The 72,089-nt window shown below is 43.7% G+C and overlaps 1 protein-coding gene and 1 long non-coding RNA gene across 7 annotated transcripts; both read right to left on the bottom strand.

The window, feature by feature from the left end:
• Window positions 1-12,301: 12,301 nt before the first annotated feature.
• Window positions 12,302-19,658, bottom strand: LOC114900980. The gene is made up of 3 exons (XR_003794982.1): window positions 19,484-19,658; window positions 13,671-13,801; window positions 12,302-12,805 (listed from the first exon to the last, which is right to left on the bottom strand). It is a non-coding gene; the product is annotated as an uncharacterized LOC114900980 (long non-coding RNA).
• Window positions 19,659-20,645: 987 nt separating this feature from the next.
• On the bottom strand, window positions 20,646-43,627 carry E2F6 (E2F transcription factor 6). Of its 6 annotated transcripts, none has more exons than XR_003794980.1 (9): window positions 43,282-43,627; window positions 34,602-34,656; window positions 31,580-31,796; window positions 29,818-29,973; window positions 28,621-28,735; window positions 26,144-26,319; window positions 25,645-25,682; window positions 24,635-24,746; window positions 20,646-20,712 (listed from the first exon to the last, which is right to left on the bottom strand). XR_003794980.1 is itself a non-coding variant. In XM_029232539.1 (8 exons), exons 1-8 carry the CDS (start codon window positions 43,387-43,389, stop codon window positions 24,702-24,704), a joined length of 888 nt encoding a protein of 295 aa, XP_029088372.1. In that variant the 5' UTR covers window positions 43,390-43,627; the 3' UTR covers window positions 21,756-24,701. The 6 variants fall into 6 exon arrangements, 2 of the variants coding, with proteins under 2 accessions (XP_029088372.1, XP_029088373.1); XR_003794978.1 differs by having other exon boundaries at window positions 26,144-26,297; XM_029232539.1 differs by lacking the exon at window positions 20,646-20,712 and having other exon boundaries at window positions 21,756-24,746; window positions 26,144-26,297.
• Window positions 43,628-72,089: the final 28,462 nt, after the last annotated feature.

Below are 72,089 nucleotides of genomic sequence, written 5' to 3'. Positions count from 1 at the left end.
CCTGGCAGTCCAGTGGTTAGGACCCCATGCTTTCACTGCCGAGGGCCTAGGTTCAATCCTTGGTCTGAGAACTAAGAACCTGCAAGGTGCGTAGCACCACCAAAAAAAAAAAAAAAAAAAAAAAGAAAGAAAAGAATTCTTACCTCCTGGGGTTGTTGTGAGGATTAAAAGAGATCACGTACATACATAACATACACAGCGCTTTTAGTAGCACATGTGACAAACAGAATGTGCATGTATCATTATTATCAACGATGCAGCAAAAAGCCAGCTGTTATTATTGCCCCTGTACTAACCACCCCCAAAGACTGTTATTTTCATTGGAAGAGCACGGAGTTCACTGAGTTTTATGCCTGTTTTGTGTTTTTTATGATCTCTTTTTGAAGCGGGGAGGTGGTCTGGTCGTGTCCTTACTGCCCGTCTCTTCCTGCTGGGGGCACCTGTCACAAGTAGCCTCCCTCATACTTTCTCATTCCATTCACTCACCTAACATCCACTGGTGACAAAATACAAAGTAAAAAATAAAGGCCAAAAAACAGTTCCAGATACAGTTTTGAAAACTGAGAGGAGAGGGGGATGAATAAATGAATGAATGAATGAGTGTGTCATGGATGAAGGGATTGACAAGAAGGTCAATAGAGCAAGAGGAGATTCCATCAACCTGATAGGCCTCTCCCAGAGTGCACGCCTAATTTTCCATTGTCATCAGACATCTGCGAACAGCATCATAGAGTTTGCCTTTAGCGTGAGTGAAAGGTCTGGAAGAATCTCTCAAGTCCTTAAGAGCCCACCCTTCAAGATGCAGTTATTTAAACTTTGGTGCCTCAGACTCAACAGATCCAAAATACTAAGTGTTGGGAATTTCCTGGCAGTCCAGCTATTAGCACTCGGCACTTCCACTGCCGTGGCCCCAGGTTCAATCCCTGGGCAGGGAACTAAGATCCCACGAGCTGCGTGGTGCAGACATAAAACAAACAAAAAAAAACAACCACCAAAACCCAAAATACTAGGCATATGACATTCACAGCCAAAGCTGTCTCTCCTCCCTACATGCCTGTTCCGTCTGCTGACAATACATCCAGGGATGCTGCTGAACATCTGGGAGATGTTAGGACTCTGCCCCCTTGCTTGCCTCTCACCTCCAGTTACCGCAAAGAGATTCTCCTCTGTGATAACTCCTCTGCCCCTTTCCATTTCCCTTCCTCACCTCTGGTCGGAATTCCTTTGATTCCTTACTTAAATATTTGCTTGTGCCTTCTAGTGAATGCAATGTCACGGATGCATTTAGGGAGGAGGAATTCAAGGAGATGGGACTATGGCATCAAAGCTGCAAAGCTCAGGAAAAGAATGCGGGCTGGGAAAACTTGGTACACTTGGCAATAAGAGGTTTCTTTTTTTGGTTGTGATTTACTTGGGTGATTTTAGTCCAAAGTGCAATTCTAATCAGCACTGTACTGAAATATCGATGTGCACAACGACAGAGACTTGCCATTAGCATGAGTGTCAGATCTGAAAGGACTGGATGAGTCTCCATTCCATAACCTTTATTCTGCAGCTTTGAAAATTGGGCCCAAAGAAGTAAGTGGCTTGCCCAAGTGACTGACAGAGTCTCCGAGTCCCTAGATTCAGAGCCTAATGTTTTTTTCCACTGGGTCACTGGTTCTCAGCCTGGATTCACATTAGAATCACTTAGAGAGCTTTTTAAAAAAATACCTATGTCTGAGCTGAGCTTTCCTGCGGGACTCTGATGTAACTGTCCTGAGATGGAGCTCAAACCACTGGACAAGAGCTAGATCCATTCTATTCCTAGCTGAGCCTTTTACCCTCTCTCCAATTCAGTCCTGTCATATGAAATAAAGAAAAAAAAAAAGACCATTTCAATTCAAATGAAAAGCAGAATATAGTTAGTGAGTCAGAAAACATTCGAACCCAAATCACATGAGAGATAAATTTGTCCAGTGGTTTCTTAAAAATTTAACTGTGGATGCCTTTCTCCGAATGAATTCTTTTTTTTTTGGGTTCGCAGGCCTCTCACTGTTGTGGCCTCTCCCGTTGCGGAGCACAGGCTCAGTGGCCGTGGCTCACGGGCCCAGCCGCTCCGCGGCATGTGGGATCTTCCCGGACCGGGGCACGAACCCGTGTCCCCTGCATCGGCAGGCGGACTCTCAACCACTGCGCCACCAGGGAAGCCCCAGATGAATTCTTAAGGAGTGGCCCATTACTAAAACAGTTAAGGCTGGAGCTTGTTAAGTTGCTATGGGCATGAGGGCCCAAGACCAGGCAGTGGGGACAGCAGGGAGAGGCAGGGAGCCCCCCGCGGCAGTGACGAGTGAGGTGTTGACTGTGGTCTTCAGCACCCGCACCTGTGTTTCCCTGCTCACCTGTCAGGGAAAGTAGAAGAAACTCAGGGAGGAGGAGAACTGATTCAGTGGACCAGCGAATGCAAGTGGGAGGGGCCTGGGAAGTGTGTTTCTCCCATTCTAAGATGTCGGAGGTTGTAAAATGTACTGTTGATTGAATAACAGATTTGTGCGGATAAAAGCACCGCTATTTGCTGATGTCCACAATTTAAGAAAAATTAATGGAGAGTAGCATCCTTTTATCCGTACAGTTGATTACATAACTTTCTTTTTTGGTGAACAGCTAAAATTTTTATTTAAGTATATCCCGACTCTGAAAATTCTTGTGAATTCCCTTCTGCTGTCGGCAGGCATACATAGCACCCAGGTGACGTGTGATCTTCATACGTCAACTTGTAACCTTGGTCTCGTGAGCACCTTCACAATTGACCAGCCTATTGGGGTTCTAGATTGGCATTTCCTATTTGGTTAAACTCCCAGTTTCATTGGTTTTTTTTCCCCCCTTAATTGAATTACCTATTACTGGAAATAAACCGATTTTCTTGGAAATCAGCCAGGAGCTTTTCATGAATGGCTGTTCTGGAGCCTAAGGAAAAATTACTTTTTAGTTAAGAACCGACTGCATTAATCTTGCTTAACTTAGAAAAATCTAAGATATGTTCTGAGAGATTTGGTGATTTCAATGGCATTTTAATGTATTGGTATATGAGAGGCAGTCTTTGGCATATAAATAATTTTTGTCTCAAGCCTGCAGTGCAGTGTAAGATTATGAAGACAAATTTAGATGAGAGTTACTGAGATCCGCATTTAAGATTCAGCAATGCACGATGGCACCAGCGCAAAGAATTCAACGGTGGGGAAGACTGGGTGAGCACACACCTTGCGGGAAGAACGCAACCTGCGCGTGGGCAGGCAATGACCGTCAGACCACTCGTCATGACCTGGACCTAGAGATGCTCCAAGGGTTGTCTTTTAATTTTTGATGTTAGCTGTAGGATGCGTCTTTCAGAACTGTGAATCATGTAAGAAAATATTAGGTAAATATGGAGCTTGAAAAGGGGAGTCCAGGGAAGGAGCTCGGATTTTCTGTAGTTTGGGCAGGTGGGGACACAGAGTCATTACAATTTACATACGCCCTTAGTTTGTAGCCCCAGCTTGCTGGGATCTGAGGCCATATCAGATATAGTGACATATGGATAGGGAAGTGAGGGATAAACAATTTTTAAGAATTCATTTGTTATGGACTGTGTTTTTGGTTTTAAGACCTTGAGTGAGAAGCCCGGGAATTCACAAAATTGCAAAGGAAATGGTGAAGGCAAGACTCAAAGACTTGCCTTTGGAAGATGGCATAATCCATCACTCCAGAGCAAAAATCTCCTCTAGCCCCTGCGTGTGGAGGAGAGATAAACCCCCTCCCAGGCCTAACACAGAACTCCAGACCACGATTAACTGCTCCCCCTTTTCTTTCCAACTATAATGGTCCCTGTTGGAGGTGGGGGAAGAGAGAGAATACGACTTGCTTCCATTTTCAAGGTTTGCCCTGACAGATGGTAGTCCGAGAACAAGCAGAGGCTTTATAATCCACAAAAAGGACTAGCTTGATGAAAGTGAGGTTGCTGTTGTGAAATTAGAAGCAACAGTTGAGACTTAATTCTGACCTAGTGATACCACCATAAATAAACTATTAATAAAATCATTTCAATTTTGTTTAGTAATTTTAGATCGCGGACAGGAAGGTCACACTGTTTTGCTCTCCAGGTGCCTGAAGCAAAGTTCTGGGGTTTTCTCAATATACCCATAACAGTTTCTGTATGAAGAGAGCTGGAAGAATTTCAATAGCGTGTTGGGCATTCTTAACCATCGTTTGGAGGCATCACCTTGGCCATGTTTGTGGACAAGGTGGTAAGGGGCATCCAAATCTATGCATGAAGAGGAAGTGGTCCTAGAGTTAGATGGGCTGTATGAACCCAGTTGGACCACTTGATATCTTGAGACTAAAGAATCTTTCCATTTCTCAGACTCTGGCAGGAGTAAGAGAATGTCCTGAATATTTATAAAATTCAATGACCTCTTTCATCGTTTAATTTCTGGACCTCAGTTTTCCAAGTCTTTCCAGAATGGAGAAGTGCCATTAGCTCCCCCTGCAGGTCTGAGTCTTTCCTGCCAGGGAATTCCTGGAGGTACGCTGTGAAAATGGATTCAGGAGAGAGAATCAATCATGTTTCACAGATGGAACACTTCAACTGGGTGGAATTGACCCGTCTTTCTGCTGGGAGCTGCACATCCTGGGAAAGCACCTGGGTCTGAGCCTATAAGAACATATATATGCCACAGGAGCACACGGACTCAAACAGGAATTCCAGGGCCCAGGTAGTGAGTTCCCTGCACAAAATGCATTTTTAAATATTCTCTTATCTCTTTCCTTTGTAAGCACCATGACCCTTTGGTAGATTCATCACAGCTAAAATTGCCTCTGGGAGAACCTTGGGCTAAGAAGCGACACATGTACCCATGGCGTGTTAAGTCCACAAGTTTTTCTCAAGAAGTTTTGGACTGTCCCAAATTTTAAATGCTAGTTTGCTGATCCATTCATTCATTCAATAAATACTGTGACAGGCATTCTTACATGTGACCGATATGTGACAGATCTTGTTTTAGGCACCTGGATAAAGTGAGGACCAAGACAGACTAATCCTGGCTTCATGGAGCTTAAGTACCAGTGGAGAAGACACAATAAACAAGGACATGAACAAACGTATAATTTCGTGCGGAGATAGTGCTATAAAGAAAATAAAACAGGATAAAGGGTTGGAGTGACTGGTGGGCTTTACTCTTTTCTAGAGAGTGGTCAAGCTCGGTTCACTCAGAACCCAGATAAAGTGGGTCAAGATGTGGGTGAAGAGCCTTTCAGGGGCGGAAACAGCAAGTACAAATGCCCAGGGGCAGGAATGAGCTTGGTGTGTGCCAGGAACAGCAGGAAGGCCTAGAATAGAGAGGGTTAAGGGGACAGTAATAGGAGATGGGGTCTAAGAAGTAGGGGAGTGGGCAGGATTCATTATGTAGGATCTTATAGACTATGGTGAGAAGTTGGGATTTATTGAGAGATGAGAAGCCATCGGAGCCCTGGGAGTAGTGGAGCAATGTGATCTGATTTATGGTTTGAAAACTTCACGCTGGCTACTGTGTGGAGGAAAGGCTCAAGGAGAACACGTGTGCAGCCAGAGAATCTAGTCAGGTGGCCCCCCGTAGAAGCTTAATAAGAGGTGTTGGAGGCTCACTGTTAGTCAGCGTAGTGGGAAGAAACGGATACATTCTGGATGTGTTTTGAGGGTAGAGCCTTCGGACTTGCTGGTGAACTGGGTGTGGGAAGCGAGAGAAAGATATTAAGTATACTCCTGGGGTTTTGGTCAGCTGGGCAATTAGCAGCTGGGCAATTAGCTGAGCTTGGTAGACTGGGGGAGGCACCCACTGGAGGTGGTGCGTGGAATCAGGAGTTCTGCTTGGACAAGTTAAGTTCAAGAAACTTCTTAGTCACCCATCTGGAGATGTCGAGGTGGCAGCTGGATACACGAGTCTGGAACACATGCTCAACGCAGGAATAACTGGGAGAAACTATTTCTGGAAAGAGGAGCTCCGTTCTGCAAGATGTTGTGACACTGGGTTGGGAGCCTGCTCCTCTGCTGGGTCTCGGTTTTCTTATTTGTGAAATGGTGGGCTTGGCCGGTCTCTAAGGGTCCTTTCTGATAGGCAAGTATAAAATAGAACATTAGCTTTAAATTCAGGGAGGAGCAGCGTGGGCTAGGCTGCTGCAGTTGGGGCATAAAACCAAAAAGAGGTATAAGACCCACAGAAGACTGGCAGCTTATCTTAGGAATTGGAATTGGAAATGTGTCTTTGCAAAGCAAACATAGCTGCTGCTCGTGGTGAAAGTGGGGGAAGGAAACACTTCAGCAGCAGAGGGTGGACTTGCTCAAAGCAAAGCAGTGAAACATCCGGTATAAACAGGATCTGTGGGGAAGGGCAGTGAAGTGGTGCTGCCATCAGAGTCCTCTCCCCTTATCACCACGACCAATACCAGTGGACACCTGTGTCTGCTAGGAACACTGCTGTTCAAGAAAGAAAATGTCGAGAGGATTTCTGGTTTGGGTTTTTGCTTTATTTTTTCCCCATACTGTCCTAAATTGCCTGGATTCAATTTCAGTTTAATTTTTGTCTCATTTTTCTGAAGGAGTCCTTAGTGTCATACAGCTTTACAAAGTGCTGTCACATCTCTTACCCCCTCACTTGAGCAGCAAAACAGTCCTGTGGGCTAGGAAGGTTATTATCTAATCTTGTTTTAGAGATGAAGAAACTGAAGGTCAGAGAGGTTAAGTAACATGTTCAAGACTGCAAAGACAACAGAGGGATGAACTTATTTTTGAACTCAGGCTTTGCAGATCCCCAATTCTTTCCTCTTATCATTATTCCATTTGACTTTCCAAACTGAGAGGCTTGATAAAGATTACTTGACCAAATTCCTGATACTGCTATGGCACAATTATTTAGTGCTTTCCTTTTTAGATTGGAATGTAATTTTAAATGACCTTGGTTTAGGTTTTCATGTTGCTTTATTAAGTTCTCCTTACATTGCTAATGTATCAAGACCTGTGACACAATTCTGAAATCGTTTTTTCTTAAGTATTTCAAATAGAACCATTAGGCAGTGCAGCAAGTTTAGAATTATTGGGCTTTCTCTTCCATAATGATATTCAGCAGAAGGGAGGGGAGACCACAGCAGTAGTAAGAGGGAAGATGTTTTTTTTTTTTTTGAGGTACGCGGGCCTCTCACTGTTGCGGCCTCTCCCGTTGCGGAGCACAGCCTCCGGACGCCCAGGCTCAGCAGCCATGGCTCACGGGCCCAGCCGCTCCGCGGCATGTGGTATTCTCCTGGACCAGGGCACGAACCCGTGTCCCCTGCATCGGCAGGCGGACTCTCAACCACTGCGCCACTAGGGAAGCCCAAGAGGGAAGATTTAAATATAAGTTCATGCATTTCAGTGCGTATGAGTTGTAGAATGAGAGAGTCAGGTGATTCTGATCCAGAAGAAGTCTACAATTTGTTGCAGTTACTGTTGCTGCATAACAAATTATCCCCCAAATGAGATTAAAATAACCATTTACTACTCTCACTGATTCTGCGATCAGGCATTTCAACAAGGTAGTGGGATGGCTCTGGAGCCTCATGACGTCTGGAAAGGTGAGTCAGCAGCTACGGGATGGACACTAACATGTCTGGTGGTCGATCTAGCTGTTGGGTGGAACCTCAGATGGGGCTGTTGGTTGGAGAATCCACGTGTGGCCTTTCCATGTGACTTGGGCTTCCTCACGGCGTGGAAACTTCTTACATGGAAACTCTGCTCCAAAAGTGAGTTTCCCAGAGAACAAGGAAGAAGCTGCATTGCCTTTTTAATTTAGCCTCAGAAGCCATGCGTCATCACTTTTTTACATCTTGTTGGTTACAAGCAAGTCACAAGCCTGCCTAGATTCAAGGGCAGCGGACATAGACCCTGTCTCTTGATGGAGGGGTGGCAAGTTCACATTGTAGGAGAACGTATAGGATGGAAGATATTGTTGCAGCCCGCTTTGGAAAAAAATTACCTGCCATTCTAGTGAGGATATGTTGTCTTTGGGTTTCACCAACAATAGTGAAGGGACAGACTTGTCAAGCAAACATCATTAAAGTATGTTTGGGTGTGTGGCTTACGGCCAATCACAGTTGATCAAGTTTGAATCGGTTCCCTCAACCACCCAACCCAGGAATCAACCTGCCTAAAGCAACACCTAATAAGTGGCAGATACTGAGCTAAGAGCCAAGAAGACAACAGTGAATCAAAAATGTGTCCATCCTCAAGGAGCTCCTGCATCTTAAACTTTATGTATGTAAAGCTATAGCTGGGGTAGAATTTTTCAAATACAGATCCCTGTCTCCCTTCCACCATCCTAATTCAGTGTGTCAGTTCCACTGAGAGCCCAGGAATCTGCACTGTAACAGGCCCCTCGGGTGGTTCTGGGACAACAGAGGAGGGCACTTTGAGACTCATGGGTCCAACAGAGCAAGCAGTTTTGTTCAGAGTGAGCTTCAAAATCATCCTTTTTGCCTGCCCTGTGAAAACCCCTCTGGGCCCTTTAAAAAGATTTAAATAGGGCTTCCCTGGTGGCGCAGTGGTTGAGAGTCTGCCTGCCAATGCAGGGGACACGGGTTCGAGCCCTGGTCTGGGAAGATCCCGCATGCCGCGGAGCAACTGGGCCCGTGAGCCACAATTACTGAGCCTGCGCGTCTGGAGCCTGCGCTCCGCAACAACAGAGGCCACGACGGTGAGAGGCCCGTGCACCACGATGAAGAGTGGGCCCCGCCTGCCACAACTGGAGGGGGCCCTCGCGCAGAAACGAAGACCCAACACAGCCATAAATAAATAAATAAATAAATAAAATATTTAAATATATTTTACCAGCTGGCACAATATTAAGCTTTGTCAGTAGAGGGCGCTAGAGAGAGGTTGCAGGAGGAAACAGGTTTTGCTTTCCGGTTCTGGTGTGCGTGCCGGGCAGGCTCCTGCACTTTGCAGCTTCTCCAGCACAAGGCTCCTGCAGCATGTGCAGCTTCCCCAAAGTGTGGCTCCTACAGCGCACAGTGGCCAGCAGCACCTAGTGGCCAGCAGCTTTCCCGGGCAGCCCCTCTTGGGCAGTTCTGTAGCAGAGAGCCTCTAGTGAGACACCTCCTGTGAACAGCTTCCCCCGTAACTAAGAGGGTGATTTCTGACCAGTTCCAGAGTGCAGATTTCCAGCGAGTTCCACAGCACCACAGTGACTTCTGTGCTATCCAGTGGGCCAAGGCTGGCCCTACCCCTCCAGTAGGATCTGGATCTCAGCACTGGGGGGGGGTGGGGTCTGTACCTTGGACTCTTGTCGCAGTCCTAGGTGGAATGACTGCTCCTTGTATCTGCTATTCCTGTATTCTTTAGCATTTTCTTTACTTCTTTTTAGTCAATCCTCTGTTACTCCAACCTCCTGCTATAGTTAATAATTCTTTATATTAAACTCTGCTTTTTCAAATTACTATGTGGTTCTTCATACAGTTGTCCAACAAATAGTCACTCCCTTTCCATCAGTCTCTATGGGGGAAATGTATTTTCCTGCCCCATTGACGTTGGACTTGGTTGGCCATATGAGCTGCTTTGGCCGATAGATATGGGCAGAAACCTTGGGTTTAAGAGGCATCGCACGTTTCTACCTGTACCAGGTGGCCAGGACCATCCCTCCAGCCTGGGTTCCTAAACGACACTGTCCAATCCACAGACCTGTGAGCTTGAGGCTCAATTATTAACATTTTAAGCCACCGAGATTGGGGGTGGGTGGGTAGGGAAGTTGTTACATAGCACTATTGTGGCAATAATAAACTATTTCAGGGGTAGCTGCTGCAAATACGAGGTAGGACATGTGGGAGAATTCATTCATTTGTGCCCTCAAAATTCTGCCTTGTGTATTTGATGATTTCTTTTCATATTTATAATGGCACAAAGTGAAAATAATGCACACTTCACATTTTATCTAAAATGTTTTGCAGTTCTGTATAGAGGTGTTTACATTTCACTTTATCATTTTCAACTCATCTACTTAAAATGTTGAGTAAAGAATGCTATCAATGCTTTCACTTTGCGAGTCATGGTTTTACGTAGTGTATACCCCATAATCTGCACAGGAAAGGGAGAGTCGGAAAAATTGAATCCTCTCTTTCAGATCTTTCCACTGTGTGTACTGGTCATAGCGATTTCTAGAAGAAAGGTCTTGATACTACTGCCAAATTGCAGCTTCATAAGCATATGCTGAGTGAGCTGTTTTCCACGGGGACGACTCATCCAGTTGGCGTCATCCTACACAGTGAGCTGCTAAAGATACCACGGTCTCAGGGCCGATGCCAAGTGGCTATGAGAATTCTACACAGCTGATAGCTTGCTCTGAGTCCCAAATTGGAAACATGAGCTTTGCCCACATAAGAGGTTCCAACTAACTTGACAAATGAATCCTCAAATGCTCCTCATGACCACTTGTTTAAAAAAGCTCAAGTGATTTTTTCATTGGCTCAACTGCTGTGGAAGGTTGCCTTTTACCAAAAGAAAAAAAAGACAAAAATCAAGTGGAATATTTCCTAAGGCAGGGTAGAAAGAACAACATATCAAAAAGGACAGGAAGTTCCACTGCTGAAAAAAAAAAAAAAAAAGATGGAGATTCCTGATCAAGGAGCCACATTTTTTGGAAAGTGAGCTGTACTGTTTTATTTTTAAAATGAGATGCCCTAAATGACACACGCTTTACAGCAGGCATTCTGTGTACTAACCTCTCCCCTGGTTTCATTTATTTTTTCTACCCTTATTTGCCCTTTGCCCCAATTTCCTTAACTCTTTTTTTTTTAAATCCTGTATTGCATGTTTTTATAAGATGTTGGAACATTAATACAATGTAAGGTGCTAATAAGTAAAAATGTCATATTTCAAAGTATTAATAACTTTATAAATTTCTTGTGACAGATTATTTTAGGTGAGTCTGCTTAAAATAGCTCAAATCAAATTCCCTAATTGAATATAAAATAAATATTCCAGATTTCTGAAATCAAGAGCTAAGCAGTTACCTCAGAATACATATGCATTTATATGTATTCAGATATATATTGATTTCAGATCTCATATATATATATATATAGGTATATACATATATATATATATATATATATAGATATAGATAGATAGATAGAATGAGACTTTAACACAAACTTTCAGCTACAGTTTCAGGAGTTCACTGCCCAGCTAAAATAGCCTTATTAGTGAATTATGACACCAAACTCAAAAACCAGCCCTACTGCTTTAGTCAGATTGCCTCTTTTCACCTGGTATCATTATGCTGTATGTATTCATACCCATATGTACTGGTCAAGGGAAAAAAGAATTAATCAGTAGTCGAAGAAATGGAACCAGGTAGGAGTATGGTTGTCACAAAATGATAGTGAACACTTGCCCCAACTTCTAAAGAGCTGTCCGAAAATTAAGACATTTTCTCACGGCTACAGCATGAACGAAAAGAATGTTAGAGCCTCAAAACGCATAGCCTAGCAAGGGGGTCACCTCTGTCTCTAGAGGGAGTCTGGGACTGTGAATCCTGCTGTCTCGGGTCCAACTCCTGGTTCTCATGTTAACCAGCAGTGTAGCCCTAGGCAGGGAGGAGCCCTGCCCAGTGTAGCCCTGGGCACCTTAGCCTCTCAAGCCCCAGCTCCCTCATTTCTAAAATGAGGGTCATGATCCCTATCTGACAAGATAATGTGAAGATTCAACTATTTATATCTCTTACGCCAGTGACCGGCACGTGACAAGGGCTCAATAAAAGTAGTCATTATTATGCCTAGATCATAATTAGAACAGTCATGAAATGTAAAATGATTCATAAAAGCACAGCAGATCTAGATGTAGCTGAAATTGCTACAATTCACTGCTCAAACAAGATTCAACTTTTACCAGCAACCCAATTTTCCTTCTGCACCAAATTAAACACTGCAGTGCGACAGAGAAGAATGATTCTTTGCAAGGATTGTAAATATATTCTCAAAGTGAAAAATGAAATGAGAGCCTGTCTATGGACAACTGAGTAGGCTTGTGACGACGTTTCTACTGAAGCTGTCTTTAGAGGATCTGAAAGAATTTTGCAGAGTACTGGACGTGATGTTCAGCTACTTCGAAAGCTGACAAGTCCTAAGCAATATATTGCCTTGTTATAAATAACAAGTCTATATTGCCTTGTTATAAATAACAAGTCAGTGTTACAATCTTGTCTCTTGTTCACCAGATTACATGATTGACTAAGTTGCCATATGTTAACAAATTTTTAAAGGCTTTTAACTATGCAACATTTCCATCTTTCTTCTAAGTCTGATTTTTTCCACCCCGAATACGTTTTTAAATTAATTTTTATTGGAGTATAGCTGATTTACAATGTTGTGTTAGTTTCTGCTGTACAGCAAAGTGAATCAGTTATACATATACATATGTCCATGGTGTCCATGATATCCATATATCAATTTACATTCCCACCAGCAGTGCAGGAGGGTTCCCTTTTCTCAACACCCTCTCCAGCATTTGTTGTTTGTAGATTTTTTTGATGATGGCCATTCTGACCAGTACAAATACATTTTTAACTCTCTTAACATTACCTCCTAAGTCAACCAGAGGTTGTTTAAGAAATAGACAAATGTAAAACTACCTTACAAAATGGGAAAGCAGTTCAACGCATGGGTTCCAAGCTCCGTGAATGTCAGCGTGAGCCTGTCTCCCAGGACTGGTTTCTCTCCTCGCACGTGGTCTGTGGCCGACTCATCTGCCTTTATCCCCTGCTTGGGCTTGGGTAGGATCCAGGTGCAAATCCTGCCATATAGGAAGAGTATTCGAAGCTTTATTTAGGTCTTCTTTGATTTTTTTCATCAGCATTTTGTAATTTTCTGCATACAGATCCTGTACATATTTTAAGTGTATAACCCAAGTATTTCATTTTCTTTGGAGTAAATCATAAATTGTAGAAAGGCTAAGAATTTTTAAAAATCAAGTTATTAATAACAACAAAGTGCACAGATCTTAAATGTGCAGTTCAATGAGTTTTAGCAGTTGTATACAGTTGCTACATTTAGCAATTGTATACACCGTCACCACGAATACAACATAGAGGACATTTCTGTCACCACAAAAAATTTCCAACATTCCTTGTACCTCTTTCCCATCAGTTACTGATCCCATATTCTCATACTTACCCCACAATGGCTTCTCATTTTTTCCCTAGGGCTAAAGTTTAATACATGGAATTTTATATCATCTTAGGTTATAGACTGTCCCACATAATGGTGACTGTCTGATATCTGCAACCACTTATATTGGAAGAATGAGATATTGATGCCAATTAAGATATTTATGGCCTTGTTCAAAAAATATTTCTTAACGAAGTTTTAAAAACATTTTCTTATAAGATTATAATTAAAGTGATAAAAAATTTTTCCATTTCAAACCTTGAGTTTGAAAGTTCACTATTCTGATAGAAAATTTTATTTTGGCTGTTTCAACTATATGTGTAAAGATAGATGGATAGAAATAAAACCAGTAAGAAATGTGGATGATTCTTGCGTGTCTCTGCATTTTCCAAATTTTTTTGCTGCAAGCATACACTGCTCTTAGAATAATGCAATAACATCCATGTAAAATGTATTTTTTTAATAATCATGTTGAACCCCTTTATATTTACTTTGGTTAAAGTGTCAGAGAAATGTTTTTATTTCAGAGGCCCCAAGGTCTTCAATTGTGGCACTTGTCCTGTTTCTTCTCACACAAATGTTAATTGGCTCCTTGGTGCTTTTATATTAACTGTGACACATTCTGGGAAAAGATAAAAGATACCATTATAGATAAGAGAAAGTATTAACCAGGTTTGTTTTACTTACAGGAATAGGCAAAGTTCTGTTTCTCCAAGTTTTAATCTACATTCTTTCCAGCTCATAATACATAGCGATGCTATAATTTCTTTTTCCCTCTTTTTTGAAGAAAAATGAGTAGATATTTAAAAAACAATGTGAGTTTAGTGAAATGGTCATGACACATGTGCTGGGCTGGATTTACCTGGCTGTGAATACTCAAAACCCTGAGGCCTCACAGCTGCTAATCAATCGCGCTTCATGCAAGGTAGGTGTTGAGTTTATATTTCATTTATATGCATTCCATATTTGTTGATACTATAAAATTCATGCTAAAACGCTTTATTGATAACTATACCACGAGATAAATCAGCTTAACTGCTTTAATAACTTTATTCTTATTATTACGACTATAATTAATCTTTGACAATAAAACATTTCTTGATTAAACAATTTAAATAAACATAATTGGTTAAGCTTAGTTACAGTCTATTAACCTTTTTTGGGGGGGTGCTATAATAAAAGTTTATAGCAGCGTTGTTCACTAGAACTTTCTGTGTGACAGAAATGATCTCTGTGCTGCCTAATGTGCAAGATACCAGCCACATGTGACCACTGAGCCCTTGAGATGTGGCTGGTGTGACTCAAGAATTGATTCCATTTTATTTGATTTTAAACTAATTACAATTTAGATTTACATAGCCCCATGTGGCCAGTGGCTACTGTTTGGATGGTGAAGGTTTTATTTTTTTATTGGCTGCGTTGGGTCTTCGCTGCTGTGTGCGGGCTTTCTCTAGTTGCGGCGAGCGGGGGCTACTCTTTGTCGTGGTGCGTGGGCTTCTCATTGCGGTGGCTTCTCTTGTTGCGGAGCACGGGCTCTAGGCACGCGGGCCTCAGTAGTTGTGGCGCACGGGCTTAGTTGCTCCGCGGTATGTGGGATCTTTCCAGCCCAGGGCTGGAACCCCTGTCCCCTGCACTGGCAGGAGGATTCTTAACCACTGCACCACCAGGGAAGGCCCTGGATGGTGAAGTTTTAAAGAGTAAGGTTCAAACCAAGATAAAAGTCAGCCCCTACTGCATACAGCTGTTTGTCCTGTATGAACTGGGAAATTCTCTCTATCACTGAAATTCACACCTTTGTGAGAAACAAGAGCTCTGCTGAGACCAAAGAACCAAAATGACGACTGTTTTCATCTTAATGTGATTTATGGACACATCAGACCAACCAAGAACAGATTCCTTTCCTGATATAAAAGGAAGAGATCAGGGTTTCCCTTGTGGCACAGTGGTTGAGAGTCTCCTGCCGATGCAGGGGACACGGGTTCGTGCCCCGGTCCGGGAAGATCCCACATGCCGCGGAGCAGCTGGGCCCATGAGCCATGGCCGCTGAGCCTGCGAGTCCCGAGCCTGTGCTCCGCAACGGGAGGGACCACAACAGTGAGAGGCCCGCGTACTGCAAAAAAAAAAAAAAAAAAAAAGGAAGAGATCAAGTCAGTATAATTCATGCTGCTTTAACTCCCACGTATTTGTAAGTTATTATTAGCTTAACATGGCCTGAACATGATCACTAGGATGAGTGTTCATGCATTCCGGTGTCAGGTGTTCATTTCCTTGTAAATAATTATTTTAAAAACATGATGTCTTCTCCTTACTTTACTGAGAAAGGGATGTTTTCCTCTTGAGAATTACCCAGAGCCCAAAGTTGCACCATCTCTTCTTCTTCTTTTTTTAATAGATTTATTTATTTATTTATGGTTGCATTGGGTCTTCGTTGCTGTGCGGGGCTTTCTCTAGCTGTGGCAAGTTGGGGCTACTCTTCCTTGCGGTGCGCAGGCTTCTCACTGCGGTGGCTTCTCTTGCTGCGGAGCACAGGCTCCAGGCACGTGGGCTCAGTAGTTGTGGCACGTGGGCTCTAGAGCACAGGCTCAGTAGTTGTGGTGCACGGGCTCAGTTGCTCCGCAGCCTGTGAGATCTTCCCGGACCAGGGCTTGAACCTGTGTCCCCTGCACTGGCAGGTGGATTCTTACCTACTGCGCTACCAGGGAAGTCCTGCACCATCTCTTCTTAATGGGACGTTTCCTTTCATCATTTTCTTCATGAAATTTGACCACTCCATCCCACGTTTTCAGTCTTATTCTCCATTCTATGCATGGAAACAGCTTTGTGGAAAGGCTGGCTTTGCATCGTTATCAAGAGGACAGTGTTATAAGCCCCAAGCAGCCTTGTGGCCCTTGGATATGAAACCCTACCCCACCATGCCCTCCGGCCCTGTTGCTTTACGTCCGGGCTGGCAGACCCGGCTTCACCCAGGACCCCACGATCCTGCCAGCTCCGTAACTCCACCATCTCTCATGAGTCACTGGCAGTGAGATGAAGAATGACATTCTCAGGTCCTTACTCGTCCTTCCACTCATGGGCTCCCCATTCAGACCTAAGGACATCGGCGATCAGCTCACCTTCTTGACAACAGGTCTAGGTCTACTCTGAATAGTTCTCCTTCCCCAAAGGAGCACGTTTTTCTGTGGAGATTTCTGAAGACAGTCCACTGATTACTTTGCATCCAGCCAGGTCCTCCCAGACCTTGTGGACCAAGACATCTGAAACAGTGCCACTGCCTCCATGGCTTTCCCTGCTCCGGAGAATGGCTGGCCAGGAGGGGTGCGTGCACACACTTCAAACGGGACTGAGAAAGCCCTGGGCATGGTCAGAAGCCTCCACACTGTGGAGCTGCTGCCTCTCCATGGCAGGACTGCAAGGACAGCCACGGGAGGCTCAGCGCACAAACACGTGCCCTCAGGGACAGAACAGTCACAGCCGACTGTATTAATTAACCACAACTGGCTCCAAGCTCTCCACCTCTTGGGCTTCCCAGAGCTGATACACAGGTAAGGACAGCTAGGGCCTTTGGACACTTAGTCCTGAAGACAACAGCACTGTGGCAACCTTAGGAAATTAACAGCACAAGTGTTATAATTTCTCACTTTCTTAATGGAAGATAAAATCTGTGACTCCCCATCTATTTCTCTGGGAGTCGGAACTCATTTGGCTGCAGCTGGACCTTTCGCTGCAACAACGATCTGATCATGGAAGGCTGGAATGTTCTGGATTCCCTGATCCATCACTCTGCTAGCACACGGGTCAGAAAAGCGTCCGTTAGAAGCAGCACTGTGCCCGCTACCGTGTCAGAAGCCCCTCTGATGGATGGAAGAAAATTTGAAGTATAAATATGTTTAGTTACAGCCTCAAAGCAGAATTCGGATCAGCCTCATTTCTGTTAGATTTTTTAAATTTATCAAATACTTACATAGTATGTACTGTGTGCCAGCCCTGTACATTAGAAATACTTCAAAAGTAAGTACTTAGAAACATGAACTCATTTAATCCTCATATAACAACCCTAAGCATTTGATTGCTTTTTTGGATACGTAGTAGATATATCTCCTTTTCATCTCCCCAGTCCGGTTCCCATCGGATACTAGGACCAAACCAGGAACCCAAACTAAACAGACATCTGTGTTCCAATGCAATTCCAAGCCACTTTTGGAAATTTAATCAAAGTTATTAAAAGCAAAACACCCTAGTCTATAACTTCAATATAACCTACACATTTTCTAAAATGGCTGAAGCAGAAAATAAAAATAATCTTGTTTCAATCTAAACGTCCATCAACAGATGAATGGATAAAGATGTGGTACGTGTATACAATGTAATACTACTCAGTCATAAAAAAGAATGAAATAATACCATTTGCAGCCACATGGATGGACCTAGAGATTATCATATTAAGACAGACAGACAGAGAAAGACAAATACCACATGATATCACATATATGGAATCTAAACTATGACACAGATGAACTTATCTATGAAACAGAAACAGACTCACAAGACACAGAGAACAGACTTGTGGTTGCCAGGGGTAGGGAGGGATTAGGAGTTTGGAATAAGTAGTTGCAAATCATTATGTATAGAATGGAACTATATCCTACTGTACAGCCCAGGGAACTGTATTCAGTATCCTGTGATAAGCCTCATGGAAAAGAATATGGAAAAGAATGTACATACATGTATAACCGAATCACTTTGCTGTACAGCAGAAATTAACACAATGTTGTAAATCAACTATACTTCAATAAAATAACTTTAAAAAAATATTTTTTCCTTGCCAGTAGTCACTTCTCTCCTCAAGCCCCCTCCACCACAAGAGGGAGAAACCTGATATTTACTGAACACTTATTTTAAGCTGGATACCATGTTTCCCTCTCTCAGACTGACCGCTTAATGGGTAATCACCCTGAGCTCAGAGAGGTTAAGTACAGGACTTACAGGCTTATGCTACTAAGTGGAAGATCCAGGATTCAAGCCCCCTTCGTCCCCCTCTTTGAAGGTGGGGACCCTGCCTGCTTGTCTTTGCATATCCAGCGCTGACACAATGTACAATGTACATTTGTGGAATGAATGAAGGAACACATTCCAATCTTCCTGACTCTAGGTGGTTTTCCCTAGGATTACTGTGCAGTCGTCTTTCTAAAATACAAATCCGACCTTACCACTGACTGGTAAAGAGTGGCAACCCTTTATCCTACAGGAACTGGAGAGCCCTGAAAGCTCTATCACAATGTTTTTCAAACTGTGGCTTGTGACTGATGAAGTCTTTAAAAAGTGAAATGGAATCCGTGGAAGAGTGTATTGCAAGGGAGTGAGGAAAGTATTGTTTGGGAAACATCTGTGTGTGTGCTGGACATTTAAAACGTCATCCTCGCTGCCCTTTGACCTCTCTCTGCCTTTGCACATATTGTTTCTTCATCTGGAATGTTCTTCCCTTGCTCTGCCTGGGGACCCCTAACTATCCTTCAAGTCCCAGTTTAAATGCATCAGCCACTCGATTCTCAGCCATTTAATTCTCATCCCTTCCTCTGTTTCCTGGGTGGTAGTTACTTGTTTGCTGGTCTCTCCTATTGCTGGGGGGAAAGGCAAGGACCATGTCATGTTTTGAGTTTCTTTTTTATTTTTTTTTAATTAAAAAAGTTTTTTTGGCTGCACTGTGCAGCATGCGGGTTCTTAATTCCCCGACCAGAGGTCGAACCCACACACCGTGCAGTGGAAGCTCAGAGTCTTAACCACTGGACTGCCAGGAAAGTCCCCTTTGTTTTTATCTTTCGAACGCCTATAACAGAGCTTGTCTCAGAAAGGACTCTGCTATGTTCACTCTTTTATAGACCTTTGCTTGCAGTTAATCCTTATTGAACATCAATTTCTTAATATGCCTTATAATTTCCCATTACTGTCATATTCGGCTTTTTACAAAAATTTATTATTTATTTGTTTCGGCTGTGCTAGGTCTTCGTTGTGGCATGTGGGCTCTTTGTTGCAGTGCACGGGCTTCTCTAGTTTCGGCGTACGGGCTCTCTGGTTGTGGTGCAAGGGATCTAGAGCATGCGGGCTCAGTAGTTGTAGCGTGTGGGCTTAGTTGTGGTATGTGTGATCTTAGTTTCCTGACTAGGGATCAAACCCAGGTCCCCTGCATTGGCAGCGCAGAATCTTAACCGCTGGACCACCAGGGAAATCCCATATTCAGCTTTTAACAGCAATATAATTCCTCTATAACTAAAGCTTAAAAATAATGAAAAGTTTGAAAACAACTCACATCCATTGTGATTCTTAGATTTGTCTTGAATGAGGTACCACGTAACACGTTGGTGATGTTATCTGCTCTTTTTTTCCCCTACTCCCAACATTGATGCGACCCCATTTAAATTAAGAATGCCATCGGGGCAGATTTCAGAAGATCCATACATTTCTTAGCGTAAAGAAACCGTGATCAAAAAGAGGCTGATTGACTCTGGAGGAATAAAGCAGAACACAAAGATTAGTAAAACTTACACTTCGGAATTCAAATAGAATCTCTCTTTATAAATAAGTTGATTATGGGAAACGAAAGACACTTAAAGGAAACAAGCCTCATAGAACTCTGGTTAAACCTGAAAATAATTTTCCCCCATCAATTTCACATATGTTCTTTATTTTTCCATTACAACAGCTGCCTTTGGGGCAGCTAGAATAAATTCTAGAAGAAATGTGCGAAGGAGCTCGGTTACCAATCTGATGTAGGGTGGGTGATTTACTTTTCTTTCTGCCTACACAGCAACCTATGCTTCAGGACTGAAATGCTGCAAAAATGCTGGGCAGCGCTTTCCAGCCCAACCGCATAACCACTCCATTCATGAGTGGAGAGATTCTGTGTTGGAACATGCTCAGCTTACAGACCTGTGGGCTGCGTTCCTGGGCCCACATTTCAGAGCAGTGTAAACAGTTGAAGTGGCCACCTTTGTAGGTACCACTCCCAGGTTTTAAAAAGACTAAGGTTTTACCTCCTCTCACCAGAGTTTCAGGCTATACATAGAGAACCAGGTACCTGCTTTTCCCACAGCTCGTGCACTGGCAAAAGGCCACAGAGGATGTAAGGTAACCTTGAGAATAAGAGCCTTGAATTACTGCAGCAAATCCTCGTCTTCACTACAGTAAAGAAGAGTGGAGGTGAAGGAGGAAGGGAGATGACAGCTCCCAATGAGGTTGGTTTGCATTTATGCAGTTCAAACTGTATTACAACACGTACCATCAGAAGGCAAATCTCCAAGAAACAACCCACATCACAGCCATCCACTTGGACTGAGGGTCATCTTGGACCCAGGAATCAATTTAGAATCACAGACGATAGAACTACAGTTACCCCTTGAACAATGCGGGACTTAGGGGCGCCCACCTGGCACAGCTGAAAATCCACATTTAATTTTACAGTCCGTCCTCCCATTCGCAGTTCCTCTGTACCCGCGGGTTCCGCGTCTGTGGGTTCCACCAACCTGGGATCGTGTGATCCTAAAGTAGTTTTTGAAAAAAAAAGTCCACATATAACTGGACTTGTGCAGGTCGAACCCGTGTTATTCGTGTCAACTGTATAATGGAATTTTACACTTAGCCTACAGGTGGGAAAACAGGGTGATTTCTCTAAAGTCATACTTAGCGAAGGGCAGAGTTGGGCTGCCTACACCATGCGGCCGTTATGGGTAGGAAGGACGTGCTGGGTGTTTCCTTTCTCTCAGATCCATCCCACCCTTCTATGCTCTGTTCTGTCACGCTGGGACTGGGCCCTGCAAACCCCGTGGCCTATCCTCCCCTGCTGGCCAGTTGGGTGCTGATGAGCAGGCAGTGGTGGGAGAATGGAATGCAGGAAGAGGACAGAAGTGACTTTCTTCCTTTTTCTAGCTCCTGTCAGTGTCCCAGCAGCAACAGAGGACCGCGCGGCTCCACTTTCCAGATCCCTTTGGTAGCCCTAGCACCGGCCATGGTGTCCCCTCAGGAGTGCCAGCACTAGTGGCTGTAACCCCCTTAGTGGTGTGCATGCCTGTGTCCCACCCCGATCAGAGGTTTGAGTACTTACTAACCATTAGGTGGGTGTCTCCTTCCCCACCACAGCACTGGTGTGGCATCTCCTCCAGAGATGTGAGGACCTCTCCTCTGGGCTCCCGGGTTACGGGAATGCTACTTTATCCTAGGGGTGGTAGCTGCTTCCTGAATTATTAATATCTGTTACCTCAAGGCCCTTTTTTGCTACTTCAGCCTTCTTGTATTAACTCACCTCTGATGTGATACCCACCATGGTTTTCTTACTGGACCCTGCCTGATACTGTACTTGGTATTAAGAGTGTTTGTCACACCGTCTTTGGAACACGTACGTCTTACTGAAACATCTAAGGCATTTACTACTTCCTGCTCAACAGATCCAAAGTCATGGGCCAATGCGATGTTCTGAGGGGAGTGAAGACAAGATCTCTGCAGACTAGATCATGGCAAGAACATGATCTAGACATGGCCACAGCTAGAATATAATGCTGATATCTTAACAGTTGTGACCTCTGTGTGAGAACTAGTGTGAATTCACTTTATCAACAAGAACGGGATCTGTAAATTTAAAGTCAATGCTATTCTCTAGCAGCATCTGCCTAATCGGAAATAAGCGAAGAAATCTGGAAACTCTGAACTCTCCACTAGATGGCAATCATTACACAAATTTGTGTTAGCCTCCCAGGACGCTAGCGGCCAACAAATGCGTTAATACTCCCATTTTATTGATCATAAGCAACTGACAAGTTGGGAGTGTGCTGAAGGCATGACACTGGTTTGGTGTGAGGCTGTTTTTGAGTCTTTCATTCACTGACTTGTGGCAGAGATTGCTAGTCGTCCCCAAACATACTAGTCAGCACAGGCTGGGTTATGTTGCAGCAACAAATTAGCTCCAAGTAAATCCCGATGATTTGGCACATTCCACGTTGCATGCAGATGGGCAGGGCAATTCCACACAGTCTCTTGGGGACCCAGGCTGATGGAGACTCCAGGATCTTATAGCCGCATCACCTAGAACCTGTGGCTTTCTTGGTTACTGGGGCGGGAAGAGCTGCTGCACAACTGCATGCAGTCTTTTCACATGTCACTTCCTTTCATAGCCAGCTGGCTAGAACTAGTCGTGCGGTCTCACTAGAGGTCATCTCCCTGCCCAGAGGGGAGGAGAATAGGATCTAATAATGTCTAACCACACCCTGGGTCTACTCTTCTTCAACAGCAATAGAGCTCCAGGTGTTAGCTGGGCACGTGGCTGTCCCCGCACCCAAGATTACATTTCTAAAGCTAAGTGGCTACATTGTGGCCAGTGGATGTAAAGTGAAGTGAACTGCAGGAAGTGTCCTCAAGGAGAAGTGTACCTTTCTTCTCTTTCTTCATCCTGCCTGCTGGCTAGTATGTAGACACAACGGCTGGGGCTCCAGCAGCTCTCCTGGACTTTGCAGTGAACTCGGAAATGGAAGCCAAGCCTGAAGGAAGAACCACCTGGAAGGAAACTTGGTCCCTGACCCCTTGGAGGCCACACCAACTCTGGGCTATCTGCAGACTTCCTGTATGTGACAGATGAACTTGTATCTTTCTTAAGCTGCTGTTATTTTGGGGTTTTTCTGCTACTTGCAGCTGAATTTAATCCTTGCTAATATGGGTGCCCCAGTGCAAAGTCTGTTATGGTTTCTTTTCCCGGTAAGTAACATCCCTCTTCCCCTTCCACGTTCAGAATTAACTGGTAGACACAGAGGTCTGAGAGACGGACATCAGATATTAATAAAGTATCTCTACCATTATTAATAAAGCTGACTGGAGACACGGCTTTAGATTAGTAGACGAAGGCTGTGGCAATTTCCTGAAGTCAGACAACAATGAAGTAGACTCCTCCTTTCAGGGATGATTTCTCTGTAGGCTGCAACGCTGTTTGCTAGCATTTTACCCACAGCAGAACGTCTTTCAAAATTGGCATCAAGCCTCTCAAACCCTGATGCTGCTTTCTCAACTACATCTGTCATATTCTCAATCCTTTGTTGTCATTTCAACAATCTTCACAGCATCTTCACCGGGATTAGATTCCAACTCAAGAAACCACTTTCTTGGTTCATCAATAAGAAGCAGCTCCTCATCTGTTCAAGTTTTATATTTATAACAAACATCATAATAACGAAAACATTTGAAATATTACAAGAATTACCAAAAGGTGACACAGAGACGTGAAATGAGCAAACGCTACTGGGAAAATAGCGCCTACAGACTTGCTGGACACAGGGTGGCCACAAACCTTCAATTTTTCAAAATCACAGCATCTGTGAAGCACAATAAAATGAGGTGCGCCTGTGCGCACAGAGATGGGTAGTGATGTTCGGGGCAGAGCGGGGGAGGAAGAACCCTGGACGCTAGTTCTGGGGATGCGTACCTTAGCAGCTGTAAAAAGAAGAAACCAACACCAGAAGTTGGAGTGACAGGAGAGAGATTCATTTATGTAACACGTCTACAGTTCACAAAGGACTTTCGTTTACATGATCTCATTTTACTCTCAGAGCAGTTTGCAAAGTAGAACATTTGTCACATTTCACAAGTAAGGAACTGCTGCTTAGAAACGATGCTATCACCTGTGGCCCTGCTTTCTTTGTTGGTTTTGGGGGCACCGCCTCCTTTAGTTGTTTATGTTCCCTTCCTCTCATTATTCCTTCTCAGGAAAAGCCTTTTCTTCTGTATTTCCCCTTAAAATAAATGTTAACGGGCCTCTCCCTCTTCTGCTGTACCCTCTCATTAGGTGACCTCATCCACTCTCATGTTTAGCCATCACATATGACCGACAGCTGCCAAATCTACAAGGCAGAGCCTGGACCTCCGCACGGAGCACGTGATCTCTACACACCCCTTCTGCTGAACTCTCAGGTTCACCACACGCGCCCAGGAGGAGCAGCACGGCAAGCAGTCCCGGGCCGACAAAGGCAGCCGCCACGGTCTGTGAGGAGGGGAGAGGCTGGAGCTCAGCAGAGGGACAGGACCGCAAAAGCCACTGGAGCTCAGAGGTGTGCCAGTCCTCAATGCTCAGCATTATTTTTCAGTATTTTGATTTTTGATTCCTGCGCCAACTCTTTACACATGGTCTTAATTTCACGTTGCTTCAATTCTTTCTTTGAAAGTAAGAGAAGTTTAAAATATGAATCTGAACGACACAAAACCCTTGTACGTTACATAAGCCAAGGATCATTAGTCTAATCTGACCATTCACGCACTCACTCACTCACTCACTGATTTGTTCAAACATTTACTGAGCACTTTTTATGTGCTAGGCGTGGTGCCAGTCGCTGGGTTTAACAATGATTAAGACAAAGTCCCTCAAGGAGCTCACAGTCTAATGGTAAACTACTGAGTAAACTGAGGCACAGAGTGGTAAATGACTTACCCAATGAGGTAGAAAGAGCTAGGTACTTGGAAACGTGGGACTGGAGCTGAAGAGAGGGCAGGTACCACTAACTCATCGTAAGTAAAAGATCCCCTTTGATTGAAGAGCAAGGCTGCATACAGAAACATATATAAACCCTGCTTGCAAGAAAGGTTAAAATACTTTCCAATTCTCATCATGATTGAATTCATGTCTTGCAAGGAATTAAGCCATGACCTGATGGCATTTGTACACTCGCCCCTAAAGCTTGGGGCATGCCACCAGTCTGTTCAGACACAATGACTCTGTAGGGAGCTTAAAGTCCAATTTTAGCGCTGGGAACCATACTGAAATACCTTCATTAAATCCATGAACTTTAAATGTATAGCATATTTATGATACTTCTACATGTAGAAGTTTGGGAAAAACTCTCCTCTAACCCTCATCCAGAGGATTCTAATAAGTTATAGATACCACAGAAATTAGAGAATATGTCTGTTACTTTCCATATATACATTATTTTGGCTGTACAAAGGTGAAAAGTTTCACTTTGACGTACTTCATAAGTGATCTAAACATTATACAAATATATACAAAGACATCATGTCCAGATGCGTGCGTACACCCATCCATTGCAGACATGAACCCGTGTAAGGCAATTTCTTTTGTGATAATGACACATGATCCACGCAGCAAAGGGCAAGGTCCACTGAGAACTGTCCATCCAGCCTGCCTGTCTGTTTCAGTGATACTCTGGGTGATTTAGTAATTTCAGTAGGCAAGATGTCTATTTCACTGACAAAAAGCAGTGAATAATTATAAAAAGAGTTGTTTTCAAATGAAGAAACCATAATTATCCAGTAATGTAAGTAGTGAACTACTTGAAGGTACTCCTGGCCTTACTGCTGCTACTGAGAAAATGTCTGGCATGATTTATTGCTCTGAGAATCACATCTAATGCATAATTCATCCACACAGGATGTCCCCAAAAGACTCAATGCACGAATCCTCAAATGCCATCAATTGCTCACTTCAAGCAGTTCTTCACTTTGCTGTGGAGGGTTTTCTTCTGAAAAATAACAAGCACAAGAGAAACCCTCCTAAGTGAAGATATGAAAGGCAGACAGGTAATAGAACATACAATTCAAGTGCTTAAAAAAAAATAGGAGAACCTCGGTCAAGAAGCATATTCTTACGTTAACGGCATAAGGCTAATGTTTTGAGTCTCACAAGAATAAACGAGAACTCAAGCATGTGCCTTAGAGGCCGGGTCAGAGGATGCAAACAGCCTTCTCTACAGAGATCACACTCTGGGACCAACTACAATTCTAAGTTTTCACGGCTATCAAAACTACACAGAAACAGTCTAAACTACAGTTAAGAATTACCTTGTAATTTTTTAACTCATGTTTTTGTAGCTAGGAAGAGTAAAAATACCTATAAGGCCATAATATTCATTTATAAAACTCTATCTATTTTAAAAATCATTAAAACCTTACATTTTCCTAATGACAAGATTGGTGCACTTACCTTTCTCAGGGGCGGGCTGCTCTGGATGTCTGCTTTCAGATGAAGAGGCGCCGACACCGTCCGACACGTTACTGCTTGGGTGGCTCTGCTCCACTTCACATAGATAAACATCGATAGGCCCCTGAGTGCTCCTGATATGGACCGTGATAGAGTCCTAGCAAAGACACAGGAAACATCTAGATGAATGAGAGAATTCATTAATTATATTTTTTCACTTACTAGGAGTGTAAAAGTTTCAAGGGACACTTCTGAAAATTCTCATTCAGGTAGTTTCCTTTCTATCACATATTTGGGAAAATCACGTATTTATTAGTTAGCTTGAGTCACAGGAAACCACTGGCCAGTTCACACAGTTAACACAGTTACTTGACTGTGCAGCAATGGTTTCAGAGCCAGGAGGGGCCACCTCAGCACTCAGGAGCCCGCCTTTCTCTACTCAAGACTTGACCCCTTTAAGGAGTCTGTACTTGAGACTCAAAGATCAGTATTTTGACGACAAAGAAATCTAAAACACCCTGCAGACTCAAATGATAAGGTTGTGTTAAGATTTCAGACCCCTGAAGAGGTACTGAGCTAAATGAAAGGACCATTCTTCCATCCACTTGCAAAAGAGGATGAGATCAAGACAAAATATACCTCTTGTAATTTAAAACATTAAAACCCAAAAGATATCAGGAAATTGGGTACTTCTACTGAGAATTATGCTAAACTCGTAAGGAACAGTCCCGGTTACAGATGATTCTTTGTTGTTTTGATGCGAGTGGGTTCAATAGTCAAGGCTATTTTCTCCCCTCTCCTGTGCTTAGGCCTGGGCTTGGTCCCAGGTGCCCCTGCTCTACACCACCCTGTGATCTCACAGCAGAGGGGCTCCCAACCTCAAGTGCCACCTTCCACAGCTTCCCGGCAGCAGGCAGGTACGCTGAAGAACATCTGCTCAGCTCCTAGATGGGCAGGCCAGGTCTTGTTTGAAAGGTACACGTTGTGCAATTCGATAGATACTTCTGAGCAATAGGGAAACCACTAAGCTGCCCAGAAGCGGCAGCTGAGGACCTCGCAGTCCACTCAGCCAGGGGCTGCCCACGTCTCTGTGCAGCGCGAGGTAATACTGTTGACTTTGTGGGGGCCATGCCATCCTTCTCACAACCACACAAGTGCCATTCTAGAGTGAAAGCAGTCAGAGACACAATCTAAACGAATGGGCACGTGGCTGTGTCCCAAAACAATTATTTACAAAAAGCCAGCAGGCTGGATTTGACCCACAGGCCAGTCCATCTCCACCGGGACTAGATCCCCAGATCTCCCTGGAGTCAGACTCTGTGTCTTGTCGGTCCCACTGTCTCTCCTTACTGCTGAGAATGGCTGCCAAGAGGGCCCACGTTCCTCAGCTTTTGAACGGGATCTAAGAGACATCTTGGGCATGATCGAAGGCTCAGCAAGATTTGACAATCAGAGCCTGAAGCAGTTCACAGCACAGGGAAAAAACCAAAAACCCATCAGCCACTGCAGAATGGACTATCATGCCCCCAAGGAAGGATGTATTGAAAGATTAGTGATGATGTGTGAATGTGAATATGTGAAATGATTCATATTAAAGATAAATGTTACTTAGGAGACTCGGAATGTATCTAAATCTAAATAAAACAACTAGGAAGCGTCACCAAGAAGTCACAACTTGAGTGTGACTGGAATCAACGAAAGCTGTTCCTTAATCCGTCTGTAACACACTGTCAAGTAGCAACTGGGGTCTCACATGGACAGTGGTCTTCTGGGGATAAAAGGAAAGGTGGGTGGTGAGAATTTCTTCCCGATGAGGGAGTTAAGTCCCTATCGCAGTGAAGTGATGACTTCAGCAGTGACAGTTCTATCAGGCTGTCGGCACTTGATCTGTCCTAAGAATGGTCACGCTCCTTCGTTCTGATTCCACCCTTACCACGCAACCTTCTGATGACAAGTATCTTTCAGTACAAACTTTCCTACAAGCAGTGGACAGTCTTTTCATTTACAAAGCAATTTTACTTTTCATTTTAAATGTGTAATTTAGTGTTCTCTTTTATTCACAGTCTTTTATGAATTTGGTTAGTGAGTTAATTCCCTAGAGCCCCCGCTGACACTGAACCGTAACACCGAGGCAGTCCTCGGGGAATCCTCTAAGAGGCAGGAGAGCACAACGGTTAAGAACAGACTGCGAACCCAAACTACCTGGGTTTGAACTGCGGTTCTGTCACTTACTGTGGATGGTGAGGAAGTAACTCATCTTTCTGTGCTTCAGATTCCTCGTCTTTAAAAGGATAATAATCATGGCTACCGCGTTTGTCATGTTACGCGAAACAGCTCAGAATGTGTAAAGTGCCTCAAGCTATATCAGGTATGCAGCTACCACGCACACACTGGTGATAAGGCGCTGGGACTGCAATAAAGCACAGCCTAAGCAACTGGCCTGCCTCCCTTTAAGACCTTAAAAATGCAAGGTTACCTACTTCTCTGGGCGCTGGAACATCCAACCTGGTTTCTGCCGGAGCCTTAACTGCAATTACAATCTGTTCATGGAAGGCTTGAATGCTATGAATATCTTGATACGTCACATATGCTAGTGTGAAAATCAGTCAAGGGTCTCTAAGCACAGTGGGGAGATCATTTATCTCTTATAATACATGAATCCAAGTGTAATCTTAGAATATCATTAGTTTTTATGGGATACAAACTCACAATTAAGGAAAGCAGTCAGGAAAAAATTATTTCATATATAGTTCTTATTATTTCATAAACAATTCTTAAGATTTTATTAAGTGTTTTACAATATTTATAACTTGAAGAATCCCTGTAAACTATACTATTGTGATGACGACACTTTCTGGAGAAAAATGTTAATGAAGTCTGGACCTCTCACACAAATACAACCCACGAAGGCATCAAACCTCCCCCCGCCCTTCCCTATGCACTGCGAGATCTTACTGTGAGAACCTTTGGGAAAAAATATTCAGAGTTTTGATGAGAATCTCCTAAAATGTAAGGTGGAAAGAATCGGTAAGTAGGAGACACAACTTAGAGAACCAGTTTTTCAGGACTATGATGTACTCACGGGATTTCCCTCATCCAAAATTATTTTCCATCTCGCTACCTGAATTTTTCTCATCTTCTTTTATTGTGTTGCCTGAAATTTTTACCAGTTACATGATTTACTGGGTTTCCCCAGCATTCTTTTATTTTTTTTTTCTTATTCCACACATCTTTTGATTGAGTGTAGTAATAGCATTTACCTTCCTTCTAATAACTGTATTGTGGAAATGGGAGTTTTGACTGGGGTAGAGTCTAAGTAAACTTGAAGCACGGAACAGCTCAGAATCAGCGACACCTCAAAAGGTGTTCACCTGTTCCGTGTGGGCAACAGGGCAGCCAAACAGTCTAGGAGATCCGGGAGGAGATCAGTACCAAAGACAAATCTCCCCCTCTGGTCCCAGAGACACTGAACTTAGGAGCAGTACGACATTCAGCTGCGTGTTATGCTTTGTGGACTAGAATGGCAGTTTAAGTACCATTTCTATGGCAATTCACTCACTTCTAAAGGTCTTATTTTGTATCTTAAATATATTAATTAATCCCCAAGCTGACCCTGCCATATAAAGTAATCTGCTTTGGAAGGAGAATTTTTTTAAAGGCACAGAGTTAAAGGATATCTTTCATTTTCTTTGTCGTCTGTTAACTTGAACAACTGCTGAGCACAATCCTTAATTAACTCATCCAGAGCGTCCTCCATCGCCGATAAATCAGAAAGTTCCTCCTGCAGCTTCTTCTGTTGGGGCACTGCTCCAAAATTGCTCAGATCAGACCCTCTTTAAAAGAAAAAGATCACCATCAATAACATCTAGGAGATTACAAAAAAATACAAGTTACGTTACTGGAACTTCTCCAAACGTTTACACCAGGTGTTTCCCACAATGACAGAAACCAGGTACTGAACTCCAGTCCTTCCCTCCCATTATTCTAGACAACCATTATTTCTCCCGGTTTTTGTCCCCATTTCTATTCCCTTACACAGAGACTTTAAAAACAAAACCAACATCATAACCCTGTGGAAATTAGTAATAGTAGGGAAAGCTTAATGAAGTTTAATGAGCACTGAACTGAGTCAGTAACACCCAGTTTCAGCCCAGCTCTACTTTTCACGTGACTTTTGACAAGTTATGACCTTTTCATCCTTTAGTTCTTACATATGAAAAATAAGATGTATTGGCCAAATGATAGTTCCCCTGCTAAAATTCTGTAAGTCTTTATTTTTTCCCCACTGTGCATATTCTATCCAGTTCTATCTGAATATAATGATCATTTTTTAAAGATATATTTTCTTTATTACTGTTTACCCCAATATGACATGACCTGAGCAACAACCAATATTCATTCTTTTCTTCAATTTTTATAGAAAATAAAAAGTGAAAAGGCTGTTACCACTTTACCTTTCTTTCACTTGCTAGTTCTCAAATCTGATTCTAATTAGTGATTCAGAACACAATCTGATATTAACCCCTAAAATGTTAATGTCATTTAGCAAACATGTTCAAATTAGAATCCAATTTGCATTTCCATAATATTGAAAAAATAACGTCCTTTATGAATCCCTTTCCTCTAATAGCTAAGTTAATTACTTAGAATCATTTAATGATCTTTGTTGGTAGATTTTTCACTTGCCTGAAAGGTCTTTATGTACTTATATGCTGGAACTGTTTCTTACTGATCCAAAATACTTGCCTATTGTGAGTATAACAGCCTTCTTCCTGTGCGCGTTCCCTGCACATGTGCATGTGGGGACACACACACACACACACACACACACCCACACACACACACACACACACACACACACACACACACACACCCCTACATTTATACCATAAAGTCTTCTTTCCATGAGATCCCTCCTAATCATATGTTAAGCCTTAGCTATATTCACTTTTAGATATTAAGTCTCCTGATTTTTTTTTTTACATTCAGGGCATTGTGTTTCGAAGTATGATATGCACCATAATCACTTGGGGGTAGCTGTTAAGAAGGTAGGTATCTGTCTTCTCCCAGAACTGAATTACAGCCCCTGGGGAGGGAGGCATCTAAGTGTTTATGACACGACAGTGGAAGAACCACCGTTTTACAGCCTTAACTACCTTCCCCCTGATGTCAATAATCAATTAGAACTGAAGAAATATTTTTTTTTAAATTCCTATACAAATCAGACGTCCCCTTATCTTGAAAAGTGAAATTCTTAAAACTAATCATGACTCCATTTAACTTTTCCATAATATTGGAATGATAGTCTATGTCTATGGCTTTTAATTGGTACCAAGTAGGAAAAAGACATTGCTAGTAACTATTTTGTACAGCACAGTGTTGTCACTTAATAAGAAGGGGAAAAAAAAAAAGAAGAAGAAAAGTTTGAAGACAACTCACATCCATCGAATATGGTTCTTAGACTTCTTTTCAACCAGATCAATTCCATCCAGAACATTGGTGATGTCATACACTCTTCGTTTTCGTACGCCTAGTTTTGTTGCAACCTTGTTTAAGTCAAGAATACCCCCAGGAGCAGATCTGACAAGATCCATAAATTTTCGAGTTAAATAAACCAGTGATACATCAAAACGAGGTCTCTTCACTTTTAGAGCTTCTGGGAAACAAAACAAACACAATTCATAAAATTTAAAAGAGCATTTCTTTCTCAACTCATTAAAAAAACCATTTATTTATTCTTGGTCAGTAAGCACAGACACCTACAGATATTCTACACACTGACCAAATCAGAGCTAATTTTTACGAAATCCATTTCTCAAACTGGATAAAAATGTATTAGCCTATTGCAGGTAAACAAAGGCTTTAGACTTAAAGGAGTATTTGAAATACGCAACCAGTTTCCACTGAATACGTGAATTTAAAAGGCATCACGGCACCATATCAGACACGAAGTGCTGAGTCTGCACTTGCGTTCACACCACTATCTGGAATAGGATTAGAAATGATTTTTAAAATTCAATTTCTCATTTGGTCTTCAAGTTAGGAAATTCTTTATAAAGCAAGGTTAGAGACTTGGCTTTAGAATAAAAAATGTTTAAAATGTTCCTATACACGTCATAGTGTTGCCCTGTCTGATGAAGGTCAGAAGAGCTCAAGTTAGTCTTCCAATTAGGATGACTGTGATATTACACCTTGAGGAATTCACTACCCTGTATTAACTTCACTAAATGAAGGGGTAAACTGAATATTATCATTCTTTTCATCTTTCCCAGTTCGATACTAGGAAAAAAAGTTCTTATGGTTTAGTGTGCAGAGGAAATACTTTTATGAATAATTTAGTTGTCCTTCTGGTGTGGAGTATACGATTACTCTTTTTTTCTACTTCATGGCACACCACAGTATGCTTCAAAAGAAACAGTCATCCTATCTTCAATCAAAAATGCCCTTATCCAGAACCTCTACAATGTCATATTCAGTTTAAAGACCACTGGTGGTTACTGCAAGAAACAAAAGTACGTATTTTATGATGTAAATGTCTTCCATGTGGAGGCTACTCCTACACTTAAGATTAAACAGGATTAAAGAGGAATTAAACTTTTTAACAAAATGGAAGCAGAAGACAGTCACAATTCTACAACATATCTTGGAAGATTACAAATGAGAAACTCTGACTTTAAAAACATTTACATTTGACCCTTGAACAACGCAGGAGTTAACCTGCGTATAATTTATCGTGGCCCTCCGCATCTGCGGATTCAATCAACCAGACCATTTAGTACTGCAGTCTTTACTACTGAAAAATATTCTCATCTAAGTCAACCTGCAGAGTTCAAACCCTGTCATTCAAGGGTCAACTGTAATGATACTAAATTACTAACAAGACATGGTCTTATAAGTTCAGGATAAGTATATTCCTATCATGCCAGTCATTTTATAAAGAACAGATATTAACTGAACACCTATAACGTGACAGCTGCTGAAGGGATATAAACATGATTAAAATGGTCTCCAAAACAAAGGCGTTCCATGTTCCACAGTCTAGCAGGAACTCTACCCAAAACCCTGAGATGAGTGTGCCAGAGGGATTCAAAGTTACATAAGATGAAATAAAACCTTAACTGGAGTGGGAAACAGGGGAGGCCTCCTAATGGGCGTGTGCCGGGAACAGAGCATAGAAAGATGGACAGGAAGGTGGAGGGCGACGGGGGTGAGTGAGGCGCAGGAAACAGCAGAGCCCCGTGTGAGAACACGGTGTTTGTAGGGAATCCACAGCTGTACAGCGTTTGCGATGGGGGGAGGGTGTAGAGTACTGGGAGATGAGGCTGCAAAGTGGAGCGGGAAATGGCCATCAAGGGCCTTGTGCATCTGTCTGTCCGTTCTCTGCCTTGTTTCTTAATAGAATTTAATAGAAATAAATGAGGAGTCAGGGTTTTCTCCATATGTAACAGAGCATCACTGCAGAAGTTTAGGTTGAGTGATACCATCATCTAATTGCTGTATTAAAAGATCACACGGGCAGTAGAACGGAAGAGGTGAGGGGGTGGAAGAGCCTGGAGCAAGTGACTGACTTAGACGGCTAGGCCACTGCTTCCTGCCCGAGAAGCAGCAGCCTGACCTGTGGGTAAGACTGTGGGCTCAAGTCTGAGCATGGGGTTGAATCCTGACTGAGCAAGTTACTTAATCTCTGGGCATCAGTTTACTCATCTATCAAACGGGAATAATCATCCAAACCTGAATTTTGAAAGGTTGTTGTGATAATCCGTGCAAAGAGCTTAATACAGGCCAGGCACTGTACAAGCTCCATAAATGTGAGACATGAGTGTAAGTTGGTGGTATGCGGCAGACGAAGGAAACGCTTCCAGAGTAAAACTGGCCAAACCTGGGGGCGAGATACGGGTGGGACTGTGGCAGGGCCGGGGAGAAATGAAGGTTGAGGTTATGGTTCCTCGTGGGCACCTATGCACCACCTACCCACCGAGATTAGCACCAAATTAAGAAGAAACGGGGGTGGGGCCATTTGTCATAACAATTTTCAGAAAGACAGGGAACTACCTGACTGACTCTGAACACTGATCCACGGCAGAAGTAGATGGGAAGGGCACAGGGAATCAAAGGAAACCAGGAAGGCCAAAGACTGTCCACACGCTTGCTGCCAAACTGCCTTCAGTTCTGCTTGCGGTGACAACTGCTCTCACAGAACTCTGGGAAAATACCCCGACAGAGACCATTCTGTTTTAAAAATGACATTTCCAAAGCAATGGAGAATAAACTGGCATTTGTGCACATTAACAGCCCACAACCTCAGGAATTTTTGCTGAAATTCCAAGCTTTTACATTTCAGTGTACAAACAATGCATTTTAAGTTACTCATCAACTCGTGTACATTTAAAATAAATCACTTAAATCATATGAAGTTCAAACTACAAAACCTAAAACTGATTCAGGAATCGAATCAACTTACTTCTCATGGACACATATTGTACATTATCTTCTAAATTAATCCTTATTTTTGATGGCTGGAAAAAAGAAGATACAGAAATTTAAACTTAGCAATTTAAATACAAGCAAATGAATAGCAAAAAATAAAAGCAGAATTGTTAATAATTATTGCCCATCTCTTATTAGTAGCGGCACAGTGGTTAATCTTCTTTATATGAACTAACGTGCGTGCATAAGGGGCCTTGTTTACAGATTAAAGGGGCCAAAAAGGGTAAAAAAAAAAAAAAAAAAAAAAAGCAGAAACAATGCAAATGAACAACATTTTTCTGGATAATATAAAAGTTTGTCTTTTTTTTTCACCCTGGGGTAATAATTTTGATGTGAGAAAACCAGTCTTCCTTCTAAACTATATCTACTCTAACTGTAATCACATCTGACAATGTTCATCGACTTGAATTTCTGAAACTGCATAGGCCTCCGTAAGTATGGAAGTAGTAGTTAAAGAGACGGCGATGGGGGAGGAATGGTGCAGGGGGGAGGGGGAGTATGAGACTTTATTACTAAACAGACATTCACCTATCAACTGTATCAGGTAGTGAGGATAAAAAGCAATAGAGAGGATCAGGACACTGTCCCTGACTCTGGAAAGCGCAGTAGAGATCTAAGAGACGTCCAAACTGACAAATGCTCACTCCTCGCTAATTAAGTGAGAGTAGCTCCAAGAAAAGTGCTCACAAACTTTCACAGGCAGCCATGCATTCCCATGATAATTAATATAAAAACAGCATTTCTAATCATGGAAAATAATGCATGCTACACAACTAGAGACTTTGGTATTAAGATTCATAAAAAAATTCTTTTACATTCCTGAGATGACCAGGAAATTAGTAGTAGCTCCACCATCAATGCTCACCATTTTACCAGCTATTTGGAGGCTATGAAAGTTTATATAAACTTGTAGTAATGTTTGCAATATATTTAAAAATTGTTTTTGCAAAAAAATAAATAAAACCTAAGCTAAGGTTAATAAACAGAAATCCATATTGGCCTCTTGCTTACAACAAAGTATGTATGATACCATGTGTCTCCAGACAAGCTGTGAGCAGGTTTAGCTCCCGTGTAAGTGAAAAAAACTGGCCCCCAAATGGGCCGTAGAAAAACTGGGATAAGTGAATTTCATAAGGTGCCGTAAGAAGGAAAACAACAGCGCTCTGGATGCACCCAGCAAGGGGATCACAAGGATTCACAGGCAAGGGGACCCCTAGCTGAGCCTTGGAAGACAAGCCAGAATTTGTCGGAACCTATGGGAGGCTGAGGGAGGAAAAAGACAGAATTCCTGGGGCAGGAAGTGAAATGAACAAAGGTATGGAAATATAAATCACCTGGCACCTTTTGAGAAGCCACCTGGGCGGCCAGTGCAAAACCAACTTGATACTAAGGCTCGACGGGAATGCTAGCACCACGCTCGACACAGAAGACCATGAAAGTCATGCTACAGAGTTTGCTACACACACATGCTACACACCACAGAAATCTAAGTGTGGTGGCAACGCGGCAAAAAGACTGAAGGTGCGGAAGCCTGAAGGTGAGGTGAGCAGCTAAGAAGCTCTTTGCTGGTAGTGTTACGACCCGCAGCACAGTGACTCCCTTACCATCTATGACAGGGTGACAGCACCTGTCAGCAAGCTAACTCGATATGGAATAATTCCCCCGAAGCAGAATTCCACTGCAACATTAACTTAGCTGTTACACGCAAACCTGCTGGGTGCAAAACCAGTCGGGGGAGCCCGTCTTGGGGCAGGGACTCTGCCCCGCTAGCTCTCAGCACAGTGCTAACAGTGACTTGTGAAGACAGTATCCAACAGTGCCACACTGAAGGGCAGTCCTATTCAAGGCAAACATCAGACCAACAGGACCAACTGTCACTGCTATTTTTACTTTCAACCCTTCTGCTAAAACAGTATGAGATGGAGTTGAACTACTGATGCAAGATTCTTAAGTGAAAATAATCCATCCTCATCACACTAATTAGAAACACACAGCACCAAATACCCTAAGTTGTTGTAAATATTATGGTCTGTCTATGAGTTTTCTATTCAGTCCACGATCTGTTACTTACGTATCTGCAGCATACTACTTCAATCACTATAATGTCTGAATAAATCCTGAGAATGCACACAGACAGGGCTAACAGAGCAGGTGCCTTGCTGCGCACAGGCTTCTGTTCTTAGCTTAGAGCAGCAGGGCGAGTCCTGCACACAGTACGTAACGGTTTCCAAACAGGCTGGCTCCCTATCTGCTCTCTACACATTCTGCAAGGGCACCTTTCCTGCTCTATACCCCCTCCCTCTGGTCTCCTTATCTAGACTGCCGCTATTCACAGCTTGGCACAGGGATAATACCTCAGTCAGTAACATGAGAAAGTATGACTTGCTTTCCCCTACATTCTTTGCTCTAAACCACATACTGGCTCTGTTGAGATCTGTGGGAAAACTGACACTAACAGCACCCATTCGTTTTTTTCCCTTTGAATACAAAAGCGCTCTCTCTTTATTTGGGAGGAATCACAATAGCATCATGGCCCCTCAGGGGCAGACATCCCAAATAAAGATCGTATAAATCCTACAGACCCACAATTCTGGAGATTTCCAAAGTGCCCATAGTGATGACACATTCATCTCATTTATACTCAAAATAGTTCTTGGCTTAAGATCGGGTTCAGGACTACCAGAACTTCTTAGATGCTGGGAGATCCCACCCTTATCTGTAACACAGTGTAGGGATATAACCCACTTTCCAAGCTACTGTGAAGATTAAATGACAAATTTTGTAAACCGTAAAAATCCTATGAAAGCAGAAGAGACTATGGTTATTGTTTTCCTTTTCGAACCAGAACAGTGCCTGGCACATTCAGGCACTTGGTAAATATTTGTTAAACTAATGAACGGAAGAGTGAAATAGGACCTTGTCTGGATGACTTCAACTGACAAACAACAATGCGTATTTACAGACACAGGGACACAGGGTGAAGACTCCCTCTTTGGTACACCATCAATAAGGACCACTGCGAGACTATGAAGCCTCGGTTTCTGTTTTCTAACACACATTTATCATCTGGAGAGACTCAATCTGACAATCCTGGCAAGCCTTCCCAATTACTCTAACTTTGGTGAACCATACCCAACAGGTAAGCTAGGAGCTTTTCTGGGAGGAAATGGGACTAGATAGGAGTTCTTCTTTTTAAATGGCTTTAAAATCAGAATACAGGTTTTCTCACACAAAAGTTAGTGAGCTATTAAAAAAAAATGTAAATGAAATGCCACCCCTGCACTTGGTCCCTCAGAACAGAGCAGGGCACCCTGCCCTGGAGGAGAATGACGAGGCTCGACACCCCTGCAGGGACAAGGACACCCCTGCAGGGACGAGGAAACTGGAGAGAAGGTGAGCAGAGGGCTCCCATTCAAGGTGAGGCACGGCCGAGCCCTTCCCAACAAGAGACTGATCGTGTGAGCACCTTTCAGGGATACCCATTTTCCTTTTATTTTGAAACAATCTCAGCCTTCAGAAAAGGTACAGAAATAGTACCAAGAATTGCCATATAACCTTCACCCAAATCCTTCAAATGCTAACGTTTTACTACATTCGCTTTATCTTTTTTTTCTATACACACATAATTTATTTTCTCTAAATCATCTGAGGGTAAACTGCAGACCCCTAAATAATTCAGTGTGTATCTCAAGGACATTCTCTTAGACAACCAGAGTATAACTACCAAGAAATCTGTTCGAGACTAAGCAGTCTTGAAAAAGTTTGTCAGTAGAAATCTGGACTTTGCCAGTAAGGGTTCAAAAGGAAGGGGAACTTGTTAGAAACTTCAAGAAGGGGGATCCCCGTTATGCTAAGACAGAGCACTTAGCAACACTGTCAACTGCAGATCCATGGAAAGCAGATGGTAATGAACCGGGTAACCTAACCGAGGAGATTTCCACACAGTGTTAACGGGGACTGGGTAGGCGGGGAGGGAGAGAGGGAGGGCGAGAGAGACAGACAGAGACAGACAGAGACAGAGAGAGGAAAGGACTGTTAAAAGAAAAAGAAGCTATGACTTGGTAGCTTTAAAAAATTCTCAGCCTCTCAAGAAGCTAAAAATTAAGAAAAGACTTCTGAGAAAGACCAAATCAAAGGCACCACCAGAAAAACCGAATGTAAAGGGGAAGGTGAGACTGAACAATTTTTTTTTTTTTTTTTTGCGGTACGCGGGCCTCTCACTGTTGTGGCCTCTCCCGCTGCAGAGCACAGGCTCCGGACGCGCAGGCTCAGCGGCCGTGGCTCACGGGCCCAGCCGCTCCGCAGCATGTGGGATCTTCCCGGGCCGGGGCATGAACCCGTGTCCCCTGCATCGGCAGGCGGACTCTCAACCACTGCGCCACCAGGGAAGCCCGAGACTGAACAATTCTTGGTGAAGTCCTCAGAGATCAAAGATGGTATTTCAGAGTGCCATTCAGTCACACAAAAGGCCCCTGAAGGAGACTAAGGATGAACCTCACAGATCCTCTCAACCTAAGGACAGGGCCTCTAGGAAGCTGCAGGGCACTGTCCCTCGGCCACCCCAGCAGGAGCCCAAGGTACAGAAGAGTTTATTTCGAAGAAATCTGTGGGTGGGACGCTTGTCTACTGAGTGAACCACAAGATTCACAGGACATCTGCATAGTTTTTGAGAGAATTACATTGGCAAAATCACTGCCAGCTTGGTCTAAAAGGGATAAAGACAGTTCAAAGTGAAAAGAGGCCACTGGACACCCCCAAATTATGCTGACAGGAAGCAGGCTGAAAAAAGTACTCAGCTACAAATACTGAAGAGATATGACCTTCCATGAAAAAGAAAGACAGGCTCAGATGGTGGAACCAAGAGCCCAGAGGGAGAGGTGGGAACATGGAGAATTGTTCCCAGACCTTGAGACCTAATCAAAAAACGTCCCACATTTACCAGGTGGCATTTCAGAACTGCTCCAGACCAGATGCTCCTCCGTGACCCCTCTTTTTCTCCTTTATGGACAGGACTGTCTACAGCAGTTATCCCATGTCTGTCCCACCAGTGTACGATGTATGCTGGGGGTGTGTTGCGGGGGCAGGGGTCAGATAACTTGTCTTTTTAGTTTTACAGGCCTAAAGATCTGGAGGAACTGTACCTGAGGAGCTGTACTTAAAGAACTACATCCAAGGAGCCTGAATTCTTACCTTATTCTGTGAGTACAAAATCTGTTATTTTGAGGCTCACACTGTCCCAGATTAGGCCAACGGGAGCCTTTCAAAGTGGTTCCTGCACAGGACACTTATGTTTGACCTTCTCAGCATCTTTAGGATGGCAGTCCTCAGAGGAATGCTCCCTCAAACTTCTACGGCACTAACCTGCCCAGGTGCCAGCAGAGATGCTGCTGCCTTTAGTTCTGACAACCCACCACTGCGGAGGCATGCCAACACTTCTGTTCCTTTAAGGAAGTCACACCGAGGGGCTACGCTCAGGTATTTCCCCAAGACATGCCAAGGGACAGCCCAGTAACAGCCAAACCTCAAGACTGGACGTCCTAGGAAATTTTCCCGTTCAATCCTCAAACTGCTTCTCTCTCTCTCTCACTTGTTCAAGCCTCTTAGCCTGTCTGTATCTTAGCCGGGAAGAGGCAGAGCCCGCAAACTGAAACCACTGAGGCTGCTTCCAGCGCACACAGCTCTCTAGGCACCAGCAGCTCCTGATGGGCAAGGCAGCACGTTCCAAGTTATTTCACTAGCGCTCCAAGTCCCACAACTAAAAACCTACACTTTTCAACTTGTGACCTCAAAGGAGAATAGAACAGAATAAAAGGTGAGTTTTAGGGACTAAAATCTTAAACACTGCCTCTAAATTGGTTAAAAATTTCTCTACACAGATGCTTCTTTGTACCAATTGCCTGTTTGGGGGAGTAATATCCCTTTAAGAGCTCTCTGGACATATACCTTTTCCCACGGTGACTGCATTCTTGTCACACACTCAAATTTTCCTTGTTTTTCAATGTGCAGACTAAGTTCCATCTTTAATCAGTACCATGTTCTGCCTTCACAGAATTCCAGTTTTCAAGCCATTTGCCCAGGGAACATCAAACACTCAGCCGTACACATAACTATTTTTTGCACAGTGTTTAATAACACACAGTTTACTAAATACTGCCAGTCATTAGCCAATTAAAAAATGCTGAGATAGGTGTTTAAATCAGCATTTTACAGCCAGGAAAATAAACACTCATACATTCAAACATTTACGGAGTACCTATTTCATTCATCTAAAAGCTGTTCACCAAATATTTTTGCAAGAAGCACCAAATGTGCTGGGGATGTAACAATGAAATGAACAGAGTCGCTGCGCTCAGGGACCGAAGAGCCACAGAGTGCAGAGAGGAGGAGGCACAGGGCGCTCTGGGAACACAAAAGGAGCGCTTAACCAAGTCTTGGGAAGTCAGGAAGGCTTCCGACAAGTGACCTATGAATCTAGACCTGAAGAACCATGGGAGGTGACAAGGAAAAGTGTGCTTTAAAGGTTTTTTTAAAAGGGGGAGTGCAGATACACAGGGTTCCAAGAGAATATGGAGATATGGAAAATTTAGCAACTATAAGCAGCTCAGGAAAGATAAATCTAGGGATCTGATTACATAAAGCAGTTTCTCCTCTATCCTGAGAGCACTAGGGAACCGTGACAGATTCTTTAAGTCAAATGACGTGATCGCAAATACGTTTTAAAAAGACCATCATGGTTAGTTACTATGTGGAGAATATATAGAAAAATCAAGGGCAAGACGAGAGGCAGGAAAACTGGTTAAGAAGGTTACAATCCAAAAGATAGATGATGGCTAGAAGTGGCAAGTACTGGTGATTAATTTTAATTAGATAGAATGGAGGGGGTCCGTTTGGAAAAGGCAAGGATGATGCCTAGGATACTAGCTTGGGCAATATGGTGGGTGTGGTACCATTTACTGCGATAGGAGACAGCGAGTTGCTGCTTGCTTAGGCAAGAAGATAATGAATTCCACTTTAGATACGTGAGTTTGAAACATAAGTAGAAATGTATAGTAGACAACTGCAAAGCTCTGAGCCAGATTTATAGATTTGGAAGTCACGACATGGTAACTGAAACTACCAGAGTGAAGAAGACTATGTACAACTTCAAGGGATATATGTGTATCTTCTGACGTTAAATGCAGAATAAAGTGGTTTTTCCATAGTAAGAGTTTGGAGCTTTTATCAAATTCTCAAACATTAAGACCACCAATACCAATAGTAACAGAAGTCACGAGAGTGGTGAACGACAGCCCGCAGGAAGAAACCGTGGAGAAGACAGAAGATCTGAATAAGACTGACACGGAAGGAATGGGAAAAGGAAGAGGAGTTTACAAAAGAGGACAGGAGAGGCCAGATAAGCAGGTGGAGCGAGCGCTGAGAGTACGTGTCCGGCGGGCCGTTCAAAGGCGAGTGTCCAACATGAGTGAGCGGTCGATCGTGTGCAAACTACAGAAGGTACGGAGTGAGACATCTGCTGGACGTGACTGTCCACCTTGGTTAGAACGTCTCAGAGCTGTGCTTAGGGCAGAGGTCCCCCAGCAGGTGGTAATGACAGGTGAGCAAGCAGACCCTGGAGTGCTGACAACTTTTTCAGAAAGCATGGCTGTGAAGGGGAAGAGATACAGTAGGTGGAAGGGCATACGGAATTTAAGGGAGGGATCTTTCACAATGGAAACGGATTTAGGATGCATTTTAAGTAGTCGAGAATTTACCACCTGGAGTCAGACACTGCGAGGTTAAACCCAGGCCCGTCTTCTCACTAACGACAGGCAAACCCCTTAACAGCTCCAACGACAGGCAAACCCCTTAACAGCTCCAACGACAGGCAAACCCCTTAACAGCTCCGCGTGTATTTTGGCAACTGCAAAACAAGAAAAATAAACCCTGAGAACTGCTGTGCGGAATTAAAAGAGATGATACTCATCAACTATTTTTGAGCACTGAGTCCTCCTGGCATCTGGGCAAACGGACCTCAGGAAATGTTTATTGACTAAGAATGGGAAAAAAACAGCAGAAAAGTCGAAAATACAGGGAGAATGGAAAACGATGGGTTCATCGAGGGTCCTGAGACTCCAGGAGAATATATCGCATCTAGTCCAGAGGAAACTGACCTCCGGCAGGGAAGCCAATCTCCCACTTTCTCTGTCAAAGAGGACCAAAGATAACTCGCTGAATGGGAAGCCGTGCAACGGGAAGTGTGAGGTGTGGACGCGCTTTTAAGTGGCTGCCCTGAAGGAGGAGAATGGCAGAAGAGGCTGCCGAGAACACGCGAGAGAGAGCCTGCAGAGACCCACGGAGTCCGGTGGAGACGCAAAAGCATAACTGTCTCGGGCAAAGCTGGGCAATTTTCTCCAACACTACTCTGGAGCCGACGTAAAAGCCCAGGAGGCTGACAACACATTTGCGAGCAGACGCAAACAAGAAGGCGAGAGCTTAAGCGAAAGACCTGTCTGCTTCACTGGACGCGAAGGGCAGTGCGAGAGCTGGGGGAACCGAGGAGCAGTCCCGGGCCACCTCGAGGAGCGCACGACCGAGACGACGGCCAGTCCGGCCTCCCCGCGGGCCTGGGACACCCCCCACCCCGCGCCCCGGCCCCGTCGCTGGGACACACTTACCAGCAGGCCCTCCACGTTGATGGGGTCTCGGCAGCGGCGCCGCACCGTCTCCTCCGCCGGGTCTACGAGCAGGCTGGGCAGCTTCCGCGCCGGCCGCTGCTGACTCATGCTGCCCAGCCGGCCGCCTCTCGCCTCGCACCCCGCGAGCTCTCCCGCCTTCTCCCGCTCGGGTCGGGCGCCGCCCCCGACCCGCCGGGTCCCGGGGGCCAAGCACGAACTGGACTCCTGGCCTGCCCGGAGGCGCCGCCTGGCTAGGCCGGCCCTCGGACGGGCGCGCAGCTGCCCCACGACCCCGGGAGCTGGAACGCGGGCGGGAGGAGAGCAGGGTGACCCACGGCTCTCAGGACGCCAGGCCCGCCATCTTCCCGCATGCGCAGTGCGCCGCCCCCAGTGCGCATGCCCGGCGCGGCCGGAGCGCTCCCAAACACAGACCCGCTTCCGAAGGCCGGAGCCCGAGAAGTCCCGGAGACCGGAGTCCGCGGAAAGGATGGCGAAGGAAAAGGAAGACATGGAGCAGGAATTCCAGACGAAGGGAACGGGGCGAGAGGAAAGAGGCAGCCGGGACAACGCAGTGGTCGCCTCGGAATTCTCGACACTAAAGGTACTAATAACTGAAAGTTCTGAGCTCGCAGGGGTGTTAATTTACTCTTGAGCCCTCCGCACAGATGCTTAGTAAATGTTGGTAACCAAACCGTCGTGGAATTGTTTACTTACATGCATCTTTCCTCCTTTCCCTTTTCTTCCTTCTTGTCATTTGAGGAATAAACTATTGACTCCCTAGGTGTCAGAAATCGTGGTGCGCACAGGAGATATTCGTTTGAATTTGGCACAATCTCAGATTCCGGTGGAGGGGACAGATAAGTAAAGGAACATTTAAAGCTGGAGCCACTTTGCTGTAGCTGGAGCCACTTTGCTGTACAGCAGTAATTAACACAGCATCGTAAATCAACTAAACTTAAGTTAAAGAAAAGAAAGGAGAGTGTTTCAATAACAAAGGTTACATGTGCCAAAAATCCACTAAGCAGGTAATAAAAGGGGGAGTTTAAATGCCAAATAAATAAAATAAAATAAAATAAAGCTGAAGCCAGATGGTGTGTTTTCAGATCCTGGCTCCCCCTACTTAGAAGTTTACAAGACCTGAAGCAAGCTGCTTAATCGCTCCGTACCTCAGTTTCCTCATCTGTTAAATGGGACTAATGGCTACTTACCTCATAAGATTGTTGTGAGGATTAAATGAATTAATGAATGCAGCCTACTTAGAACTGGGAGTAGTGTGTGTTTGATATAAAAAGGTAATACCATGTGATAAGTGCAGGGTGGAGGGCAGCTACTGAGCTGTAGACCAAGAGCTTCTACCCAGCATAAGGTGGAAGGTGGGTTCCCACTAGACTAGAAATTTCTTGAGGTCAGAGGCATTCTTTAATCTGTGATCTCCAGCATCTAGCACAGTTCCTGACAAATAGTTAAGTGCCCCATAAGTGTTTGCTAAACGAATGACTTGAAATAAAGGATAATCTAGGAGAAGTCTCTAAAAGATTGGATTATGTTGCAGAATGGAGAATTTCCCAGAGTGGTTAAGTGACACCTTTACCAACCACAGTCCCCTGAGAAGGCAAGCTCTGGAGACCAGAAATGGCTGGTTTGTTTTTTTTTAAAAAAGACATAACCCAGCATTTGAGGTCTGTTTAACATTCTGCTAAATGTTCTGTACACATTTTCTTATGTAAATCTTATATCAAAACTGAAAGATAGGTATTTTTCTGCCCAATCTACAGATCAGGAAAATAAATATTAGCAAGATTTACAAAAATTACCCGAGGTCCTGGCTAGGCAGTGGCAGAGGCAGGATTTGACCTCATAGCTCATTGATTTAGTATGTGGATCGTTGGGAAGATTCTTGAAGGGTGACTAGATTTTCTAGAGCCAGAGGTGGGGTTGGGGGAGTGAAGGTGGGTGAGTCTGGGGGCAGGGGTGGTGTTGGCGGGCGCTGCAGGCTGAAGACCGAGCATGAACACAGCTATAGAGAGTCAGGCCCGTGACCCTGCCCTCCAGACACTTAACAGTACCTGTGACTTGGCTTTTTACCCTGAGACTTAATCATTCACGCATTTTTTGAGCCTGTGCCTGGCAGGAGTACGTGCTGAGGAGAGAACTAAGTCTGAGGGGTCCTTACCTTGTGCTCCAGTGGCCCCCACGTAACCAGAATGCGTAAGTACTAACTTAGAATGTGTATAACATGCTATGGAAGCGCAGAGAAGGAAGAAAAGAAAATAACTGGACTTGGTGTAAATCACAGGTGCTTTTTCACACATCTTCCTGTGAGGTAGACATTTCTAGAATACTTTACAGATGAGGATACAGAGGCTCAGAGAAGTTAAGTGACTTGCTCAAGGCCACCTCCTCAGGTGGCTCAGATGCAGGACTTCAGCCACTAAATCCTTAGCTTTGTCCATCAAGTCCTACTGTGGTGCACAGACACAGTTCCCAGCACAGAAATTCTAGTATTTCCACTTCCAGTCCTGTTTTTGTGTGTTTTTCTTGGGGCAAAATGGCGCTAGGGCAAAATAGGGTGTGGGCTTTGAGACTTTAAAATTAGGGCTGAGATATAGGCTGAAGGCCCAGGTGCGCTGGAGGAATGCTGAGAGGCCTTATTTGTCAAGGGACATTTTACCTTCCTTCTATTGTAAAATTTCTTCCCCAGAAATCTGTGAGGAAATGGCCACGTCCAATAGGGAATAATGGAAATGTTCTACACGGTCCAATATGGCAGCCACTAGCCACGTGTAGCTGTTGAGCACTTGAAGTGTGGCTAGCAAGGAACTGAATTTTCATTTATTTTAATTTAACTTGAATTTTAAGAGCCAGGGAACTAGTGGCTACCATATTGGATAGCACGGGTGAAGATACAAAAATATGGTATCACCTAGTCTGGTGAGATTCTACGTGTGGTCTGTGGACCTCAGCATTGCCATCACCAGCGAGCTTGTTAGGAATGCAAACTTTCTGGGTCCACCCCAAGCCCTACAGAATCAGAAACTCCGAGGACTTGGGTGTACTCTGTCAGGCACTGGTCTAGCCCAACCCGTTCTTTTCCAGGTGAGGAGACCAAGCCTCATCCCCTCTCCAAGGGATGATAAACCAGCTATATTGAAGCCAAGTTAACTTTTCTAATGCAGTGTTTTGGGATTCAGGGCTTGGAGCAAATCCAATGGTCGCCACTCTAACCTACGATTTGCTAGGCGTTACAGCTTTCTGCATCTACCTCTCACGCCGGCACAGGTGTTCTCAGATCTTCAACGACAGGAGAGGCCAAATGGGAGGCAAGGAGCATGGTTAGGAGGCTGTCGGTCACCGAAAGGACAGCTGCTGATGGCAGAACTGGGCAGTGCCAGTGAAAGTGGAGAGCAAAGGACAGATTCAAGAGCTAGAAGATAGATGTAGCAGGAACAGAGCTTGGGGGTTGATGAAATTTAAGGGAAGACTTGGACCCGAGGTGGCGCTTTGGGTACTTGAAGTCCAGGCACAGGTGAGATTTGACAAGGGCAGGAGTGAGGGCAGGATGGGGCAGGGCCAGAGGGCAGCCAGTGTGAAAGGGCTGGCAGATACTGTCACATTGTTTACAATGAGCAGTTTTGCTTTTGTTTTTAAACTAAGCAACAGCAAAGGTAATTAAGAGGGAGCAGCTAGGGAAATAGAAAGTGAATCTAGGCTATGGGTGCCTTAGAGGTTAAAAGAAGGGATGTTTTCTGTCTTTCTTCCCTCCCTCCCTCCCTTCCTTCCTTCCTTCCTTCCTTCCTTCCTTCCTTTGTCCTTCCTTCCTTCCTTCTTCCTCCCTCCCTCCTTTCCTCCCTTCTTTCCTCCTTCCCTTCCTTCCTTCCTCCCTTCCTTCCTTCCTTCTTCCTTCCTCCTTCTTTCCTTCCTTCCTTCCTTCCTTCCTTCCTCTCTTCCTTCCTCCCTTCCTTTCCTTCTTCCTCCCTCCCTCCTTTCCTCCCTCCCTTCCTTCCTTCCTTCTTTCCTTCTTCCTCCCTCCTCCCTCCCTTCATTTCTTCTCTTTTCTCTTTTATTCTTTCTTTCCTACTTTGTTTCCTTCCTCTCCACCACCCCCCCCCTTTTACTTTTTTAAGATAGCGGAGACCTAAGGTTTTCATGTTGATGAGAAGGAGCTAGTAGAAAGGGAAAGCTTGAAGATGCAACAGAGAAAGGGGATAACCCTGAGAATGCTGTCAGGGATTCCATACAGAGCTCCAGGAAATTGGAAACAAGGGGAGGGCTCCACCTCCACGGTGACAGGAGCAAAGTGTAAGGACAGAGGCAGACAACCTTATAAGGTATTTGTAGCAGGAAGTTGAAGGAGTTCATGCTCTACTGAAGCCAAGGTCATCTGCTGAGAGTCAGGGGAGATGGTAGAAGTGGAGATTTGTAGACATACCAGGCACTCAGTAAATACGACCCAGCGATTCCACTCCTGGGTGTATATCTGAAAAAAATGACAACACTAATTCAAAAAGGTACAAGCACCCCAATGTTCAGAGCAGTTTTATTTACAGTTGCTAAGGTATGGAAGCAACCTAAGTGTCCATCAACAGATGAATAGATAAAGAAGGTGCTGTGGATATATATATGTATATATATACACACACACACATGCACAATGGAATACTACTCAGCCATAAAAATAATGAAATATTGCCATTTGCAGCAACATAGATGGACCTCGAGATTATCGTACTAAGTGAAGTAAGTCAGAAAGAGAAAGACAAATACTGTATGATATCAGTTATATGTGGAATCTAAAAAATACAGCAAACTAGTGAATATAACAAACAAGAAGCAGACTCAGATACGGAGAACAAACTAGTGGCCACCAGTGGGGAGAGGGGAGGGGCAGTATAGGGGTAGAGGGTTAAAAAAAGGGTTATTATGGGACTATAGGAAATCATGTGTGTGAAACTTTTGAAAATTGTAAAGCACTATAGAATTTAAACAGTTTTCATTAATAATAATAATAAAAAGATGGTTTCTAGCAGAGCTGCAATCCAAATTCTGGTCTTTTACTTTCTAGGTCAGTACCCTTTTTAGGAAGGTGATGAGGCACAAGGACAAACACTTGGCGGGAAAGGAGTGTCGTAGAGATGGAAGGATGCAGAAAGAGGAGAGGTGGCATGGAGGAAGGAACAGACAAACCTGGACTGGAGCGAGTCCTGCATCCACCCTTATTAGCCTCACTGGCAAGCATCTTAACCCTTAGGATCCTCAGTTTCTCTGTTTGTAAACTGAGGGTAAACATACCTCCAATTCTGCTGTGTTAGAGACAATGGACGTCAAGTCCCTGGTGCATTGAATCCATCTTCAGTGGTAACACAAACTTCCTAGCTTCACAGGGGCTGTTTCTAACCAAGTCTCAAAGCTCCCTACCCCAGTGACTAAAAATGGTTCTAAAATGACATCAAGTGGAACAAAGCCGGGCGGCTGACTCTTTGTTCTGAGGTTTTTGTTCAGAGTTTGACAAGCTTTCCAGAGAGCTCCCAAGAAGATGCTAGCCCACGAAAGTTGTCATTGGTCCAGATGCACGGATTCAGTCTCTCCACTTAGCAACAGTATTTGCCTCCTGCTTCAGAAAAGGAAACAAAAAAGTAAGCCTGCAGTTAAATACACCCACAAGGGCAAATCCCCATGAAAGCCTGTCAAAAAAGAGCTGTGGGAAAGATGAGCTATTGCTGTACGCCTGGGTGAACTCCAATGAGGAAGCCACAAAGGGGAGGGAGGATGGGCACAGGGGCTTGTCAGTTGCAGCCCCCCAAAGGGTTTCAGCCTTTCCCTCCTCCTGATTCCCACTGCCCCACGACTGCCCTCATTGTCATTGTTCCTGGACTATTTTAACTGCTTCCTAATTCATTCGCCTGTCCTGCCATTTCCAAGGGACTCTATACTATCACTGTCAAATTAAACAACTGCCTTTTGGGGGGTGGCTGTTGACCTTTCATTGCAGGAGAAATCTTTCTAAAGCGTGGGTCTGATCTCATCACTCCTCTGCTTAAAAGCTGTCAGTGTACTTTGTCTGTATTATGCTTGAGGTTAGTGGTTTCCCCTGGGCACTGGTCACTTGCCTGCCTAGCTGTCTCCCGCATCACACTTTTGGAGGGAGGGCAGGGGCTGGGTCCTGGGCACTCAGGGGCCCCCACCACCTTATCAGAGCCATTGGATGCATCACTTTCTCTCAGTCACATTAATCTTCATTCAATTCCTCAAAAGCTTTCCCTCACTGCTGAGTCTTCTCACATCTTGTTTTCTTTGCTAGAACGTTAACCCTTTGACGCCTCCCCTAGCAAATGCCTCATCCTTATTTTTCACATTCTCCCCACCCCTCAGAAAGGCTTCTCTGAACCCCCAGATGAGGCTAGCGCCCCAGCCTCCTTCCCATGTGTTGTCTGATGAGCCCCACAACCTGGACTGATGCCCCCAGTAACCTTTCACCATCCATAGACACATTACATTATAAATAAATAGCATTTGAAAAAAACCTAAACTTTTTACTATGTTGACTTCAAAATGTAAATTCTAAAGCAAAACATGGCAACCCAAATTATAGAGGTAATAGTTTGTCTTAAATCTTTGAAGCACACCTTAACGCTGGATTTTGTTTTAATACAGCATTATCAGATTATTGATAAGTTTAGCAACTTTTATTTTTCCTCCGACTGAATTTTATGATGAATGATACTAATGTTCTTAGTATTTCTTAAATATTGTAGGTTTACGTTAGTTTCATTTTGGGAAAAGAAAATCCATTTTATTAATTGTGTTATTGTGTTATTAATTGTGCTATTATAAAATCCATTTGTATTAATTGTGTGGAAAGAAGACTTACAATCAGCAAACTTGAAACCTTTTGTTTTCTTTGTTAGGTAGTTACACATCATTTTTATAATGAAAAAGATAAATGATAATACCTTCCCCTAAAAGAAAAGAAAGTTGCCAAATATTGGAGGATAACCACGTTGGTTTCAGACTTCTGATACCAACGGTACAAAATTATCATTAGACCTCTGAGAAATTTTGGACGATGAAAATTAAACAAGAAAGCTGTTAATTTTTTGAAGAGGCTCATTTATATGGCTCAAAATTCAAAAGGTACCAGAGTAAACAGTGAAAAATGTCCCTCCCACGCCTATCTCTCAGCGGTGAAGTCTAAAGTCCTCTCTGAAGCTCACATTGCACGGGTTTTATATGGATTGTTGCAGAGATATTTTATGCACAAATAGTGCTCTATGTTATTTCCCCAAGCCTTGTTTGCACACTAATAATCATACTATTTCTCGATTTTTTTAACCTAGCAAAATATCTTGCAGATTGTTCCCTAACAGTGCAATAAAAGTTTTTCTCACTCTTTTTTATGTCTACACAGTATTATGTACCATAAATCACCCATGCCCTCTCCAACTCTGGACACTTGGGTTATTTCCAATATTTTGCAGCCATAAACAACACCAAACATAGAACAATCTCATTCAGCCTACCTTTCACCCAGGTATGTGTATATCTAAAAAATAAGTGGCTAGCAGTGAATTACGAGGCCAGAGGTGACTTTAATAGATATTGTCAAATTATCCTTTAAAGAAGTTGAATCAATTTACCTCCCCTTTAGCAAGGTGGGAAATATAAGTTAAATCAATTTTCACTTGGCCTTTAAATTTGAACTGCTACGTTTTATTCCACTTGAATTCTATACAAGCACAATTTAGTTTGTTTGCTAATGTGTTACTGATTGTTACATGTGTCCTACTTAAATGTTCACCTCCCACGCACTACCCCCAGGAAATACATCAGTTGCACCAAATTTGTTTTGCCCCTCTCACTCTTTCCTTTGTTTATCTAATATTTGATACCAGACAATGCGATGCTGGCAGCCGGGTTATAAGCCGACTTACCGTTTGCTGAAGTGTAGCATCTTGACTCTCCACCAGGTGGAGCAGTCTCACCTTAGGGAGCGCATTGAGTAGGGCTGCTGAATTTGGGGTGGTCAATATTCCTGGTGATATGCAGGTGGAGTGAAGTAGAGTGGAATGCAATTGGAGTTGAATTTAAGGTTTCAAAAGAGGATGTGGCACATCTAGGCCTCAGATGTATTAGTGATCCAGGTGAAGTTTAGTATCTCTGGTCTGAACCACCTGTAGAAACAAGTCAAGTCCTACAGTTAGGGGTTGATTTGTGTTCCCCATCCCTGCCTCCTTCCACATTCATACATTGAAGTTCCAACCCCCAGCACCTCAGAATGTGACCTTATTTGGGGAGAGGGTCTTTACAGAGGCAATCAAACTAAAGTGAGGTCGCTGAGGTGGGCCCTAATCCAGTATGACTGGTGTCTTTATAAGAAAGGAAATTTTGGACACTGACACACAGAGAGGGAAGAGGATGTGAAGAGACAGGGAGAAGACAGGCATGCAAGTCGAAGAGAAAGACCTGGGACAGACAGATCCTTCCCTTGCAGCCTTCAGAAGGAACCAACCCCCTGACGCCTTGATCTGGGGCTTCTAGCCTCCAGAACTATGGATGATACATTTCTGTTGTTTAAGCCCCAGCCTGTGGTGCTTTGTTATGGCAGCCTGAGAAAACCAATATACCTACCCACTCACATTCTGAGAGAATTTAAGTAAGCTGGGTTTAAGCATTTACTAGGCTAGAGAAACATTTCCTCCACAGAAAGTGATAGCTAATAACAGAAACTGGGTTATAGTTTAGAGATATTTATTATAAGTGAATAAATTTGAAGTACCCTTAAGCCATTCAGAAACCGTCTTCACATAGAAACAAGCGGTACGCTGATAACAAATGACTCTACACTGCTTGACACGCACAAATGGGAGCTTCTAAAGGCTTCAGCCCATTCCACTCTACCGCATTTTAATTGGGCGCTGTGATGGATGTGAAAAGAGGAAGCTGTTTTGCTCAGGCACAAAGGAAGGAGATGGCGTATCTACTGGTATGTGTGATGAGATAAACAAATATACATAAAAATGAAAGTGTGTGAGAGGATGAGTTTGTGTCTGGGTGTAGTCATGTGAAAATGTGTGTATGTTAGAAAGAAAAAGGTATGAGAAGAGTTGGATTTACAAGAAAGAGAAATATGGGTGTAAGCAGAATCTATGTACCAAGGGAAGAAATGTTTGCATGACAAGGTGTGTGTGTGAGAGAGAGAGAGAGAGAGAGAGAGAGGGACATTCGGTGTTTCTCTGTTGGTGGAGAGAAACGTATGAGAAGGAAATGTGTATGTATGTGAAGAAGAGTCACATGTATGTTTGAAGTGTGTGTGCATTTAAGGAGGCAGATATGTGTGTAAGGAATACATGTGTGCAGCACATGCCTAGACGTGTAAGGGGGGGACGTATGTGTGAGGATGTGTGTGTGGGGAGAGAATATGTGTGTGTAAGCGTGTGAGGAGAAGTACATGCGTGCGATTCTTTAGGATAATGCTGGTCAAAGAAGCAAATGTGCCCAGAAGCCGTGTCTAATTGCCTTCCTGACCCCGTGGCCTCTGCGAACCCTGCTTACTGAATGAACTTAGAGATTGACAGCTCCTTTGTAGGTCTGAGGTTGGCCACCACAGTTTTTTAGTTCAGTCCCATGTTTGTCAACAACATTTTAAACTAGCTTGATTCCCCTCATTTAAGAAAATATCTTGAAATTACTTTTTCAAGTTTTGGTTCAAGTTCAGTAAAGACATAAAATGAGTGGGTCAGGTTCGGTTCAGGAAGAAAAAAGCTATCATTCGTATTTGCGTGCTGGTGTTTAAATCAATGAACTGGGAGCAGAGAGATGATTCATCCAGCAGGAAAATAATACACAATTTTTTCACTGAATTTCATTTCTTATTAATCCTTAATTGATAGGAGTCTGTGCATTTCTAAAATTTATCATAGATTAAAAAATGGGATTAAACGGTTTCCCCAAAGTCACTGTATCAATTAGCTAAGGCATGGGACAGCTTCCTAAGAATTTTTCCCTAGCAGGAACCACTTATTCACTTTGATTCTTCTGGTGAATCAAATTATATTTTTGTCTTTATTAAAAGTGACTTCCTTTTTAATGTTGGGTTTCAAGGAAAGGAATTAATTTTTGGAACGACTTTCATATAATGGGGGTTAGGCAGGCTAACTATGGCCCATGGGCCAAATCTGTTCAGCTATCTAGTTATTTTTTTTTTTGGAGGGGGGTATCCTTTTTTATGGCCCATGAGGTAAGAATGGTTTTCATATTTTTAAAAATATTTACACTTTAATGTAAATGGTTATACATTTATACTTTAAATGGTTATATAAGTACTTTTATAATCGAATAGTGTGGTTTTGCCTCTTGGCTGGCAAAGCCTAAAATATTTCTTTTAAACCTTTAAGAAAAAGTTTGCTGACCCTGTTCTGTAGGATTTTATTTGCTTGATAGTGTAAGCTGTCAAAATGTAAGGGAAAAAAAAAGTAAGTACAGTGATTATTGGTCTAGCAATTGCAGTAAGTAATCTAAACCATAGAACCAACGTATTGGTAAACGTGAATTCAACACAGCTATTCTGTACATGTGTTTACTGGAGTGGTTGAAAAACTGTGTATTACCTAGAAACACAAATTCAGTCAAGAATGTTCACTGCAGTCTTGTTTCTAATCATGAAAAACAGATCAACTCAAAGGTCCATCAACAGAAGAATGTCTGTACAAGTTGTGCCATTCATACGATGGAATACTATTTAGCAGGTAAAATGAATAACCTAGGGCTATATGTATGATGAGATGGCTCTTACAAACATCATATTGAGCAAAACAACATAAAACAAATGACTGGGTTACAGAACAAAACACAGAATATGATAACACACAGAAAGTGGTAATATTGGAAAACAAGCTATAGTTCAACTCAGGCATACGTAGTAACATGAACACATGCATATGTAGTAATAGTATGAAAACTTGATGGGATGTTTTAGGAAAGTACTGGGGGTTGGGTGGGTGGTGGTGGGGGAAGAACTGGGATCAGGGAGGGCTTTCCGGGGGCTTTAACTGTATCGCGATATTTATTTCCTACATGAATATCTGAAGTAAGTATGGCAAGAGGTTAGGATTGGCTGGTTCTTGGGCACACAGAGAGCGGCTCGTGAAGTTACTTTCTCTTGTGTGCGTTTGAAATATTTCATTATAAGACAAGGAAAATGATGGTACTGCCAATTAGAGTACAGGAAATCTACGGAGATTGATTCAGGCAACGTTTTTACCCAGGACCTGTTGTGTGCGGGCACTTGCTGGGGGCCAGACCCTCATTCCCTCATTTCCTCATTTAACCGCCCAGCTCACTGAACTGTGACTGTCTCCCCCATCCTCAAGGACACTGTCAGACTGGCCCAAGGCCACAAGGCGAGTCATGGGGGTGAGTGGCGGTGAGGGCGCCGGGCTGCTCGCCCGATTCCAGCTCTGCGCCTCGCAGGTTCCTGAAATCACAGGGGCTCCTCTCTTGCTTAAAAAAAAAGAAAGAAATACTCCTGCCCTGTGCTCATTGCTTGCTCGGTCTACCTGTGCACCAGCCTCCTGCGAGGTCTGCAAAGATTTATCGGAGATTCTTTGGTTCGTTCCGTTTCTCAAGGATTCTTCCCGACACTGGGGCCAGGGAGAGTTGGCTGGGTTCCCCCCGCAGGTGCCCACCGTTCCAGAATCTTTCTCCTCTGTTGGCCTCAGACAGGCTCCCTGGTGGGACACTGGCAGACCCCAGCTGCTGGGGACCCGGGTCCCCCTATCCCCCCCTTGCTTGAGCCGGTCCGCTGGGGGCCGGAGAAGGGCGCCCCGCCGACGCGGCCCTCCACAGGGCTCAGCCCGTGCGTCCAGGGGTGGGCGTTCTGGGGCCCTTGGCGTGGAGCCTTTGGGAAGCCTGGGCTGCGCTCCTGCTGCCTCGCAGACCTGCCTTGTCCCCTCAGGGCGTCTGCGTCCCAAGCGACAAAATGACCTCTGTTCTCCGAGGGTTCTTCCAACGTCTGTCCAGACTCCCTTCCCCGCTGAGTCTCCGTTGGCTGGAGGGGCTCCCCGAGTGGCCCTGCGGGAAGGTGGGGAGGTGTGCCGGGGGTCGGGACGGAGAAGCTGGGGGAGGAATCCCTCGGGGAGATCAGAGAAGACAGCGACGTTTCCCGAGAGCAGGCGGCGCCCCGAGGCCGGTGCCACGCCCTTCGGGTGAGGAGGTCGGACTTTGGCGAGGGGGGGCGCAGGGGCAGGGCGAGGGGACCGGGCACGCGGAGCGAAAACCCAGGCCGGCGGGCGGGCGCGGGGCTCGGCTCTGGCCCTCGAGCCTCCTCCCCTCGCCCGACGCCGCCCGGTCCGGCCCCGGCGCCGCCCTCGCCGCGACCCTTCCTCAGCGGGGTCCCGGGTCGGCCGAGCCCACCGCCGGACCTTCTCCGCGGTCGGCCGGAAGACCCGGAGAAGCGGACTCCAGGGGGCGGCCGGGGTCAGGGGTCAGTCCCGGGCGCGGGCCGCGCTCCGCGCTCCTCAGATCCGGGCTTTGCCGCGTGCCCCCCGGCCGGCCGAGCCCGGGAGCTGGGGGAGTGAGCGCGCGGGCGGCTGGGCCGGCCCTCCGACGGCGGCGAGCGCACCGGAGCGGGGCCGCGGCGGCGCGAGGACAAAGGGCCGAGGTAGGAGCGGCCGCCCGGCGCGCCGGGGGAACGCCTCGCAGCGCAGCGCGCGGGGAAGCGCGGCCCGGGGAGCGCGCGGGCGGACGTGGGTACTTTTTCGGTCGGGACCCGCCGGGAGGCTACGGAAGTGTCGGGGTTCAGCCTCGAGGGCGCGTGGGGGTGTGGGTACCGCTGCCTCGTGTGCGTGCGCGCGTGGGAGTGTGTGTGTGTGAGTGTGAAAGAGAGAAAAAGAGGGGCCGGCAGAGTTGGATTTAGATGGACTTAGAGCGCGCGCTGAGCGCTTGGCACATGGTGAGCGCTCCGTAGGTGAGAGCTAATAAAAATGACAATGATGGTAATAATCATTGTTTTGAGGGTGTGCATGCGTGCGTGCATGCGTGTCCATGTCTGTGTGTTTAGAGAAGCTGGAGCCGGTGGTGGCGGCCCCAACTCCCCAGCGCTTGGAACACGGGAGAAAATGGTGCTTCTTTCCTGAACCGCCCTGGGACTATCTCTGAGGGGCTCCGACCCTTGGGAAGGCTGGTTCGGGGGAGGAGGAGGCTTAGTAGCTGGATCCCAGTTTTGGGTCTTGGGAACAAAGGCTGCTTCCCTGAAGTCCAAGAAGGTGCGGGCGTGTGTGTGTGTGTGTGTGTGTGTGTGTGTGTGTGTGTGTGGCCGCCAGGGCGCCAGGCGGGGTGGAGGCGATGATGGCCATTCATGGAGAAGGCTGTTGGGCCATTTTGCTGTCAAGCCTCTTTTGATCCCTGGTCATGAAGACCAGCAAAAAAAAAAAAGAGGAACTACTTAATCTGTATACTGAAGCTTTTCTTTAAGAAGGTTTTATTATAGAGGTAAGTGTTACTCAAGACTTGGAAGATTTTTTTAGTATCTCTTTTAAACAATATGCATTTTAACTTGATAAAAACTTTTCTTCCTAGCGAGAGCATTTTAATTTCTCCGATTAACACTGCGTGTTAGACATGGGGAAAGGTGGAGGTCTGGGACGGTTCTGAGCTTCATCTTACCTAAAGCGTTGTTTTAATGTCACGGGGTTTGCAGCACTTTGTAGGAAAACACTCCTGGAAGTTTTAAAGGCCAATTAGACTCCTACCCTTGTCTTAGAATGTCTTAAATCTCCGGGCAGATTTGAAGAATTCCTTATATGCAATCCATTGCTTCGAGAGTACTGTTTTTGGGTTTGCTCAGGAAAGTTTGTTTCTAGGAAACAAAAATCAAATTAAACATGTGAAACAATGAAATGAAACACAGGTGAGGAGATGTTTCTACAAGTCTGTTCGTACTGAAATCTGGTTCATTTAAAGTTTGCATTGTGATCTGTGACATTTTCCATCCCCACAGCAGTGGATGAGGTGGTCTGCTGTTCATTCTGGAGCAATTTTTCTTTTTTTTAATTTAAGTATAGTTGATGTACAATATTATATAAGTTACAGGTGTACAATGTGTTGATTCATAATTTTTAAAGGTTATACTTCATTTATAGTTATTATAAAATATTGGGTATATTCCCTGAGTTGTACAATATATCCTTGTAGCTTATTTTATACCTAATAGTTTGTATCTCTTAATCCCCTACCCCATTGTGCCCCTCCCCCCACGACTCTCCCCACTGGTAACCACTAGTTTGTTCTCTATATCTGTGAGTCTGCTTCTTGTTTGTTATGTTCACTAGTTTGTTGTATTTTTTTTAGAGTCCACATATAACTGATATCATACAGTATTTGTCTTTCTCTGTCTGACTTATTTCACTTAGCATAACACCCTCCAAGTCCATCCGTGTTACTGCAAATGGCAAAATTTCATTCTTTTTTATGGGTGAGTAGTACTCCATTGTGTGTGTGTGTGTGTGTGTGTGTGTGTGTGTGTGTGTGTGTATACCACATCTTCTTTATCTGTTCATCTGTGGATGGACACTTAGGTTGCTTCCATGTCTTGGCTATTGTAACTAATGCTGCTATGAACATTGGGTGCATGTATCTTTTAGAATTAGTGTTTTCTGGAACAAGTATTCTTTAAAGAATAAGAAGTAAGTTCAGGTTGAAGTTGAAATTCCATCCTAGCCTTTCTTGTTATTGATTAACAAATGGCTTATTTGTGGTTTAAGATGTTCTTAATCAGTGAAAACAGCCACTTGCACCAATACGTGTAATCTTTTAGTGGGTGGGTAATTTGAAGCCACACTTTAATATCTGTATTTTTGTCTTGTCATTTTTAATAGGAGAGTTTATAATGTAGAGCCTGTCTAAAGGTTTCTATGCTTAGTATAAAGTTGGTTCATTTAGTAAGCAAGTGACTGAACTCCTATGGCATTACAGATGTTCATGCTACTACTACCGTTTTATTTGACATCAGAAAACCCCATCTTAAGAAAATCGTGTCTAGTTTGTGGACTCAACATTTGAATTACTTAGTGATTCCAGGGTGTTCAGAGGCAATCTCAAAGGAGAGCTAATAAAAGGTTCATTCATTCAGAATGAAAAGAAGATAGACTATAACTTAGAGAGGCAGACCCCCTGTACCCCGTGCCATGCCCAAGCACAGTGCTAAGAAATGAGCGGGACCAGGACATTTACACAAAGGCTGTGATATGGACCCTTCATGCATTAAGTGGGTAAAGGGAGCTTGCTTTTAATAATCGACATTTCCCTGTCCAGCATGCTTCAGTGGTTCTGTTCTGTTTCCCCTAGGAAGCCTCTAGGGCTTTTGTGGGAGTAACTGACCATTGGGGCTGGCCGAGGGCAGCTCATGGAGCTCTGATCTGACCATTGCAGAGGGTCCGTAGACCTCTAATCCCTTCAAAGGATTCCAGTTAATCTCTGCAGTTTGTACACTGCTTAATGGGCACGCTTGTCTTTTTGGTTCAGTTTCTGAATATACAGATAAATTATAGTACTTTAAAGCTAATTGCCCTTAAAAACAAAAACAACAGAATGAGGAAGACTATTGTAGAAGTTATATCTGTGACATAAAATTTAAAAACCCGCAGAAGAGTTTAAAAAAAAAAAGAAGGAAAACTGGAAATCTATGATCCAGATATAATTACTGTTAATACTTTGGCATGTTTTTTCTGGTCTTAAAATTAAGTTCTATATGCTTCTAAACATTGGCCCAAATTATATATATATAAAATATATGTCATTTTGTATCTTTTAAATATAAAAGTTGTATTATGAATATACTTATTATTTCGTTGATATTGTTTTTTTTTTGAAGGCAAAAAGAAAACTTTTATTTTGGCATTAATCGCATCAATTTATTTACATTTATGACATGTTACATATATTATTATTCAAACAACTAACAAAGTCATCAATCTGGCTTTTATATTCAAGTTCCTATTTGTTCAAAAGACACCTGTGACTTGAAGATTCTTTTAAAATGAATATTCTCTTCACCGAAATAAAAAGTTGACATTGAACAAGTATTACATTTTACACCTGTAAGTTTTTAAAGTACTGCAGAACTGTACAACTACATACAACATGTCTATGGTTTGCTGTCTTCCTAGATATGAGCTACTGTAAAATGACATAAAATTCAAATTATTTACCTTCTCCACACTTAACTTGTGAGTCTGTCAAATAGCAGTTATTGAGTGTCCAGTAATTAGAGGAGAAAGTAAAAGGAGGACATGAAGATGCTCTTCCCCTTAGGAACTCACTTGTTATAAAGCTAACATATGCCCATAAAGTAACAAAGCAATACTGGGTCGTGTTACCTGGTAACAGAAGAAGATGTTCAGGTAACTATCACTGTATGGAATAGATGTATCCTAAGTTAACAGCAACATCTTATTTGTTAAGTCCAAATCCTCAATTAATTAAAATTTTATACTATATCAGCAATCTATTTCCACAATAAATTAATTTTGGTTGAAAGAGGTTAAAATGTAAGTTTCTTCTACTGCATGCTTGAGAGAACAGTTCCCAGTGAAGAATAAATAAGGCGGGAGGGGAATAAATAAGGGAACAATGGCAACAATAAGCCGGTCAATACAGCAGACGCTATTAGAGGATTTTCAAACCTCCTTGCCCAGTAACCCTAAATTTAAAAGCAGCAGCAACTGAACAGGTAAAAAGAAAAACGCAGAGGAGTAGGACTGGGAATTCACATGATGTATGTCTTCTCTGAGCAGCCATAGCAGCAGCACATAAAAGCAACCTTCATGTTAGCACAGTGAAGCTCAAGGAACAACTCCATCCTTGATGCTGCAACAAGATTCCTAGGAACCTGAATAAAATCTTCCACAAATTCCAAAAAACCTCTAGCCCTTTTTACAGCATCAGCACTCTCTCCGTAGATTTTAAATGTTCCAGTATCTTCATCTAGCTCAATAGCTGTAACTCCAGGAACCTTTCTAGCTTGCTGTATGTTACTGCCGTGTGTTCCTGTTGGCAGGCCCATCCAATGTCCTCTCACAACAAATTCCGCATGAAAAGCTGCTGCAAGTTATTTTGTGCATTCTAAATGCTTAGTGGCCTCTTCATTTCTGGACATAAGCATCAACTTCGTACGAATACTCCACAAATGCACGTCACTCAGAATGTTTACCCTCTTCACGGTTGCTTCACTGGCAGACAGTATCATTAGCTGTGTGGTCTCCGGATGGTAAAAAATTCTGCCTGCTCCTACTGCTTTCTTAAAAGCTTTATGTGCATTTTCACTAGCGCACGTCTCTCTCAAATCCTCAGGAACATCCACTGTGCATTTAAAGAAGGTATTTTTTTTGACAGTTTTATTTTAATTGACAGACCGAAGTCATTCAGATGGGACCATTTCGTTGTAAGTGGCCTCACAAGCAGCATATTCAATGACATAAAACTGTCCTTTCATCATTCGAAGTTTAGCCAACCACCATCCGCATGGTTCTTGATCATTTGCTCTTGAATACACCTGTACTTCATCTCCTTCACTAATTTATTTATTTATTATTTTTTTTGCTGTACGTGGGCCTCTCACTGCTGTGGCCTCTCCCGTTGCGGAGCACAGGCTCCGGACGCGCAGGCTCAGCGGCCATGGCTCACGGGCCCAGCCGCTCCGCGGCATGTGGGATCCTTCTGGACCGGGGCACGAACCCGTGTCCCCTGCATCGGCAGGCGGACTCTCAACCACTGCGCCACCAGGGAAGCCTCAATAATTTCTTTTTTTTTATATCAGGTAGTTGTGGTAATCTAACTTCATTAAATGGAACCTGGCGTTCCGGTTGCCAGTTGTTCTCAAAAACAACTGTGAGTGGCGCAGTGGTTGAGAACCACTGGTGGCGCAGTGGTTGAGAATCTGCCTGCTAATGCAGAGGACACGGGTTCGAGTCCTGGTCTGGGAGGATCCCACCTGCCGCGGGGCAACTAGGTCCGTGAGCCACAACTACTGAGCCTGCGCATCTGGAGCCTGTGCTCCGCAACAAGAGAGACCGCAATAGTGAGAGGCCCGCGCACTGCGATGAAGAGTGGCCCCCGCTCGCCGCAACTAGAGAAAGCCCTCGCACAGAAACGAAGACAGCAAAAAATAAATTAATTAATAAACTCCTACCCCCAACATCTTAAAAAGAAACAAACAACTGTGAGGGAATCTTCATGAACATCTTTGATAAATCCCTTGTCGAAAGCCCCGTTGGAGCCGAGAATCTCCACCGTCACCTCCGCCGTGTTGGAACCGCAAAGCGATATTGTCATTTTAAATTACAATTTTGTGTTCTCTTGTGTGGATAAATTATAATTTAACTATTACCCTAGCAGACTCTTGGCCTTTTCCTTTTATTTGTGCTTTTGATGTTCTTTCCACTTTGATAAAACATCACTGATTGATGGTAATACACATTTCTGAAACTTGACCACCCTTAGAAAACGGCACGAAAAGTTTTACTTCAAGGATATACAGTGGGAAAAGATGCAGCCTTGCCTTAGCCCTCTCAGTCTCTTAGCCCCTTCTTCATTATCTTTTATGCCATTTATTTGTCTCTGTAACACAATAATTTGCATTTTCTTTACACACCAAATTATGGGCTTCCTGAGGACAGCGATTTGTGCCTTAATTTTGTTTGACTCCCTCTAGTGGCCAGCCAAGACTTGGCATGTCACAGATGTTCAAAATATTCCTTTGGTGGCGGGGGGCGGGGGTATATTTCAGGGGCTGTGTGGGAACCCAGGTCCTCTCAGAGATGTGCAATGACAAATCTTGATCCAACTGACTCCCATTACCCTTTCATAGTGGAAAACTTCAAACGTCTACAAAAGTGGAAAGATCATATACTGAGCTTCTGTGTGATCTCATCCAGTTCCACAAGTGTGAACACTTTATCAATTTTGCCTCTTCTTCCTCCTCCCTCCCCACACTGCAACCCTCCTGGATTACCCTGAAGTAAATCCAAGACATTATAGCATTTCATACCCTTGGACTTTTGATGATGAGTTTACCTCCGAATCCACCGAAAAGGGCATGTTTTCAGGAAGGTGGGCTTGCCGGGAAGCTGTGTAACAGACATGCCAGTGACCTGCCTACCTTGTTCTGCTTTGACCTTGAGCAGGTTGGCTCTCTGGCTCACCTGTCTGTCACCTGAGGAGCTTGGCCTAGGTAATCCATGAGCTTCCTTCCAACTTTTACTTTGTTCAAGCTCAGGTCTGCCTTTTAGTCTAGTGTGGTAGTTCTCAAATTGTAGTTGCTGGACCAGCAGCTTTGGCATCACCAGGGAACTTGCACAAAATGCAGACTCTCAGGCCCCATACCCAGCCCTACTCAGAAGCTCCGGAAAGGGGGAGATTTGCCAATAATTTGTGGTTTAATAAGCCCTCCAGGTGATTCTGATGAACAGTCAAGCTTGAGAACCACTAATCTGTGAAAGTAGACAAGAGGTCTATAAGCTCTTTTAAAAAAAAAATGAACAGGGGACTTCCCTGGTGGTCCAGTGGTAAAGAATCCGCCTTACAATTCAGGGGACAACGGTTCGATCCCTGGTCAGGGAACTAAGATCCTATGTGTGGCAGGGCAACTAAGCCCGCATGCCACAGGTACTGAGCTCACGTGCTGCAAACTGTAGAGCCTGTGCGCTCTGGAGCCTGCGCGCCACAACTAGAGAGAGAAAACCCACACGCCACAGCTAGAGAGAAGCCCTCACGCTGCAATGAAGATCCCGCGTGCCGCAAATAAGACCCAACACAGCCAAAAAATAAATAAATTAAAAAAAAAAAAAGGAAACCCTACTGGAAATTGTGCATTTACCCATCATCGAGTTCGATAAGTCAGTACAATGTCAGGTTCTCCCCTTTGTGCAGAATGAGACCAATGGTGGAGTGACTGTGAGATCTTTTGTTGATCAGGAACTCTGATTGATAGCTACAGTTCTTGACTCAAAAAGATTTGGGAAAGAAATGATTAGATAAAATGTTTCTGAAGTGAAGTGTATGTAGGCAATTTTCATTAAAAACAAAAAAAAGAAAAGGTCGAGAACCACTTCATGGGACACACCACATTTGTCATTACATATTTATTTGTTTGATGTCTTATCTCCCCCGTGGCACATGGTAAGTGCTGTGAAGGGTCAAGTCTGCTTTGCTCACCGTCCTGCCCCGGCACCCAGGACAATGGCTGGTCAATAGTATGTGTTTAGTAAATATTTGAGGAATGAATGAGCTTTGTTCTTTAGGGAACTTACAGAACTCTGGACAGAGCCAAGCCTAATACTGGTAGAAACAATTAGAGAACAATTAAGGGTTCTATTTTGAGGTCTTGACTACAGTGTAGGAGAATTTGAGCCAAAAGTTCAGTTAGTTTTATATTTGTCACATAAAAGTATCTATTATGTGCTTAGCAATATCTTGGCCTCTGGGGAGAAGTATGGAAGGCAATACAAGAAAAGAGTAAAACAAGGAGCTCGTGCTAATACCACTATTTCATTGGTTGGTAACTACCTTGCATTCCAGTGCTTTCAGGCATAAGAGTTAGCCAAATAATAATAATTATTAGAGCCACCGCAATCCTTGGGCATCTACCATGTAAAAAGTATTTTATGAGAATCGCCTAGATATCTGTTCCCTGACATGAGCTTATTGGTAAATTTTGAAATTTTGTATTTTAACAAAATAAAAACTCATTGATACCTTCATTTGTAAAAAATAAAAACGAGGTTAGAAAGTTGTTTCCAAAATTTAAAAATCTGCAGACATCATGGTCTGTAAAGGTAACACGAGTTTTAGCATCGTTTATTTAATACATACCTATTTATTGAGTATGTCCCATGTGCCAAGTACTTGTCTAAGTGCTGGAGATACAGCAGTGAACAAATCAGGCAATTCCTGCCCTCCTGGAACTTACATTCTAGCAGTAAGATTGACAGTGAACCTCTGTGCTGTAAGTGATTTTCATTTTCATAGAAAACGTGGTAAAGATTCTATTATCTAAGATCACAATCTGGCCATATATAAGCTGTAATATGTTACAATCCATGGAGACCAAGCAGACAGGTGTGGGCATTCCTGCTAACCCCTCTGAGCTGTGAGATGCCCACTCTTTCCTCATGATACCTTTCCTACCCTATGTGACACATGCATTGGGGGTGGGGAGTGCCAGGGTCGATCCATTACCAAGGCTTAAAGTATTTATGATTTTTAAAGTAAGATGCATAATAAGAAAGATCCAGTATTGCCTTCTTGCACTGCCCTGTATTAGCTTGGGCTGTCATAGCAAAATACCATAGACCAAGCAGCTTAAGCAGCAGAAATTTATTTCTCACAATTCTGGAGGCTAGAAATTCAAGATCAAGTTTCTGGTTGATTTGGTTTCTGGTGAAAAGCTGTCTTCCTGGCTTGCAGGTGGCCACATTCTTGCTGTGTCCTCACATGGCCATTCCTCACCTCCTCCTACAGGAGTGTGGAGAGAGGGAGAGAGAGAGAGAGAAAGAGAAAGAGAGAGACGGAGCCCTCTACTGTCTCTTCTAATAAGGACATTAACTCTGTTGATCAGGGCCCCACCCTTATGACCTCACTTACAACACACTGGGAGTTAGGGCTTCAACATACGAATTTTGGGGGGACACAAGTCTTCAGTCTATGGCACACTCCAAAGATTGCCCCCTTAGGTGAGCATTCTCAGTTTTGGAGCCTGCAGTGTTAGGGTTGGTTTGCAAGAGCACACAGGGGCTCCCAGCACTGGTTTGGGGGGTTTAGAGGAGGAACGAGACTCTTCTTCTGAAGTGTGTGAGGCTGGAGCACACTTAGGTGACACCATTATTGTCGGTAATCTTTTTTGTACCTGGCAGGGAGACTGAGTGTGTATACCCCTGTGCAGCCCCAGGGCAACACATGACAGGGTACTTAACTGTAGGTGTTTGTGGGTTGTTGGTAGACAGTTCTGGACTGGAAACAGCACACAAAAATTGCTAAGTCCTTCAGAGAGCAAGTTCTTCTGGATTTGAGCCATCAAATGAATTCCCTGCCATGCTAATAAGATCTACCACCATTATTCACACATTTCATAAATGTCCTGGTTTATTTTGATGTTGAAGGCACACGTACAGACCACCCTTTACAAAGGATTCCGTTTGGCCCTCTCTGCTTCTGGCTTGACAAACGATTCTGTTCATTTCCTGTGCCTCTGCTTCCTGCTGACATCTTTTTTTCTGTTAGGCTTGAATGTGACTCAATTTAGGAGTAATATATCACAAGACCCATCTGGACCTTGGATTTACTAGGGCTTCCTTGCTCTTTGGAATCTATCATTCCCATGTTTTAGATTGAGAAGCTATCACAAAACTGGTCAATCGCAAAAGTAGGACCTGATCCTCAAACTCTATCTCCTAGGTAGTGAGGGATGATCTGTGTGCATTTCTGTGCCTTTCTCTTCACCCACATTCACTCTGAAGGTGATTCTTCAGGTGGCCATCCTATTGCATTGCTTTTTCAGTTTTGCCACCCAAGGGTGAGCCTGTGAGTCAGGGGTTAGAAATAAGAAAATGGAAGCCCAAAGAGGAAACCTGGGAACAGATTTGAGTAGCTAATTCTGGCGCGTCTAGTAAGATTTAAAAATTAAATACCATTTAACTACTCGAAGGAAATAACAGGGTCCTGCAAAGTTAGTTACCTTCATTATGGGCTCCACTGAGTTTGGTTGTATTTTCACATTGTAAGAGTTTCACACAGTTTTCATTTTAGTAGTGTAAATTTTTTCAGTTGTGATAGGAATATAACTTTGCAGTTATTTAGTTAGATACATGGAAGTAAAACCCAGTTCCTCCTCTCTTATGATTTTAAGTGAGGTAAAGGCAATGGGAACTAACATTTCATGGCTATTCTGGCCAGGTTCTGAGTTGGACTGATAGCACCTATGAGGTGTAGGTATTATCATTTCCATTTTATATGTGGGAAAACCAAAGTCCAGAGAAGTTCAGGAACTTGATCCAGGTCATGTAGAGGTGAGATGCTGATTCAAATTCTACCAGGATTTGAATGCACATCTGTCTGACCACAAAGCTATACAACTGTGAAGCCAAATCTTAGCCCCACGCAAAAAGTCTCTGTCCCTTCTGTCACCTGTCCAAACTGTCATCTGTTTCAAGTTAATTTCTACTTGTACTTTTCATTTGTCTGTCATTCAGTCTCCCTTCTCTTAGCCCTGGCCCCGGGGCTGGTCAGAGTAACAGCCATATCTCAGGATAAACATTCTGCCTTTATCCTGTCTATCATCTTCCCTGTTTCTTTCTGAGAACCTGCATTTTTTCACAGGCTTTTATGGGGTGTTAGCCTAAAAGAAAATCTTCATTTGGCCCTCTCTTTTGCTAAGATATTTGTTGGTTTTGTCTAGAGAATTAGGCATTATGATTTCTGTAGCTCTAAGAGAGATACCTTTGCCTGACTGTATCCAGGATGCTGGCTTGATTTTACTTTCATCTTCTAATTACAATCTTTCTTCTGTTCATTCATGGCTGTTCACAGCATCTCTTAGACGTGAGTAGAGGAGAGAGATTCTTGGTTGAACAGAAAACCAGAACTACTATGAGCTCACATCTCTAAAGTTTAAATTGTCTTCTCAAAATGTTAGTTTGAGAGCAAATTCAGTCAGTGCGCTTGATCAATAAATCCATATTAAATGCTCACTGTGTCATTGTACATCGTATTGCATTAGGCGTGGCAAGGGACACCTAGGGGCAGTGCGGACCTTGCCTTCAAGGGGCAGTTTGTAAACTATAGACATATGAAGTATTAAATAACTGCTATCCTTACTAATGGCTACAGACATGATACAAGTTTAGAAAAAGTAGTATTTGGGCTGGTGTGTTTGTGGACAGAGAGGAAGTGAATCTGATCGACAGCAGGTGAGAGTAGAAAGGAGCAGGTAGACTTTGACCTAAGCTCGGTTACCTTACATGGGCCATATCACTAATCCTTACTCAGTGAGGTGGAGGGTTGGACCCATTGTAGACTTGAGGACATGAAGGTGTGGAAAAGCCAATGGACTTGCTCAAGGTTACATGGGCAACAAGTGGTGGAAAACCCATTATCTGACTCCAAAGTGGGAGTGAGGCCTGGATAGATCCAGGCTGATGAGATGGGCTGGTGTGTGTGGGGGGGTGTGGTCTGAGGGCACCCCAACACCAAGCCACTTGCCTGACTTCCTCATCACACAGACTGCCAAGACTTTAGCGTTGTAAGATACCTTCAGGATTCTTGGGTCCCACCCAGACCTTATGAATTAGAATCTTTGATGAATCTGTATTTCAAAAGCCCTCCAAGGGAGTCTTATACATGCTGAAGGGTAAGAATCACTGCTCCGTGAAGCTGCTCTATCACTGCCCTGGCAAGAGGTCATTGGAAGGGCTCTTTGGTCTAGAAAGCTGGAGTCCATCCTGACACAGCTTCCTTAGTCAGACTTGCCTTTAGATGATGATCCTGCATCTGTTTACATGGCGGTGACCTGAGTGGTTAAGCTAATGAGAGTGTACTTAAGAGCTGGTATCTGGAGTCATGCAGACCCAGGGTCACATGTGAACTCGGCTACACTTGGGCAAGTGACCTAATCTTCTCTAGGTCTGTTTCTTCATCTATAAAATGGGGTCAGTGATAATAAACACCTTGTAGAGCAGTGGCAAGAATTCAGCCTGTTACATGTCAGGTGTTAGAACACTGCCTTCTCCATAGAAAGAGCCCAAACGCCTTCCCCTCCCCCTCCTTCTCCTGCTACTATTACTACTCCTCCCCTTCTTCCACCACTTCTTCCTCTTCCTCGTCATCGTGATGATGATGACGACATTATCACCCACATCCTGTCTCTGGGTCTTAACGCAGTGGTGCTCACTTCCCACTGCTGTCCACACCTCTTGCTCAGTTCCTACGGTGATGATGCCGGGTCATCCTGTGACCTCTAGGCTCCCCCCATGTGACACGGATCCACTTGCATGGGGAACGGGGCCTGTACCATCGTCTGCTTATCTCACTTATTTTTCTTTAGCTCTGCTGCCTGTGAGTGGTGTTTTTCGAGCGTCGTAACTGGGAAGCAGTAGGTAGTTTTGCACAGCTGGCTGCTGTGGTTTGTGAAGCTCCTACGTCGTGCCAGCATTTTACGTGGTCCCTGAGCCTCAGCACAGCCTCAGGACGTAGAGTCTGCGATACACTTTCTACAGCTGTGTAAACTGACGCCCAGAGGTTTACCTGCTGGGAAGAACCATAGGAGATTGCTAGTTTTGTAGGTCGAAATAGTATAATGGCCATTTCGAATGGTTTAACCTAATACTTTCATCATACCGCATAAATGTTTTTCACACACTTAAAAAAATGGCCCTGGGAGTTCCCTGGCGGTCCAGTGCTTAGGACTTGGCGCTTTCACTGCCGAGGGCCCGGGTTCAATTCCTGATGGGGAACTAAGATCCTACAAGCCATGCGGCTCGGCCAAAAAGGATATTTTCTTATTTCTTCTAACCAGAATATTACCTGAAAGGACACATTAAAAAAAATTGTGGTCATGCACTTTTCCAAGCATTTCACAATGTAACTCAGTCCTCACAACAGCCTTATGAGGTGGGTGCTATTATCGGAACCCTCATTTTACGGACGTGGACCCGAGGCACAGAGACGTTAAGGAGCTTGTCCAAGGCCACACGCCAAGAGGTGGCAGAGACACAACGTGGACACAAGCGGTCTGGGCCTGGAGCCTGGGCTCTAAGCCTCCTGAATCTTGGGGTAAGGGGCTTTTTCTCGAGTAAGCAGCATTTTTGCTGCTGTGGACTTTGGACAAGTGGGGGCAGGAAGGGCACGGGCCTCCGTGAGCACCTCCGTGAACCTGTGTTATGCTCTGTGTACCCTCTCATCTAACTTCAGCAGGAGACTTGTGATGTTTTCCTCACCTCCCAGCTTACAGGTGAGGAAAACCAGCTGGATTTCAAGCCTCCTGGTGTCTGACTGCAGAGCTCTGTCTGTCCTTATGCTGGGTGCTGCTTCCCTCTCCTTTCACTCCTCCTGTGGTGGAATTACCGCTGCGACCGTTGTCAGGAATCCGGTTTCTCAACCTCCTGCTCTTTGCTCTGTTGAGACCCAGCCCTGGCCACTGCACTGCTCTTAACTCTCAGACTTGGATTCGGGTCGCCAGTGGGGTCTTCTTTAAATGACTGGATCATCGTGGTAGGGCACAAAAGTGCCTTGTTGGGATTTTATACGGATTTGGGTTCATTTACACGGGTGAAAATGAATAGAATCAGACGGGGCCCTTGGACGTGCCCTTCTAATCCCCGTTAACATTGGATAAAGCCTGCAAATTCCCAGAGAGATTTCTCACGTGGAGACAATGGTAAGAAGCAGCAGTGCGTCTTCTCCAGCCTGTGGCCACACTCGAATATCTTACTAACAAAGCAGGCGGTCTGGACAAGAGCTTTTTCTCCTGCTCAGGTAGCAGTGTTATGGCAACTTGCTAGCAAGACTATCTTTTGAAAAATGCTGAGAGATATTATTTATTTTTAATTAACATTTTAATTTTGAGGTATTTATAGATTCACATGCAGTTGTAAGAAACAATACAGAGCCTTCTACTCAGTTTCTCCCAAGGGTAGCATCTTGAAACTCTGTAGTACGATATCACAACACTGATACAGTCAAGATACAGAATTGTTCCATCACCACAACCATCCCTCATGCTGCTTTTTTCGGAGACATGGCTGCTTCCCTTTCACTCCTGCCATCCCCTATCCCTGCCCCCTGGCAATCACTGCTCTGTCCTCTAGTTCTATAATTTTGTTGATTCAAGGATGTTATATAAAGAGAATTATATAGAACGCGATCTCCTGAGATTGTCCCTCCCCACACCCCGCCCCAGCATAATTCCCTGGAGATTCATCTAAGTTCTTTTGAGTATTAATAATTCATTTCTTTTAAATTGGTGCAATCACTATGGAAAACAGTATGGAGGGTCCTCAGAAAAGCTAAAAATAGAGATGCCGTGTGAGCCAGCAATCCCACTTCTGGGCATATACCTGGACAAAGCTACAATTCAAAAAGATACATGCACCTCTATGTTCACAGCAGCACTATTCACATTAGCCAAAACATGGGAACAACCTAAATGCCTGTCAGCAGATGAATGGGTAAAGAAGATGTGGTACTTATATACAATGGACTACTACTCAGCCATAAAAAAGCATGAAATAATGCCATTTGCACAAACATGCATGGATGGACCTAGAGATTATCATACTAAGTGAAGTAAGTCAGAAAGAGAAAGACAAATACCATGTGATATCACTTATATGTGGAATCTAAAATATGACACAAATGAATCTATCTATGAAACAGACTCACAGACATAGAGAACAGACTTGTGATTGCCAAGGGGAAGGGGGGGTGGGGGAGGGATGGACTGGGAGTTTGGGATTAGTTGATGCAAATTATTATATATAGAATGGATAAACAACAAGGTGTCCTACTATATAACACAGGGAACTATATTCAATATCCTGTGATAAACCATAATGGAAAAGAATATGAAAAAGAATGTATGTATATGTATAACTGAATCACTTTGCTGTACAGCAGAAATTAACATTGTAAATTAACCATTCTTGAATAAAATAAATTCAAAAAAATAACTTATTCCTTTTTATTGTTGAGCTGTATTCCAAGCTGTGGCTGTGCCACAGTGTAACCATTAACCTGTTGAAGAATATCAAAATTGTTTCTGGTTTTTGACTATTATGAATAAAGCTGGTGTTGACATTTGTGTACAGGGTTTTGTGTAAACATAAGTTTTACTTCCTATAGTATAAATATCCAGGAGTGCAATGGCTGGGTTTTATGGTAGTTGAATGTCTAATTTTATAAAGAACCTGCAAAACAGTTTTCCAGAGTATCTGTACCATTTTACACTCCTACCAGCAATGCATGAGGATCCAGTTTCTCTGCATTCTTGACAACATTTGGTATTGTCACTATTTTCTCTTTTAGACATTCTGATGGATGTATAGTGATATCTTATGGTGGGTTTAATTTGTATTTTCCTATTGGGCTAATGAAGCTGAACATCTTTTCATGACTTACGTGCTTTCTGTTTATCCTCTTTGGCAAAATGTCTCTTTTATGTCTCTTGCCCATTTTCTAATTGGATTTTTTTAAACTGTTGAGTTTAAGAGTTAAAAAAGTATTACAGGTGCTAGTCTTTTGTTGGATATGTGGTTCGCAAATATCTTCTTCCATTCTGTAGTTTGTCTTTTCTTTTCTTAACAGGGTCTTTTGCAGAGCAAAACTTTAAAATTTTGTTGAAATCCAGTGTGTCAACTTATCAATTTAAGGATTGTGCTTTTGGTGTCAAATCTAAAAACGTTTTGCCTAGCCCTAGATCATGAAGATTTTTGACTGTTCTTGGTTGTTTTTTTTTTTTTTTCCTAGAAGTTTTATTGTTTTGTTTTACATGTAAGTCTGTGATCCATTTTGAGTTGATTTTTGTATAAGGTGCAAAGGTTTAGGTTAAGATTCATTTCTTTGCCTACGGGTATCCAATTGTTCCAGCACCGTTTGTTGAAAAAGCTCTTTCTCCTCCATCGAGTTGCATTTGCATTGATTTCTTCTAAGATTTTAAGAACTGATGCTTTTTCTTGTCAAGGCAAATATACTGGGCCACATAGGCACCTACGGTTCGTACAATAAACTTGAGTTGCTCGTGTAGCTAATTATAGTCAGGCCATCCACAA

The sequence above is a fragment of the Monodon monoceros genome, unplaced genomic scaffold, assembly GCF_005190385.1.
Source record: "Monodon monoceros isolate NGI ecotype Baffin Bay Population unplaced genomic scaffold, NGI_Narwhal_1 Super_Scaffold_19, whole genome shotgun sequence".
In the NCBI taxonomy this organism is placed as follows: Eukaryota; Metazoa; Chordata; class Mammalia; order Artiodactyla; family Monodontidae; genus Monodon; species Monodon monoceros.
The sequence above is the reverse complement of the archived record's forward strand: the minus strand, read 5'-3'. Positions and strand labels throughout refer to the sequence as shown.

Bases quoted from the DNA above. Each gene is read 5' to 3' on its own strand.
- E2F6 (XM_029232539.1), bottom strand. From the start codon at position 43,389: ATGAGTCAGCAGCGGCCGGCGCGGAAGCTGCCCAGCCTGCTCGTAGAC. The intron at 34,657-43,281 runs GTAAGTGTGTCC...TCTTTTTTCCAG, and splicing joins TCAACGTGGAGGGCCTGCTG to CCATCAAAAATAAGGATTAA. The intron at 29,974-31,579 runs GTGAGTTGTCTT...TTTCTTTTAAAG, and splicing joins AAGAACCATATTCGATGGAT to AGGGTCTGATCTGAGCAATT.